Source organism: Phoca vitulina, unplaced genomic scaffold (genome assembly GCF_004348235.1).
Source record: "Phoca vitulina isolate PV1807 unplaced genomic scaffold, GSC_HSeal_1.0 scaffold69, whole genome shotgun sequence".
Taxonomy (NCBI): Eukaryota; Metazoa; Chordata; class Mammalia; order Carnivora; family Phocidae; genus Phoca; species Phoca vitulina.
In genome coordinates, this window is record NW_022589772.1 from 4,496,974 (window position 1) to 4,568,640 (window position 71,667).

General features: G+C 48.0%; 1 protein-coding gene and 1 long non-coding RNA gene across 2 annotated transcripts; one reads left to right on the plus strand and one right to left on the minus strand.

Annotated features, from left to right (window-relative positions):
* Positions 1-18,846: 18,846 nt before the first annotated feature.
* Positions 18,847-23,483, minus strand: RTL9 (retrotransposon Gag like 9). The gene is made up of 2 exons (XM_032392740.1): positions 19,488-23,483; positions 18,847-18,963 (listed from the first exon to the last, which is right to left on the minus strand). Exons 1-2 carry the CDS (start codon positions 23,481-23,483, stop codon positions 18,847-18,849), a joined length of 4,113 nt encoding a protein of 1,370 aa, XP_032248631.1.
* A 9,794-nt stretch (positions 23,484-33,277) lies between these two features.
* On the plus strand, positions 33,278-50,857 carry LOC116624689. The gene is made up of 3 exons (XR_004297934.1): positions 33,278-33,378; positions 33,761-34,018; positions 46,386-50,857. It is a non-coding gene; the product is annotated as an uncharacterized LOC116624689 (long non-coding RNA).
* Positions 50,858-71,667: the final 20,810 nt, after the last annotated feature.

Sequence of the window (71,667 nt, forward strand, 5' to 3'; positions counted from 1 at the left end):
AGTGAAAAGAAGGGGCACCTGTACCCCAATGTTCATAGCAGCAATGTCCACAATAGCCAAACTGTGGAAAGAGCCGAGATGCCCCTCAACAGATGAATGGATAAAGAAGATGTGGTACATATATACAATGGAATATTACTCAGCTATCAGAAAGGATGAATTCCCACCATTTGCATCAACATGGATGGAACTGGAGATTATGCTAAGTGAAATAAGTCAAGCAAAGAAAGATAGTTATCATATGATTTCACTCATATGTGGAACATAAGGAATAGCGTGGACCATAGGGGAAGGGAGGGAAATCTGAAGGGGGAGAAGTCAGAAAGGGAGACAAACCATGAGAGACTCTGGACTCCGGGAACCAAACTGAGGGCTACAGAAGAGAAGGGGGTGGGGGTATGGGGTAGCTGGGTGATGGGTATTAAGGAGGGCACATGTGGTGATGAGCACTGGGTGTTATATTCAACTAATGAATCGTTGAACACTACATCAAAAACTATTGATGTACTATATGCTAGCTAATTGAACATAATAAATAAAATAAAAAAATAAAATAAAATAAATTCCTATAACTTGAGGGTGTTATATGTAAAATCCCTGTGGTAACCACAAAGAATATATCTACAGCATATAAACCAAAGAAAATGAGAAGGGAATCAAAATGTGCCATTACAAACAGACCCAACCAAATACAAAAGCGGACAGTCATGAAAGGAATGAGGAACGAAAAAAGATATAAGACCTATAGAAAACAAGTAACGGGCACCTGGGTGGCTCAGTCGGTGAAGCGTCTGCCTTCAGCTCAGGTCATGATCTCAGGGTCCTGGGATCGAGCCCCGGTCGGGCTCCCTGCTCAGCAGGGAGTCTGCTTCTGCCTCTGCCCTTCCCCTCCGCTCATGCTCTGTCTCTCTATCTCTCTCAAATAAATAAATAAAATCTTTAAAAGAAAAATAACAAAATGGCAAAAGTAAGTTTCATTATCAGTAATTACTTCAAACAGTTAGAATGGTAAAATTTATGCTATGTATATTCTGCCACAAGGAAAAAAAATTACATCCAGGTGAGGAGGACTAGCTGAGCTGAAGTGGTCAGGACAGGAATTAATAGGAATCAAAGTTTATAAAATAGCACAAGTGATAAATGGAACACAAGATCACATTGGTGCAGGTCTTCCGAGAATTGGGGAGGAATCTGGATTTTTTATTGTAGGCAAATAGGAATCACCTAGACATTCTTAAGCAGGGGAATACCTTGACAGAATCAGTGTTTCATGAAAACTTCTCTGAATGAGTTCTGAATATGGAGATAGTGTAGCAGAGGCCTCATGAGGAGTGCTATAGTGATGGTCGTTGAAGTCATGAAAGCCAATGAATCCCCGAGTCAGTAAAGACAGAGGAAGAAAGATTAGAATCAAGTTATCTTCTGCTTCTGAAAGAAACCAAGCATGCTCCCACTTCAGGGCCTTTATACTTGCTGTTATTTCAGTCTAAAATTGCCTTCTTCTGCCCCCAAATAGCTACGTGGTTCACTCCACCATTTTAGCTTGGGTGTCTGAACAAACATCACCCTATAAATGAAGACCTCCCTGAGCACCCCACCTAACATATCATTTATCTTGCCTCCATAATTTTCTAGCACCATTATTTTTGTTTAAATGGCCCAGGGAACAGACTGTTCCCAGTGAGTAAGCTCTGAGTCAGGTCAAATAAAAACAAGCCTAGCAAGTGGAGATTTCCAGGAAGTTGTTAGGGAAGCCAAGTAATGATATTTGCAATTTTCTGAAACTAGGGCTTTATGACGGAGCTCAAAACCCACTTCACCTCCTCCAGTGGCTGCCAGGTTACTGGTTCTTAAAACTACCATAGCTGTGAAGCTGCTAGTTTGTAAGGCTCCCACTGAGCTGAGGAGAGGAATTGGGAACAGAGCAAGTTAAAATATCACGAAGCTCATTGTTCTTATTGAGATTTAGCCATTTTTCTTGAATAAATAGTTCTTGGGTAGTTGAATGACTTGGGTCAATTTTCAGAGTTCTGAAAAAGCTCATTTTGACAATGTTTCCTTGAGTTCTTGTTCATTTTATGGAGGAGCAGATTTTTTGAAGTCCTTAGTCTGACCATCCGGAAATACTTCCTTATAACTCTGTTATAATCCTAAACTGTTTGTTGTTCTAAACAAGGTCTAAGTACCACCAAGCCCAGGATACATATATACTACTCACAGCCACATTAAGAACTGTGTGTGTGCATGCCCGTGCGTGTGCGTGTGTGCACACACACACCCATAGAATTTTCACTGCATTCTATCAACAGCGAAGTAGATTGTGCTAAAAGATGGAGATACTTGAAAATTCAGCTGCCTTTCTCCCCGTGAATACCTCGAGCATCCCATGCAGGTGGATAGCTACCCAAACCATGGAAACCAGTCCTTGTTAATGCGCCTCGGGGCTTCAAGAAATCATGATTGGTTTAATGAAAACAGACAGTGGACGAAAGAGAACCACGAGCTGATGCTAGGAAAAGACGTTTAATCTAATAAAATTCCTCTGTTTCTATTTATGTTTATTTTTCATAGCTGCTATGTTTGACATGACTCTGTAGAACATGGTTGCAAGCAATGTAAACATGTAACTACTCTTCCCACTGTAGTATAATTGTGTCCAATGCCTGCTTAATTTAATGCGATTTTTTTTTTTTTTTGCTCCTGGCTTGAGTAGAATGCTTATTTTAATTCACTTTGGGAAACCCTTTTGGATAGCATTGTGCCTTCAGAGATACTTGGCAAGTAAAAATAAAAATAAAAAAATTACTATAACTATAACTATAACTATAACTATATATATATATATATATATATATATATATATATATATATATCTTTCTTCTAAGATACATAGAGGTAGCTGGTCAGAGGAAAGACCTTCTTTACCAATGTCAATCTAGAGAAAGGAAGATTGGGATGTGAAGACCCTCATGCTCTTCCTGTGTTCCCATAAGCTCCTACCTTGAGGAAGAAAGAAGCCAGCCAGTTAGGAGGGAAATGATATAAATGGGGTGAGAAGCATTCTTTGAGCTCTTATGAAATATTTCCCCTCCTACTGGTTTTGAACTCTTAGCCTCCTGGGTTTTAAGCCTCTATTTGCTCACTTCCAGTGCTGTGGAATGTCACTATCTCCCGAGATAAAATTGTCTCCTTTTGAATGATACTGAACATTAATAAATTCTTGGTTTTTATATTGAGTTGAATCCAGTTTCCATTTAATCCTCCGCCACATACACATACACATGGGCACTTATGCACAGTAGCTCTGATTTACCCTTTAGAGAAATAAAGAATGTATCTGAGCCTTCTTCCCCTAGCAACAGTTAGGTTCACTCAGATCTTTCTTCTCCAAACAAAACATTCCTCGTCCTCTCACCATACCTTTTAGATCCAGTTTTACTGTATTGCAAGTTCCAGTGTGTTGATGAATATTGAACAGCCAGCTCTTTGGAGGAGACAGGATTGGGGAGACTGACTTGTAGCATTTGCCAAGCTCTGTGGCGTAAATACACCCATCATAGTCAATTTTAAGCTACCATTATGTTGGTCTTAAATGCAGGGATGCATATAATCACTGCTAATGAACTGGTGCAAGTCACAGCCTGCAGACCCCTAGTCTTGGCGCTTTGTCCCTGCTCAGGTTTTTGGAGTCAATTCTACAGAAAGCATTTGATCTGCCTTGGACCAAACCCTAACCCAGGGAATAGTGGATCATGGCAGCCTTATATACACGTCCTACCTTTATGGACTAAAGCAGGCTTTCTGTATTCTCCATGCTCTCCATGAATGTATAGAAATCTATCAGCCCCCTTGCCAGATCAGAAAATAGTCCATTGGAAAGCTTTGTTGTTAGACCGGCAATGAAATGGCATGTTCTTTCGTAGCCAGAGAGATTTAATATGACTGTCTGGGCTCACATTACCTATATGTCATAGCCAAACTGCCACAGTAAATTCTGGTTGAATCTATAACAGGAATCAGGTTCAGGGTATATATAATTCATTTTTGCTAAAGACATAGTTAATTTCATATACACCCTATTCCTTAGTCCCCATTCTTTAGAAAACAACTCTCAGTTTTACATTACCTAGGCCAAGAACTCCAAGCTCCAGCTTGCTGATGCCAGTAACACAGACATGGGTCACACTTGTCTCTGGTAACTGACAGGTCTATTTGGTCAGGCATGCAATTGACTTGGCTCTCTTCCATGGAAGTCTGGAGAGGTCACCCTTGAAGATGCACTTGGCAGCTTGTGTTCATCTTCCAATGACTTTTAGGTGCCTTACTGAAAATAAAACAAATGGCATTTTACAATTAGATACACATCCAAGCACTCAGAAAAGAATGGATCTACCAAAACAGAGGCTAGGTAAGAACATCTGCCCCTGCTTTACCTTCCATTTCAGCTCCTTGAGAGGATGTGTTAAGCTCTTCTCATCTGGCCTCAGGTCCCAGGGATTCTGGGCATTGATTCTCTTTTGACTTTTTCTTGTCCTGCTGAAAGACAAACTGGTAGAAAGAGGTAAGAAGAGACTGTGCTCAGCCAAGCAAGATTTTCACCGTTAGAATATAGTGATACCAAAAAAATCATTTCGTTGAGCCAGTGGTTCTTAATCTTGTTATACATTGGAATTATCTGGAAAGCTTAAAAAAATGATGCCTAAATATCATTTCCCAAGTTTCTGGTTGGTCTGAAGTGTGACCCGAACATTAGGATCCTAAAAGATCTACAGGTGAATGTATTATGCAATCAAGGTTGAGAATTACTAATTTAGACAATTTCTTATTGTATGTGTTTTCCTGTTGCTGCTGTAACAAATTACCACCAACTTAGTGATTTAAAATAACACAAATCTATGATCTTACAGTTTTGGAAGTCAGAAGTCCAAATTGGTCTCACTGGGCTAAAATCAAGAGATAGGCAGGACTACATTCCTTCTGGGAGCTCCACAGGTAACCTACTTCCTTGCCTTTTCCAGCTTCTAGAGGTTTCCTGTGTTTCTCAATTTTTGGCTCCCCTCTTCCGTCTTTCAAAGCCAGCAACATAGGGCCAAGTCCTTTTCATGCTGCATTACTCGGGTTCTCTCTCCTGCCTCCCTCGTCCTCTTACAAATACTCTTGTGACTATATTGGCACACCTGGATAATCCATAATAATCTCCTCATCTCAAGGTCAGCTAATTAACGACCTTAATTCCATCTGCAAAATTTAATTCTCCTTTGCCATATAACCTAACATATTTACAGTTTCCAGTGTGTAGAATGCAGACATCTTTGGGGAGCCATTTATGTGCCTACCAGAATTGGGTCTCTCCTGGATCACCTACAATTCTGCATGGAAGGGGGGAGTGGTTAGACGAAGGAAAAGGAATACATACCAAAAGAAAAAGGCCCATATCAGTTTTGTTCATCTTTAGAGCATTTGAATAGACTCATAGTCACACATCCATGTATAGGTGTTCATTTAAATCTATATGTAGTCAATAAACACTTCAGACAGAGCCTAATATAACTTAGTCACTCAATAAATGTTCAATGAATGAATGAGCAAATAATGTTTCCAAATGTACATTCTCCTCAAGTTTTTCACACTTCCCTGTCCTGAATTATCTGTGCCCCAGTAAGAAAGATCACTACTGCCCTATCAAGCTCAAATCTTCTCTGTGACACAGTTTGAGTAAAGAGAGAAATTTAGAGGATAAAGTGTCCAGAATAGGGGTAGAATCTTCAGTAGCAAGGCCAAGTAAAGGCAACAGATACAGCAAGAATAGTGGCTAATGCCTTTTGGGCCTCATCAGAGGAAACTGCATTCAGGGATATATGATCTCCTCCTGATGTCAGAAGTGAAGATAGTACTGGATGTTCTGTGCTGTCTTGAAAGTGTAATAGATCAATAAGCCAAATTCTATACAACAAAATTTCTGAAAATCAGTAACATGAAGCAATTATTTCTGTGGATTAAGCCATCCCCATTTGGCTCTACTCAAGAGCTGCAGCTCTAAGCCCTTGCAATTCCATTTTTACCTGGGTCGGTTTTCATCTCACATCGATCTTTCTAGCACAAAGAATTGGACTTCCCCACATGGTTCGTATGGTCATGCTCTTTGGATCATGAGAATGTGGCCACTTTGTTTGGGGTCTACAGACCCTGATACCAATTCAAATGCCAAGGAATGACCTTTGCCCCTGTCAGGGTTCCTAATTATGTGCTCATTTCAGGAGTTGGGGTTGAAGCAATGTCTTCAAAAGCCTACTACAGTGCTAAGGGGGAAAATGGCAGACACCACATGCTTTTTTTGACTGTATTTCTTTGTGCCTACCTGAGAGACAACATCCAGAACTCTCAGAGAAAACTTTGCAGGGATTAGGCACCAAAGTCAGCAAAAACATGGGTTATTCCTTTGTGACAATGATGACTCACTTTGCCATTCTGAGATTCGACTCTATGGCCTCCATAACAGGCTTTTGCTGGGTACCACAGTATCTGCTGGTTGCTGTCACTTCTTCCAGACACAGCTCCTGCTTCTACTGGGACTGACACTTGGAGTCCTCAAGGCACCAAAGCTGCATGGAGTTCTATGGCGAAGTAGAAGAAAGGATTCTTCCATTTTATTCACACTTAATAAAGGGATGTTGAATTAGCGACACAACCAAATGACAGATATCACAGTGTTCCTCCAAGTCAGTCGTCCTTTCCCATACTAGGGCTCTGTAATTGGACCAAGACTGTAGGCCTAGCTCCCTCTCCAGTAGGGATGAATTCTCTCCTAGGAAATTTCTAAGTCCCTCATGCAAGTAGACTTACATGCAAGGATACATCTGAATTCTAGTCATGGGCATAGTTTATACTCAGAATGGGACCTCTTGGTGTAGAAGGTTGGTCTTTGGGCCCCTCCCAAGTATTATATTAGCTAAGAGGTGAACAGTCTTCTCTCCAGATGGAAAATAAAAGCTTGAGTCAAGGCCACAGTGGGAGTTGATATCTTGACCTTGGTGACACTCGGGTCCCCACCTAGTAAAGCTTACACCTTTGTCTTCAGCCATCGCCAGGAGTTTCTCACAAATTCAAGCATTCTTAGCAAAGATCATGTATTTCAATTATTTCAAGGCAGCCAGGACATTTCCTAATCAGGGATTCTGGAAAGAAGTACTTGAATTGGGGTGAGTAAAATAAAGGAAGGAGATTTACAGCTGACACTTGAACAAGACAGAGTTTGAACTGCGTGGGTCCACTTACATGCTGATTTTTTCCATAAATACAGTACTGTAAATGTGTTTTCTCTTCTTTATGATTTTCTTAATAATATTTTCTTTTCTGTAGCTTACTTTATTGTGAGAATATGGTATATGAATCATATAACATACAAAATACTTGTTAATCAACTGTCTATGTTATTGGTAAGACTTCTGACCAACAATAAGTGATTAGTAGTTAAGTTTTTGAGGAGTCAGAAGTTATATGCAGATTTTTGACTGTTAGGGGTCAACTTGACAGTTGCTCAAGGGTCAACCGTATATCAGAGAACATGGATACACAGAAATGTAAATATTTCTTTTGGCTCCATCCACAGTTGGATTCAGAGTCTCAAAGCACTTCTGAAGAGAGAAGGAATTGGTGGCAGGTCAAAGAACTGGTTTTAGAGTTTCGAACAGCCAATTAATAATTTTTCAATTAACCAGTTATTTGCATTGAGTTATTTGCTTTTAAAATACTTGAATAAATGAAACTACCATTTGTGCCTCCCCACCCGCAACCTGTTCGAGTGTATGTGAAAATGAAAGGCAAATTAATTTCCTACTAGGTAGGACAAATTAGTGGATTCAGAGTGGTAGACTCTAACATGGAAATACCAGGAAAGGATCAGCTGGAAGGCGAGGATGTGAATCAAAAGTGCAAAAGTAAACTGTGAACATCATTATCATCATTTCAGAATTCCTGAGTACTTCTACCTTGCAATGTGTGATTAGAGGTCATGAGATAGATCAGCTGAGTTCTTTTTTTAAGAACATAATTTTCTCATCAAAAGAAGGCATGATAATTTAGAGGACAAATTGTAGATTTAGACAGACTTGGCTTCAAATCCCCTTTCCTACCACTTAATAGCTGTGTGACCTTGCAGCATTTCTGAGCTTGTGTGATAGAAAAGAATAGTGGTCCACTAATACTTGCATTCTCTCTTTCTGAGAGTACCACTGTTACAGGGAAGGGGCAGCCCAGTCAGGGACTATGGTTTCCTGTCCCCCTTGCATCTAGATGAGGCCGTGTGACTAGTGTTCACCAATGGATTGGAATCTCAGGCTGTGGAGTATAGCCAAGGCACAATATGGAAGGACTCAGGGTTCCCGAAACACCGCGTGGCTGAAAGCTAGCCACTAAGAGCACCCACACTGGTCTATTACATGAGTGAGAAATAAACTTCTATTGCGTTAAGCCTCTGACATTTTCTGGTTCATTTGCTGCTGTGGTTATAGTCTCCTTATACAGATTCGGACCCCCCCACTTCTAAAATGATACTACCTGTGTGTGCCTGCCACCGGATTTATTATCTAAGAGGTCATCAGAGAAAGCTATGCCAGAAGAATGGTGGCAGCAGGAGGATATAGAGGACTTTGGTATGATGTTGAGGGTGAGTAGACAGGCAGGTGTTAGTAGATAGGCAGGGCCAGTAGACAGGCGGGTGTTGACGGTAAAAAATAAATGGGTGAGCTGCTTAGGGGAAAGAGCAGATCAGCAAGCAGACTAACAGGGTGATTTCTGCATCCAAACCTAAGCTCTAACTGTGTCCTTGGACAAATCCTTTCACCTCTCTGCACTTCCATTTTATCATTGTAATTATTATCATTGTTATGAATTTACGTGAAAAAGAAAATGGAGATGCCAAGAAGACAGCATATTCAACAGAAAGAAGACAAGGCTCAGAGCCAAATGGTCCAATCACATCCAGACTCTGTCTCTGGGCAGTTTTTTCATCAAAAGTGGATCATTTAGCAACTCTGTGTCTCAGTTTCCACGTCTCTAAATTGGGAATGGGACCTACCCCACTGCTATAGGGTTGTTAGCAATATTTGAGAGAAACAATTTTGTAAGAAAGAGTTCTTTAAAGCACAGTTATTTTCAAGGTTGAGCCAGCCAGTAGTCAGACTGTTTTTAATGTACGTATAAAAGCAACACTGGAGTTCTTCCACATGCAAGTGAGCATGGTACATCAGAACCATCAGTGCTGAAGACTACCCGCTTAGCCCAGCAATGTTTGCTACTGCAATAAACACTTTCAGAACCTCTCTTGGAAGGATAATAAAGATAGTATCATTGCTTTCTATTTCTCTCTCTCTCTCTCTCTCTCTTTTGCCAGACTTGGTATTACCCAGTTTGAGCACACATCTCATTAGACGTGACCTTCAGTGATTTCTGACCATTTGCAAAATCAAATCTACTTTCAAAGAAAGAAGAGTTGCTGCTGCTGAAAATATTTATATCCCTGCAGCTATGGCAGTTCTATAGGAGATGTCCATATGAAAGGACTCTCACAATGGTTTTTCCCTGAGTAATACCAATCACCCTGGTAAGTAGGGTTCATACTAGTCCCAATTTAGAGATGTGCACACTGAGTCCCAGAGAAGCTAAGTGACAAGGCCTGTTCACATGTATGATAAGTGGCGGAAACTGGACACAACTGAAACCATCTTGTTTGGAAATAAGTGTGTGTCTTCCCAAATGCCTGGCTTGAGAGAAGAGACAGTCTCTTGGTTGTACATTACACTTGTTTAGAAGTCATTTGCCAGTGACTGCATAGCCCCAGTTGAGGAGACAGTGAGTGAACTAAGAGAATGATACATTGAGGATGGCGAAAAGTAGATGGAGATAGAATCAATAAAACTTGCTACATAATTGGTTATTGGAGCTTGAGGATAAAAAAAAAAGAGAAGGCGTTTAGGATGATCCCAGATTAGAGAATATCTTCTGCTTTATCGATCTAGTAGCCCCCTCCATGCTTCTGGGAATTGTCTCTCTGGCTAACCCAACTTTATGTCCCAGGTGGAGCTGCTGTGCCTTCACGTGATCCACCCCCTTGCGCCACATAAGAATGCCTCTGGTGGACGTTTGGTCCAACTTCATCAACAAGGCCTCTTTCTCTCATTTTTTTGTGCTTTGCTCCAAGAGAACTCAATCACTTCCCGAGTAGCCGTAAGTTGCAATGTGGTAGAGCAGTGCTGTCCAATAGAAATATAATGTGAGCCAAGTATCTAATTTTAAGTGTTCTAATTACCACATTAAGAAAGGAAATGGGTGGAATTAATTTTAATGTGTTTTATTTCACACAATACATGTACTATGTTATCATTTCCACATGCAATTTTTTATAATTAATGAGATACTTCGATTCTTTCTTTTCTCATACTCAGTCTTCAAAATCTAGTGTGTGTTTTATACTTAACAGCCATCGCATCTCAATTCGGACTAGCCACATTTCAAGTGCTCAGTAGCCACATGTGATGGGTGGCTGCCATATTGGACAGAGTCGCTCTAGAGGTTCCAATCACCCACCATGTGGAGAAAGCCAGCCTATAGAGAGAAAAGAAGTAAGTCAGTGTGCAGAGAGATGCAGAGCTAAGAATCAGAGAGAAAAACCAAGAACACTGGTGGCATTCAAGTCCCTGATTCTAGAAGTTCTTGAGGATTAGCTGTACCCTCCCACCCAGGACCAGTCGTAGTCTGGAGGTGTTTTGAGATACCCCAGTTCCCTTTCACTAATATCCTACTTTGCTATTAGAAATACTCTTTTCTTTTTTTTTTTTTTTAAGATTGTATTTATTTATTTGACAGAGAGACAGCGAGAGAGGGAACACAAACAGGGGGAGTGGGAGAGGGGAAAGCAGGCTTCCCACCGAGCAGGGAGCTCAATGCGGGCCTCGATCCCAGGACTCTGGGATCATGACCCGAGCTGAAGGCAGACGCTTAATGACTGAGCCACCCAGATGCCCCTAAAAATACTATTTTCTTTATTGTCGTCATGATTAATAATAAATCAAATCCATTTGCATGACTTTACCTTAAGGATGGCAATTTTCTCAACTTGTACACCCAGATCCCTGTTCTTAGCAGACATTACTAATTAATTGCTCATTTGCCCTGCAATAGCTGAAGGGGACACAGCCAGAAATACATGGTTTGACCAGTTATTGCAGCCACATATATTTTTTGCCTAGATGAGTGACTTGGGCTGCCACCTTGACATGCAGAATCTTAGCCACGGTGAAATGTGGCAAGTAATCAAAAGATTTAATGGGGAATTTCTGGGTGATTCTTTTTTAAAAAACGTTTATTTATTTATTTTAAAGAGGGGGGGCAGAGAGGCAGAAGGAGAGGGAGAAAGAGATTCCCAAGCAGACTCCACTGAGTGCAGAGACCGATGCAGGGCTCGATCTCATGACACTGAGATCATGACCAAAGCTGAAATCAAGAGGCAGATGCTTAACTGACTGAGCCACCCAGGTGCCCCTGGATGATTCTTTATAACAGATCCATTGCTTAAGTATTCTATTTTTTTGGTTGTAATAAATACAAGCCAAGGAAGGAGGAAACTGAAAATAATAAGTGTTCTAATAAGAAATTCTGTCACTGAATCTGTAAATCAAATCTTTAGGAGAGGTTGCAAATGAATTTGAACATTTCCAACATGGTGCTGGTGGGGTCTTCAAGGAGGAAAAGATATTTGTGCAACTGTATCCAACTGGGACCAAAAGCAAACAGGTTTAATTAGAAATTATAATACACTAGCTCTCTTTTGCAATCTGAAATTTGTTAATGGACAATGAAACGTGAAGGGGGCCAGATGCACTCTTCTCTCTGGTTTCTCTACAGATTTTCAGAAATTACCTTCCTTTTGTGAAAAGGCTATTTATGGGTGAGGAAAAGACTACATTTTTGAATTAAAGAATTCCGAGGCGACCACACCTCAGCCAGTGTCATTAGAATAATTATTGATACAATGCTGCCCTCTAGCAATGGCTCACACTGGGCTTCCACCCAGCAGTCCTCTCCCCAGGCTGCTTAGACACCGTCCTACACCCAGAGCCTGTCCAAACAAAAAAGGAATTATCACCTCTAATAAGAATCAAACAATGATAAAGATGAGGCTACTGAGGCCCAGAATGGTTAAATGATTTGCCTAAGATCCTAAGATCACACATGCCACTGGCACAGCTGGAATTGGGATGGAGATTTTCATCTTGTTTCATCCCCTCTCTCTCTCTCTCTCTCTCTCTCTCTCTCTCTCTGGGTGATTGGGTTATGGAGAAACTCTGAGTGGTGTCTTAGCCCAATAGAAGACCACAGCAATGAATGATTTGTCTAGGCTATTTTTGGTTTTGGTCCAAGGAGGAAGAATCCACAGGAAAGAGGCCACATGCCTCTGCAAATTTTCTTTTGAGCTAGGGTTTCTGGGCCTCCAGAAAAACCTGAAATATAAGCCCACACTCACCTTTCTTCTGAGGCAATCTCTGTGGCAGAAAGCAGCAATAGAAAGAAAGCTGTTATGGGTCTGGGTGGCGCCATGAGACTTTGCCCTTCTAAACCCTTCCCGTCTAATTCTGAGAAGGTTTGGGGCAAGAGCATAGTTGGAGGTGGGCTGGACAGCAAAGGAGCTGTAGCTTCTTGCAGAATACTCTCCGAAAGTGAAGCTTTCAACAATAATCATGGTAATATGTTGCAAGATTGTTGAGTTTGTATCAAAAAGATATTAGAGGGAAACTCAACATCATTAGCCATCAGGGAAATGCAATTCAAAACCACAATGGGATACTCACTAGGATGGCTATAATCCAAAAGAGATAGTAACAAGTGTTGGCGAGGACGTGGAGAACTTGCATCCTTCATGTACCACTGATGGGGATACAAAATGGTGCAATCACTTCAAAAAAACAGTTTGGCAGTTTCTCAAATGGTTAAACATAGAATTATCATATGCTCCAGCAATTTCACTCCGTTACGTTTGCATGAGAAATGTTTACACAAAAACTTGTAGAAGAATGTTCATAGCAACAGTATCCATAATAGCCAAAAAGTGGAAACAACCAAAATCTCCACCAAATGATGAAGGGATAAATAAAACATAGTATATACGTACAATGGAATATTATTCAACTGGAAAAAGGAATGAACTACTGTTACATGCTATGACATGATTGAACCTTGAAAACATTATATTAAGCAAAAGAAGCCAGCCACAGAAGGCCACATGTAATATGATTCCATTTATCTGAGATGTCCAGAAGAGGTAAATCTTTAGAGACAGAAAGTAGGTTAGTGGTTTCCAGGTGCTGGGGGAAGAGGGCCCCGGGAGTGAATGTGTAATTGGTACAGAGTTTCTTTTTGGGGTTATGCGAATGTTCTAAAATTAGATTGTAGTGATGGTTACACAACTATGTGAATATGCTAAAAACAAAAAAACAAACAAAAAAACCCACCTTGCATTATACACTTTAAATGGGTGAAGTATGGGTGCCTGAGTCTCGGTTGGGCAACCGACTCTTGATTTCGGCTCAGGTCATGATCTCAGGGTTGTGAGATAGAGCCCCACGTCGGGCTCTGTGCTGCGCATGGAGCCTGCTTAGGATTCTCTCTCTCCCTCTACCTCTGCCCCTCTCCACCCCCACCCCCTGCTCACACTCTTTCTTTCTCTCTCAAAAATTAAAATTAAAATTAAAAATACATGGGTGAAGTATATGGTATATCTCAGTAAATGTCTGACCAAAAAATTGTCAATTTTTTTAAAAAGATATTAGAGGGTATCGTGGGAAACTCACAGCCAGATTGTTCAATACCCGATTATACACCAGTGCTTAGACCAGTGAAATTTTCAGCAAAGGTTGTCAAGGGACGGGAGCTTTTTTCTTTTTTAAATCTTGCCAGCTTCCCCAAGCCTAGCCTGGCTCTAAGAGCAGCACCTTTTGTGGGAATGGTGAATTGACTCAGTCTTTGTTGGAAAATGTCTACATTTCATACTGACTCTTGAGTTGTAGGTGAGCAGTGTTGGAGGATCAGACGTTCCCGGTTTTGCTCCTGAAGGACTGCGTGAGCTTTCCATTGTCAGGTAGGTTGTATCTCTTCCTACTCTATCACTTCTGCCCTGGAGGGCTCAAGAGTTTATTGGTCTGCCATTAAAATCCCTCTTTGGTTTTTTGCCCATGGGGATTTCCCTTTCTTTTTTTGAGGCTCAGCTGTGAGTTCCCCCCCCCCCCCCCCCCCCCCCCCCCAGATTTTAACCGGCATGTCTTTGCATTGGTAATGGGAGAAGCTACTCCAGATTATCTCTATCAAGTTGTTTAAACTGGAAGTGCCTGGTGCCTTTTTAATGTGAGCATTCACCCCAGTGTTGGAACTAGAATAACCTTCCAAGGGGAGGGTGGTGTTGGAAGGCAGGGGCCTGGAGTATCCAAATGATTGATCATCTCTTTCTTCCTTACCCCTCCCCTGTTTCCTGAAAAAGAGGGGAAAAGAGCTGTTAAGAAAGAGGAGCCAGCTCTTGGTGCAGCCTCAAAAATCCCTTCCACTTTTGGAGTCCTATACCCTTCTACAGATGCCCGGGCCCAGGATGAATTTTTTTTTCTCAATGGGAAGATGCCCAGGGGAGAATCATAGCTTCCTTCCCAGCCCAGAGCTCAGAACAGAGGCTGCTCCACCCTGAGGCTGCAGCTAGCCCCTGGGCAGAATCTCCTGAGCCCTGGGGAACCACACAATTCCTCCTTTTTCCTTGAATATTGAAGACTTTCCCCAGATACCCCGAGGAGGATTCACATCTGGACCTAAGTGAAAAGGGAAAGCAGGGCCATTTTTGTTCAGGCCTCAGACTTTATGAGCTTCGAATGTTGGCTGCTGTTGGGTGGCAGATTTGTTCTGGGGCACAGGGTAAATCTTCCCAGTGGCCATCTGGCTCGGAATAACAAAGCCATGTATATACATAGTGGATTAGGGGTTCTGGAGCCTGACCGCACATGTTCAAATCCCATCTCTGCTACTTTTTCGCTCTGGAGCCTTGGGCCAGTTACTTAACCTCTCTGTGCCAGAGATTCTCAGTCTGTAAAATAGGGTTAATGAGAGCACCCACATCTCACAGTTGTTTTGAAGAGGACATGGGACAATGCAGGTAAAGAAGTTAGTCCAGAGCTTGGGCCCCTGGTCAATACTCAACAGATACTCATATTAAAAGGTGGCTTTTGCCAGTCTTCAGTCAAGAATTTTCTTTTAGATCTTCCTCCACAGTTTAAATAGAACCCCTGAAGAGATCGGATGCTGAAGATGTCCCAACCAGCCCTACCCTCCACTTCCCAACCTCCTCAGGGCCGAGCTTTAGCTTTACAGGTAACGAGATCTTACATTTGTATGTCCTGCATTTGATTTTTACAAACCCCTTCCGGGCTTTTATTCCATGATGCTGTGAGGTTAGTGGGATGGTGATGATTATTCCCATTTGAGAAACCAAGGTCCTGAGAGGTAGAGTGGCCCGCAGTACCTATTGTCCTATAAAGCCTCCATTAGATCACAAGGGGATCAAGCCGCCTGCCTCCCCCGCCCTGCATGTGTTCAAGATGCACAGAGCTTTTGGACGAGGTGAGAAGGAAGGAAGCACGTGACCCATAAGGGGAACAACAACAACAAAAATCCCTCTATAGCTTGGAGAGCTGGGGCAAGGGGAGAGGTGGTGTGTGGCCGGGGAGAGGTTGTCACAGGAAGCAGCTGAAGCCACCCTTCTCCCATGCGCCTCACTGGGATACAGGGTAAAAGCAATGCTTCGGTGTCCAGGTGACAAAGGGGCAGAGCGTGGCACAGAAGGGGGAGGAGAATTACCACCACCACCTCCCATGGCCCATCCCCCACCCCTGTGACCCATCAGTGACTTCGGCCAAAGCTGCCTGAAGGGAGGGCAGCCCCATTCCATGCCCCACCCCAGCAGGGGCCTCTGGGTTCCCACAGCCAGAGGCACCCACCAGCAGCTGGGGCGGAGAGGCCATCCTCATGTGGCAACGTGGGCAGCTGAATGCCATGAGGCAGGGTGGGAACCGGAGAGCTCAGAACACGAGAACCCGCCAGGGTCTTCCACAGATCCCTGGAGGAAACCTTCAAGGGCTTGAAGTCGTGTAACACACAAGTGGGGAGAGGGGCCAGTGCCATCTGAGTTTTTACTGCTTATGGGACCTTATTTTTACCCACAGGCCAGCGAGGCCCGGGGAAACTTGAACACTATTTTACAGCAGACAAAACTGTCTCAAGTACTTGGGCATATGATAGCCCAGCTCTATGTAGAGGCTGAGTGGCTCTTGAAACATTTCTAAATATAACCTTTGGGGTGGGTAGAGGAGCAAGCAGGCATTGAGCTCCGGCAGGATCTGATTGGGCTTCTTTTGTTCCATTTACCTTTAGTGACATTTGCTTAAAGAAGAGCAGAGGCAAAAGCAAAGGGAAGAAACATGGGGAAGAAAATAAAGAAAAGAATCAGGGGATTAATAGGTACAAACTTCCAGTTAGAAAATAAACAAGTCACAGGGATGCAAAGTACGGCCTAGGGACTATAGTCAGTAATATCATAATAATGTCGTATGGTGAGTCCACTCACAGTGATGAGCTCTGAGTAATGTACAGAATTGTTGAATCATCATGTCGTATACCTAAAACTAATCGAACGCTGAACGTCAACTCTACTTCAATGATAACATGTTCTTTAAAAAAGAATTGCTATTGTTCTCCATGCTCATGGCTATAAGAAAATCAGTTTGGGGTCGCCTAGGTGGCTCAGTCGGTTCAGCGGATGTTTTTTGATTTCAGCTCAGGTCATGATCCTCAGGGTCGTGAGATCGAGCCGTGCATCGGGCTCCACACTGGGAGTGGAGCCTGCTTGAGATTCTCTCTCTCCTTCTCCCTCTGCCCCTCTGCTCCTTATCTCTCTGTCTCTTAAAAAAAAAAAAGTTTCAATTTTAAGACATTTTCTTTCCCATAGACATTTTCCAGACACCAGTTGTGATTCCGTACATCCATTTCTGTTTCAGTCGAGAGTGAGCTTGACCGTGCTTTGCTGAGCTAAGAGCTGTGAGCCTCTCCCCCGCCTTGAATTTGGGTTTCCCAACTTCTTGTCCCTTTTCCCCCCCGGAGGCAACAGCACTGGTGATTGATACATCTACAGGCAGCTTGCAGAGCCAGATGCTTATGTATATTACCATGGGGCCGCTAATTTGTCTGCCAATCTTTGTTTTTTCTGAGAATCATTTTCCTCTTCCTAGAAGCAGACCCAGTGTTTAGGGTAATGGAATAGCAGATGTGAGTCCTCAGAGAGCGTTTGGTGCCTGTCCTCTCTTTCCATCCCCACTGCGCCAGCCCTCGACTGAGTCGCTGGCAAGTCGGTCACCTGTACAATTACAACAGGGGGCTCAGAACTGCTCTCTGACACCTGCCCCTCTCCTGCCTCCAAACTGTTGCCAAGTTAACTTTCTACAATATGTTTCTCACCATGCCGCTCCTACTGTTTGTAAAAGATCTTTGAGTAACCCAATTATGTGGACTATTATTAAATAAATAAATTGGCCCTGTGAGTATCAGATGCCCCATTATCCCAATTTCTTGTCTTCATAGCCTTTACCAAGATTTCAGTCTATCTTACTTATGTCTTTTCTTGCTCATTGCCCTTTCCACTGGAATGGAGTTTTCATTCTGTTGGGGTTTTTAATCTGTCAGTCCCTAAAACAGTGGCTGACACATGTTAGATAATCAATATTGATTGAATGAAGGACTCCGTAAATCAAATTCTGTCAGCCACGGTTTATTCTTTTTTTTTCCACAAATGAACTTTATTGACTTTTATGATTACAAATGTAATACATGCTTACCGCAGAGAATCTGGAAAGTACAGAGAAGTAGAAAGAGGAAAATAAGAACACCCACAATCCCACCACCTGAAGGCAAACACTGCTCATAGAATGTTCTAACTATCTATGCCTGTTTAAAGACCAAGACCTTTATCAAGAGTGCCAGTCATGAAGCACAATAGCCAAGGGGAGCGGGGGCACTTAATTACTCAGGGAGCCACCAAGAGATCAGAACTAGCAATTTGACACCAAAGAACAAAACAAGGGCCATAGACAAAAGATCAAGAAGTCAGAAGTTGACAACACAAGAACAAGTTGGGTTATGATGAGAGTGTAGTGAGATGGTGCTTGTCAGCCCAGTACCGGTCACGTAATACGTAATCAATAAATGTTACCACTACTATAATTACTATTGTGGGTCAAAACGAATGGTTCAGGTTGGAGACTATAAACAGGGCAAGGGCCCTGGAGACCCATTTTAGGTACTATGAGTTGGGGCATATGAAAAGGGTGGTTTTGGAGTGGGCATCACTCTCCTTATAGGATCCCCTGCTGGGTGAAATGGGACCAGGGCTTCCTCACATTTGCCTGATGACATGTGGCAAGACACTCTAAGGTGTTTTTGAGGTAGGACATGGTTTCTCCTGCTTAGACTTTTCCCTGGACCAGGAAATAGGACTGGTCTCGACGGCAATAGGAGTTCAGAACCTCATACACCAAACACTCTTGAAGTCCACACTTCTGATTGTCAGGGCCGGTCATAGGCATGTGGGGTAAAAAAGAAGGTCAAGTCAGCCAACTGGGAGTTACGAGGGGGTGGGGGAATTGTGCCTGGGGAGGCTGAAGGGGGAAGGCCACAAGGTTTATGATGTAATTGAATGGAATGGGTCCAGGAACCAGTCCTCAAGTTAGCAGCGGAGTCAGACACCACAGGAGAAGATTCCAGAAAGCATTACTTGTTGGTGGGGGCCTTGTGATGGCCTGTGCTCTGGCGAAGGTGGTCATGCAGACCCTCTTGAGGGTCTCCATGCTCTTTCAGGTAGTAACAGCGTTTGGGAACATGCTGGTGCTGGGAGTGAGAAAAACAAACAAACAAAAAAAACCAGCAGAGGTAAGAGCCACACTTACTATGATAAGGGGGTTCTGCCTGGATGACGTCAGTAACTTAGCAGTTTGAGAAACTTGGCTAATGTACCGCATGTGCATAATGTGTGACCGACGACTAGGCTGGCCAAATTCCCTAGTGACCTGGGTCCACAACAGAGGTGCCTGTAGGTAGGACTCGGCCCCCCAAAGATGACATCTCCCCTAGGATAATTGGAGAGTTGGGCCCCAGCTGGTTCCCTCATAATCGGAAGACTTAGACCTTTAGCCATCTCAGACCGCCCCTCCGCCCCAGGAACTTGGGCCGGGGCATTGCTTCAAAGTGGTTAATATGCCCCCAATAACTGCACAGCCAGGCCACTGATGAAACTCCAGGTTGGGGGTTAGGGGCTAGAAGCTCAATGCCTCCCTCTCGCTTCTTCCTTAGAAGCAGGGTGCATTCCCCATCACTGCCCACCACTCCCCTTGAGTGTATTTCCCCATCATTACCTCCTCGGTCTGCTGATAAGAGTTCAGTTCATTCTCCATGGCCTCCTCATTATTCCGCTTACAGGCTGACAGCAGAACCTGGCCGGAGCTGCCCGGGGAATCCTTTTCTTCAGCCAGCTGGCACTCAGTGTAGAGAGACCTGTCTATCAGCTCCTTTAGGCTGCCGGCCACCTTCAGGAAGATCCGGCCCATTTTGGTGGTAACAGCTTCCGAGAGTCCTTCCAGAAACCTGGTCCGAAGAATGGCATCGGACCAAGACAAATGTCGGGCCAGCAGCAGGAAGTCAGTGGCGTACTGCCTGACTGACTTCTGGCCCTGCTTGGGATGGCAAAGAACAGCACTGAGGATGTCTATCTCGGACAGGGAGTCATATAAGCCCTGTGATCTGCTCAGGAAAGATTTGTTTTCATCTGAGAGGGGGTTGCCTACCTCCATCTGCAAGATGGACCACCTCTCTGCTGCCCCCAGATGAAGGGACACCAGAAACGCCATTTTCTCTGAGTCGTTCAAAAAGACCTTCATTTGCTTCTCTTCATCGACCTCCATCTCCTCCTCCACAGAGCATGCACCCCGGGCTGCTTCCTGCTCTTCTAAGAGGTAACAGAGTGCTGGGGTCAGCATGCCAAAGGATGGGACTTCCTGGGGTGGTGGTGGCTTCATTGTGTCAGTGGTTGTGGCAGTCATGCGCGGTGTGGACTTTGATCCAGATGCTGTGACATTGATGTGAGAGGCAGATGTTTCTCCAGAGTCTGTGGCTTTGATTTCCAGAGTGGACATCATTCCGGAGGCTGTGGCTGCCATCTGTGGGGTGGACATGGCTCCCGGAAATGGGCCCCTCACTGGTGGCATGGACATTCCTCCAGGGGCTGTGGCTCTCAGAAGGGGCATGGACATCATTCCAGAAGCTGAGGCTCTCATTGGCGGCACAGACATCCCTCCGGAAGTTGCGTATGTTGTTTGTGGCAAGGACATAGATCCAGAACTTGTGACTCTTGTTTGCAGTGTGAACACTGTCCCAGAGGCCGTGCTTTTCATTAGCGGCACAGACATGTCTCCAGAAGCCATGGCTGACATCAATGGCATGGGCATTGTTCCAGGGGCTGTGGCTCTCGTTAATGGCTTGGATATCCCTCCAGAGGCCGTGGCTGCCATTTGTGCAGGGGACATCTTTCCAGAGGCTAGACCTCTCGATATCTCTGCGGATACAGCTTCAGAGGCCAAAGGTCTCCTTAGTGGTGTGGACATGATTCCAGAGACTGGGGCTCTTACTAGTGGTGGGGACATTACTCCAGAGGCTGGAGCTCGCATCGATAATGTGCACATCTCTCCGGAAGCTGCGGGCATCATTTGTGGTGCGGATGTCACTCCAGAGGCTGGGGTTCTCATCAGGGGCAGGGACACCCCTCCAGAGGCCATGGCTGTCATTTGAGGCATGGGCATCCCTTCAGAGGCTGTGGATCTCATTAGTGGTGTGGACATGGCTCCAGGGACTGGAGCCCTCATTTGTGCCATAGGCATCATTCCAGGGGCTGGAGCTGTCATTTGTGGACTAGACATGGCCCCATAAGCTGGGACTCTCAGAGATGTGGCGATCTCTCCAGAAACCGGGGGTCTCATTAGTGATGGGGACATCTCTGCAGAGGATGAAGCTCTGGTGAGCAGTGCAGACATCTTTCCAGAGTCTGGGGCTCTCATTAGTGGTGTGGACAGCACCCCAGGGGCTGGGGCTCTCATTTTTGGTGTGGGCATCATTTCAGAGGCTGGGGTTTGCATCTGCCGTGGGGACAACCCTCCAGAGGTCATGGATCTCATGAACGACATGGACATCCCTCCAGAGTCTTGGGTGCTCATTGGCTGACTGGGCATCTTTCCAGAGGCTGTGGCTCTCATTAACGCTGTGGGCATTGCTCCAGGGCCTGGGGCTCCCATTAGAGGCATGGACATAGTTCCAGAAGCTGCAGCTGTCATTTGTGGTGTGGCCATGTCTCCAGAGGCCGGGGCTCTCATTAGTGGTATGGACATCCCCGCAGAGGCGGTGTCTGTCATCTGCCGCATGGACATAGCTCCAGAAGCTGTGTCTCTCATTAGCATCGTGGAGATGTCTCCAGAAGCTGTGGTTGCCATTTGCTGCATGAACATTGCTTCTGAGGCTTTGGATGTCGTTAGTGGCTTGGACACTGTTCCCGAGGCCATAGCTCTCATTTGTGGCAAGGACATCACTCCTGAGGCTGTGTCTCTCATTAACAGTGGAGACATGGCTCCAGAGGCTTTGGCTGTCATCAGCGGGGTGGACATTGCTCCGGAGGCTGAGGCCCTCATTTGCGGCACAGCTGCCACTCCTGAGGCTGTGGCTCTTCTCTGTGGCACAGACATCGCTCCAGAGACAGGGGCTCTCATCTGCAGTGTGGACACGGGCCCAGAGGCTGGGGCTGACGGTGGTAGCATGGACACTGTTTCAGAGGCTGGGGCTCTCCTTAGCGACGCGGACATCATCACAGAGGCTGGCGGTCTCATTCGTGATGTGGACATTGCCCCGCTGGGTGTGGCTTTCATGAAGCCTGTAGACACCGCTCCAGAAGTTCTGGCCATGGTTAACTGCGTGGACATCACCCTAGAGGCCACAGTTGACATTTGCTCAGTGGACATGGCTCCGGAGGTTGTGGCCGTCATCAGTGGGGTGGACATCGCTGCGGAGTCTGGGACTGTCTTTAGCAGTGTTGGCATATTGCCAGAGGCTAGAGCTCTCATTCGTGGTGTGGACATCACTCCGGGGTCTGAGGCTCTCGCCGGCCCTGCGGACATCCCCCCAGCAGCTGCTGCTCTCATTGGTGGAGTAGACATGATTTGAGGGTCTAGATTTTGTGTTAACTGCGGGGGCATCCCTCCAGAGTCCTGGGCTGACATCAGCTGGGTGGGCATCACTCCAGAAGTTAGGGCCGTCATTAGCAGTGGGGACACGGCTTCAGGGTCTGGAGCTGCCTTGGGCAATGTGGACACATCCCCAGCATCTGGGACCGCCAGGAGTGGTGCGGACACTGCTCCGGAACCTGGCGCTGACATGAGCCGTGAAGGCACTACTCCAGGATCCGGGCCGGACATTAGCTGGGTGGAGATTTCGCCAGAGTCTTGGGTGCTCGTTGGCTGGGTTGACGTTGTTTCTGAAGTGAGGGCTGACATTATCAGTGAGGATATGGCTTCGGAGTCTGTGCCTGACATCAGCAGCGAAGATATCTCTCCAGAGGCCAGAGCGGTCATTAGGACTTTGGACATTGCTTCGGTGTCTTCGTCGGTAATTTGCAATGGTGACATTGCTTCAGAGCCTGGAGCTGGCATTGGCTGCTGCGTGGACATCACTCCAGGGTTTATATCTGGCATCAGGAGTGGAGATATCTCTCCAGGATCTGAGGCCAGCATCAGTGGTGTGGACATCACTCCAGACGCTGGAGTGCTCATTATAGGTGCGGACATCGCTCCAGAGGATGAGGCTGGCATTGCCAAGGGCGATATCTCTGCGGAATGTGGGGTGGCCATTAGTGCTGTGGACATTGTTCCAAAGTCGGGAATTGTCATCAGTCCCGGGGACATTAATCCATAGTCTGAAGTGGACAGCAACGGGGACAATGTTCCAGAATCTGAGGCTGGCATGAGCAAGGGGGACAGCGCTTCCGCATCTGAAGCTGGCATGAGCAATGGGGACAGGGCCCCAGATTCCGAGGCTGGCATCAGCGGTGGGGACAGTGCTCCAGTGTTTGGTGCTCCCATTAGAGGTGCAGAAGACATGGTGTCAAAGGCTGTGGATGTCATCAACTGTGCAGACATCCCTCCAGGGTCTGATGCTGACGTCGAGACTGTAGGCTGTACGTGGGACTGTAAGATTTGGACATCTGCTCTGGTCTCTATTATTGGTGCAGAGAAGGTCGACCCCCTGTTTTGGGGGTCGACATTTTCCTCCCTCAGCATACTATTGAATCGGAGTGAGTGTAAAGGTATCGACATATCGGCCATGGCCACAGATAGTGCGGAGAGAGTCCCTAACGTGATGAGATCAAGGTGTCGTGCTGAAGCCCAAACGGCAAGAAAATCTGTAAACAGGAAACAAGTTTAGTAGTCAAAAGTCAGTATCAAAAAGATTGGGAAAGAGACCAATGATTCGCGATGGAGACCTTTTCCACGCGTTGCCAGCTACGTGGCACCAGAGATGGGCCTATCAGGTTAAAGGAGCTGTGCGACAACGAAGGAACTGAAAGCTAGAGCAAAGATCCCTTGCAGCCCTATTCTCTTCAAACCAGCCCGCTCAGTCCCACAGCACAGCACCACCTCTCCATTGCTAAAAGCTCTAAATGCCGGCGAGCTCAGCAGCCGGGAGCCTCGGCCGTCCCCGAGCAAATGAAGCGGCAGCGCCACCTTGTGGCAAACTGTGAGAGGTGCAGGCTCCCTCTCCCACCAGAGCGCTCACAAGGCAGCCAAGGCGCTGGCGGACCTGCAGGAGAAAGCCCTTTGCCCCGGGCTGATCATTAGTTCCCAGGGCTCATTGAGTCCTGCCCAGGGGTTTAGTCCCCATTTTGCTACTCCGATGGCCCTGAAGGTCTCTTCCAGGAAAAGCAAGGCATTTATCTGATCCGTGGACTGAAAATCCTGTTTATTATCACAGCATTCCGTGAACCGAAAATCCTGTATATCATCATTTTTATTACTGACAAACACAGCAACCACTACTACTACCATGCGCTGCTCACTTAGTGTGTTCCGGGCACTATACTTAGGCAACTGCACACAACTCCAAACTGTCTATTACAAGGTACGGGGATTTGCAAGCATTATCCCATTTGAATGTTATACCCTGTGTGATAACATTATTATTCCCATTCTGCCAGTTTTCTCAGAGTAGCCAGGGCTGGGGCTAAATAGGGTCACCGCGATGGTAAGAACTGTTTGTTCTTTACTATCACCCCCTCCTCGGTGTTGCCTAGCCTTTGGCATCCCTAACGCTGCATTAAGTTACTGTTCCAACATCACTTGAATACCTATAGGCGTACAGATTTCACGTACAAATTTCCAGTTTCTCCGATGACATGTGGGTGGGCAATCCCAGAGCTTCACCTCCTGGCCCACCCCCATAAGCAGCCCCAGAAGGGGCTTCTTGGCACATAGCTTGGAAACCAAGACGCACATTACACAATGTTGACGCACCGCCGCAGCCTGCCCATGCCAAAAACGGAACACTTGCTCATTTGGGACAATGTCACAAAAGTCATCAATCTCGTGGCATCGTGCCTCCATAATAATAACGACAATACTAGCAACAGAAATGCCAACAGTGAACATTTCCTGAGCATGCGCTGACCAGCAAGCACCCCACTAGGCACTTTACATGCATCATCTCCTTTGGTCCCCACAACAACGCTAAGAGATTTCGGCACTCCATCTTCATCTTACAAACGAGGTAACTAAGGCCCAGGGAAGCTTAATAACTTGCCTGCAGTCACACAGAGCCCCCTACTATGCCATAATGTCCTATCTCACGGTGCTATAATGATCTGCCTTGTCTGCCTTTTCTCCCTCTTAGTCACATCACCAACACCTCCCCACACCCTGCCAATCTCCAGCCTGGACAGCCCCGGAAAGGGGTGTAGGAAAAGAAATACTAGCCTCCTGCTGGCACCTTGGTTACCCTAATAATTGGTGCAGTGGGAAAGATGAGTCGAAAGAGCATTCATAGATGTCCACTTCCCATCTTCAGAAAAATCCCTGAACACGCCCCAGTTCCCCACCAGGCAAAACCCGGAAAGATCTTACCTTGCCAGTTAGGGAGAAGAGAGTTATGTCCTCTGCGCCCCTGGCTCTTTTAGTCTGGCCAATTTACTTATGCCCCATGCCCAGCCAGTTCATTAAAGTAAGACCCAGTACCAGCAGCTGTTCTCTGCAATCTCCCTTAGCTATCCCCTGCCACGCCCCCCTCCTGCCCGCCAGCCAGCCAGCCTGCCTGCCCGCCCACCCGCCCCACTGCTCCTGACTTGCTAGTGCTTGCTCCGTCTCTCTGGTCCCAGATTCCTGCCTCTATATAGGCTCTGACATTTGCCTCTGGCCGCCTTTCATTTGACAGCCCTCCAGAAGCTCCGCTTTAGCACTTGGCCTATGCAACTCCACCCCTCTTCCCCCTCACCCCCAATAGTTGCACCAGCCCCCTCTGCCCGCCTCTGGCCGTCCCAGAGAAAAGAGGAGATTCACGCAATTCCAGAGATGAGACAGAACTGAGACATACCCTCTGCGGCTGAGCAGACCCAGGATTCCGGGGGGCCAGGCTGTGATGTGGAAGTGCGGGCAGGGGGTAGCGGTAAGGGGAACCGGGGCCGGAGGCTGAGTGCAACGATCAGGAGAGTTCCAAGGGTTTCAGGTGCTGGGAAACCAGGGTTTGAGACGATGGACCGTGGGTGCTATTAATAGAGGCCTGCCATGGTAATAATAAAAAGCCAATTTGCCCCCGTGTCAGATACACGGAGGGAAATCTGGCAACCCGTGTCCCCGCCACGGGGCTAGAATTTGCCAGCGAGGCTCTAGGGTGTGCCGGCAGCCAGCATGAAAAGCACGCCAGTCCCGAGCCTACCAGGTGAGGGTTTGCTCACAGAAGCAGGGCTCCAGCTTGCTTTCCACACCTGGGGCACAAGGTCAGAGTCGAACTAGCAGAAAGGTTTACCAGAGCCCTCGAACTTTCCGAATCACGATCCTTTTAACCACCAGACTCAGGGCAGAATTGGTCCCTGAGCCCCGGGGAAGGCAAAGCCTTCAGGTGAAGTTCAAGTAGCCCAGGTAGATTAGGGACACAGAATCTGAGGGTTGCGGGGGAGGCATGCAGATCATCTGTAAATCTTCCCATGCTCGCAATCAGCCACGAACACTACCTGGACCCTCGGGCTGAGCACACCTATGAAGTAGGCACTGATACTTAGAGAAGTTGCGACCGAGTCGCAGAGCTAGTCAACGTCAAAGCTCAGATTGCGGCCCGGGTCAATGTGGATCCCCGAATCATTTCCTCTCTTTGGAATCAGACGAGTGGCTGGAAACGCTCCAAGCGCTCAACTCACTGACACTTTCCTCCTCCCACCCTCACCAGTGGCTGACTCACGGTGATAATAATCATAATAGTAATAGTAATAATAATACCACCAACTGACTTTGAGCTCTTCCCACATGCCAAGAACTGCGCTGAGGGCTTTACAAACATTCTCTCATTTGACCCCGTGAGCTCGGTCCTATTAATCCCCACTTTACGAATAAGAAAACTGAGCCCCGGTGAGGTGAACTGCCATGACCACAAGCACACAGATCCGTTGGACCCCAGAGCTCCCCCCTCCCCCCTAAATCAAAAGAGACTCACAGGAAAGCCAACAACAACAGCAACAACTGTGATTTCTATTATACCTAATCAGGGAAGCTGGCGTTTACCGTGCTGACACTGTGCAAGCACTTTATGTACGTGATCTCGTGTGTTACAACTCTACGAGGTAGGTATGATTATCACCTTCATTTCCAGATGAGGACCCAGAGGCACAGAGAGGTCAACTAGCCTTCCCAGGTTCACACAGCTAGAAAGCATGGTTGTTTAGGATCATAAAAATTTGGCAATGACCTCAAATGCCGGTGTTAGAACACAATTCATTGGATGGTTAAACAAATCATGGTGGATCTGTAGCAGCCGTTGAAACTGATGAGCTGATTTTTATAAAATAACTACCTATATTTTTGCATCGAAAAAATACACTCTGGAAGGACACAGAGCAAAATGTTAGCAGTGACCATACCTGAGTAGTGGAATTAAAGGGGATTTTGACTTGTCTTTTTCTTACCTGTATTTTCTCGTTTGTCTCTAATGGACCCATATTACTGGTATTCGAGGGGGAAAAAAGCGATTTTTCTTTTGCAAAAAGGTGTGCTCCCCTGGGGTTCTATGTCTAGCCCTCTCTCCTGCTCTCCCTGCAAGCTCTCTCCAGGGATCCCCAATGTCTCCCCGACCCAAGCAACCTTTCTCTCCCCACACACTTAAGGCTTGCACTACTTGGCTCCTCGGTCAGTAGTGACCTCTGAAAAATATCCCCAATGGCTTGCGTTTATTTTGTATTTTGTTCTGCTCTGTTTTGTTTTGAAAAGCAATTTCTCATTTTTCTAACTTTTATTTATGCCTGATAATTACATAAATAATCTAGGAATAAAAATGTGAAATCCTACATGCAGATAAAGCGAGTCCCGAGCCTACCCCGCCCCCCATCCCCTCAAGTCCCATTCCTCTGTCTGTTCACAGTTGGGTGTGTCTCCTCCCAAACTTTTTCTAGCTGCAATGGCATTCAGAGTTCATATCATGCAATTGCTTGCAAAACCCAGTGTGTGCAAAGAGCTACAGTTGGAAAACCATTCTGGCACTGGTCACTCCAGGATTCCAAGTTCTGGTCGATGGTGACCATTCGTCATCAGCCTCCTTCGAAGGAGGCTAGTGAGAGAGACACGGTTCTCGCTGCACGCTTGGTCCATTTGGGGCACGGACTTGTATTTTATTAATGCCGGTGTCTCTACAAACACAGAGAGGGGAGGCCTTCTAAGGCAGGAAAAGCCCAGAAATTGCTGCTTAGCATCTCTGAGGTCCCTCACGTTCTGCCCAGTCTGCACTGATCAATACGGCTAGGAGGTGTCATGCTCCCGCCGCCTCACAAAACGTAATTGAGTTTGGGGGATTGCATGGCTAGCTGCTCGGGGAAATAAGAATAAACAAGAGATGGTTCAATATGTCAACAAACAGCTCTCCAGCTCTTGAAAATAAACCTTTCCCTAGATTCTCGACAATATGCTCTCCCCCAGCCCCAGCAAATAGGCGCCCAGATAACTGAAAATAGACCACCTCCGGATTAAGAAATACCTGGTCTACTTCAGGGTCCTCTGACTTCCCTGGTCAATTAGGGAGGGAGAAACCCTCCTCGCCCCCCTTGCTCCCCAAAAGCCCTGACACTTAAAATGCCCACCCGGCTCTTTATAAATAGAGGAGTGGCTGGGGGGGGGGGGCGGTTGGAAATAGCCAGCATTTACTGAATGCTCACCCTGCCAGCCAGCATGTTAAGCTCTTTGCATACATTACGTTATTTATTGCCCAATAAACCAATGAAGTGGGGTTTTTACCCCCCTTTTATAAATCAGCTAAAGAACTGAAGTAGAGAGAAAATAAAATCAAGTAACTTACTTTGGCTCTCACAGCTGAGAGAGTGAAGCTGTGCTTGTCACTCGGGTCTGTCTGACTCAGCTGGTGCTCTTAACTCACGGGAGAGTCACAACACTGTCTTCAAGTCTGTGAAGGGCTGTCATATGGAAGAGAGGGTAGGTGTGTTCTGGGTAGCTCCAAAGAGAAGGATTTGACTGTTAGTTGGGAATTACACTTTCATTGGATGTGTGGCAAATTCCCCAAACAACACGTATATGCATGTCCAACTCTATAGGGAAAAGAACATTATAAGAAGAGCAAACGGAACTGCCTCACGTTAGGTGCCGTCCTGAAGGATCTGTGGAATCGGAGAGAACAGGAGGGATACCGGAGGACTGCATATGGGCAGAGTCCCAATTTTCTTAAATAAGGAAACTACAGCCCGGTATACTGTAAACTCCAGAGCTGTAAGCTTGATGTCAATCCTCGGAGAGATTCTGCTGCAGATTATGAAGCAGGTAATTTATAAGCACTGAGGACATAAGTGGCCATAGGAGGTACCTAGAACAGCTTTCCTGACTCGCAGCTCTTGCAAAGCAAAAAACTGGGGGACTGACTGTGGGCTGCCAGATTTTTATTTTTTCCAAGGAAAGGCATTAAGAAACAAAACCAAACAACCCCAAGTTATCATTCCATTAAAAAAAACTAATAATAACAAGGGTTTTCTTTAAACATCAAAAGAGCAGGCAATGCTCTCAGAATAAAGGACAGTCGTTGCAATAAAATAGATTTCACTTTACAAAACGCGGACTACATAGTCCTCGGGCTTTCTCATTGCACGGAGGGCTGCTGCAATTTTCCTGGAAGGTGGGCACTTGTCCAAGGACCTGCTTTAGGGAATCACTGAAAGCTAAAATATCAACACACGTAAGATCAGATACCTCTACGACAGGAAGTCTCTCTGGCCAGAAGAGGGAAGAGCAGAGTTTGACCTTAGCCTAAGCGAGGACACTAAGTTTAGATAAAGAAAGCAGCCGCAGGAACGAACGTGAGAGAAATAAAAGTTGCCAAGCGCAGATTCGAGCCCTGCTGAGGCGGGACTTAGCCAACACATCTGACCTATGCCACCCCTTGGACGACGCAGCCCTCATGTCTGATACGTGCCTGATGCCATTAAGCCTTTGGACCACAAACCAGTTTCCGACTGAAGGCTCTCCAAGCAACTTTCAGACTGGAACTTGGCTTCCCGAGGCAGAGTTCCTAAGGGCGGATCGATTCAAAACTGGCTCGATACCACTGCCAGAGTGGGGTTCTTTGCACAGCGACCTAGAAAGAGGCTGCTAGCCTCCATCCTGTCCCGGTCAGCATTTTTATCAATGGCGTCAATAAGGGCGCGGATGGAATTCTTACACAATTATCGTAGGGCTGAGAAGACCCGCCACGAGCAGCCTGAGAATGCCGTGGTTTGCAACCCATCTCTCCATATTTGGTCATTTTCTCTCCTGTTCTTTGTTGCCCGTGCACTAAGTTCCTGCAATTTGCACTCCTCGTGGAAAATGCTTAGTGAACACATGTTAGCTGGGAGCTCTGTACCCTGCAGAGCAGATAGGGTCCTCTGGACAGACTGCTGAGCATTCATCTCAGTCCTGTCACTTTCCCTGAGATAACCACTGTCAGTGTACACTTCCTGGATCAGGAAAGAGGACAAACTGATGTCCTCTTACGCGCAGAAACGGCCCCAAGTCTAAGGAGTTTAAATTGGAGTCCGACCCCATCTGTTGACATTGACCTTGTTCCTGAAGGTGAGGGCACTGCAGTATACAGTACCTCGCCTACTCTCCCAAACTGCATCTCTCTGAGAGGTCGGGGAGCCTCTGTGTCAGCTGCCCCTTCAGAGGACTGTTACAGTGCAGATGCAGACTTGGGGGGGGGGAGGTGAAGGGACGGGGCGGGGGAAGGCGCGCTCCACTTTCCCAGAGTCAGACTTGGTAGGTCTGGGGTGAAGCCAAGGAATCCGCATTTTGACCCAAGCGATTCTGCCCGGCGCACCCTAGAGTTTAAGAACCATCGGCTTAGAGGCGTCGTGCAGCCTGATTTTTCCATCCGACAAGCCTGGGCTTCGACCCCAGCACTTAATGACTCCGCCTCAGTTTCCTTGTCTGTAAAGCAGGGAGAGTAACAGCACCTACCTCACAGGCTCTTGGAATGATTTAAACAACAAAACATGTGTCAAGTGTCTGGCACCTAGGTGAGGCTCAGTAATCTCTCCTGGTCCTGCTTATTCGTGGGCCCTGCGTCTCTGTGTTCAGCTTCTGCTCCAGGTGCCGACTGTTCTCTCTTTCTAGGGCTCGTATTCAAACTCCCCAAGCGCGAGACTCTCATTGGCCCAAACTTCGTCACCACCACTGTGCTTGTTGGGCAAAGTTCTCATCCTGGGGTCTCTCATAGGCTGCTTGCCAGCCTATCGAGTGACTGCTCTTGGATCAGATGCCCTCTTCTGGCTCAATCAGCTATTGCCAGGGGGAAGCCGGGTCACGTGGTACCAAACATAACCACCTATTCATAAGAAACTGCTACTTCCCCCAGCTAGGGTCTGTGGATGGAAACTCCTTAGAAGGGGCCCGTGGGTGTGGCAGGAATTCTGAGGCTTAGCCCATCCAGTACACCTAGGCTTCTCATTTATCCAGCCTGCCAAAGGAATGAAGCGTTCAAGTTCACTGAAGTCTCTCTTGAATTCCGACTTTTCATCTCCATCAGGCCAGGAACGCCAGTCTTCAAAAAACAACGGGACCACAGGCAAGGGGGGAAACAACCACCACCACCACCACCACAACAACCTTAACCTTAAAATGAGACCGTCTGTTTGTAGAAGACGTCTTTCAGTTTTCAAAGCACTTTCCTGTCTCTTTCCACGTTGCAGAGCTTGCAAACTTGCCGTCCCAGACGGCAGGCGGATTTCATTTGACCCATACAATGTTTCTGAACATTGTGTAATTAGTTGCCAACATTGAAAAGTCAGGAGGCTTCCTGTAAAGAGAGGAATTTCTGGCATCTCTGGGAAAAACAGGGAGACTCGGCTCCTCGTTCTGACAGGGCAACAGTCAGCAGGAGCTAAATTGGCTCCTCCTTGTACGTGAGGCATTGGCTCACCAGTCTGCTCGGTACCCACCCACCCATCTCTACTCTTCCACAGTGACTTGCCTGGCCCCTATAGGCATGCGAAGGCTCACTTGAACCCCCACGGACTAGGTAGAGAAGGCGGTTAAGAGCACAGATTCTGAAGCTGAACTGTCTGGGTTAGAATCCCAGCTCTGCCTCGTACTGGCTTTGGGACCCTGGGCGAGTGATTTGAGCTCTCTGAGCCTGGGATGATGACAATAAATGCCCGTGTCACAGGGTTATGGGTCTAACTAAACTACTTAGAACAATACCTGGTGCGTGGCAAGCAGTAAACATTTGTTTCTTTTTGAAAAAGATTTTATTTATTTATTTGAGAGAGAGCACACGAGCAGGAGGGGAGAGGGGCAGAGGAAGAGGGAGAAGCAGACTCCTCGCCAAGCAGGGAGCCTGACACGGGGCTCGACCCCAGGAACCTGAGATCATGACCTGAGCCAAAGGCAGACGCTTCACCGACTGAGCCACCCAGGCGCCCGTATTTGTTTCTTTCATTCATCCACAGTTCCTTGCCCGCCTTTCTAACAACTAAAAGATTCTGAAAATTGAAATTTTATGGCAAGTTTATTTGGTGGCAAAATGGGGCCCGAATCGACAGGCTATTCACTTATCCCAGTTATAAATATTAATGTATTCGGGCACGAGACTGCCCCAGATCCCACTAGGGGTGTTACATAATAGATATGTACCATAGTGCTTTTCTTAATCCAAAACTCCTGAACTTTACGAGACACCTAGCTGCAAGGGTTTCAGACAAGGTGTTGTGCACCTATGTCATTATTAGTTCGTATACCCACTTGACAGATGGGAAAATGGAGCTACTAAGCATTAAGTAACTGGCCAAAAGGCCCACAGCTTGGAGGCAGAAATGATGCCGACCCTTAGGCATGAAGCCCACGGTGCCTAGTACTGTGTGTGCAGCGGGCTCACCATACGCACGTTGATGCCAGGATGCTAGTGGCTACGAGGAGGTCCCCCGAAGAACCAAAGAATGCCACCATTTACCAAGAGTGGCAAGCCCGTCCCATAGTGGCATTTTTCTGACTCTTCGCATTAATCTTTACTATACACTGTTGCGTTAGGGTTAGGATGGGGATTGTCATTATTTGCATTTTACAGAAGTGGGAGCTGGGGTCCAGAGAAGAGAAGTGACTTGCCCAAAGTCACACAGCAAAAGTCAGGCTGAGCCGGTACTAAAGACGAACTTCTGTGCTTTATCTTTTTCAACCCGAGGCGGGTCCAAGAAAGACAGATGCTGAACTTTCTACATACCCCACTCTCTGCAGATCATCCTAAAATTCTCAACATGATGAAAGGAGAGCATCCCGAGATCTCAGCAAATACTAAAATAAGACAGTATGTCTGGGTGGGGATCTCATCCTTCCCAGTGCCATTGGCAACAACGTATAGACGCCATCCGCTCAGAAGCCAGAGACGGGAGATTTCCCAGATCCCAAGAAAGTCGCAGAGCCCCTACTATTTGCTCTTCTCTGTTGATTTTTAAGAAGCCGACATTGACTTATGCCAAAGGCCGAGGTAATGAAAAAAAATCTACTGGAAAGGGAATTCCACCAGTTATGAAGCATTACCTTAAAGAGACCTTTGCCCACTTATCAGTTCCCTCGTTTGAAATGCAGAAAATAGAGCGCTGCTATTTTATATTGTTGGCACATCAGAGATCTGGGAATGAAAGCAGCATCCCCGGGACCTCTTGCCAGCCCCCTGCCTCGGCACGGGCAAGCCTTCTGACATGGCCACCAACTCAAGCAAGTTGGAAAGGAGAAGGCAGGCCGTGCCCCAGGTGACCTTGTGCCTCCCTGAAGCTCATGGCTGGAGTCCCTCCTCCCCCCAACAAATCCGCACTTTGATCACACACCCACAGCGACCCAGATCTTTGAATTCAGCAATTCTTTTTCAGGTTTCAGCGAGGCATTGGCAGCCTGAGCTATTTTGGGACACTTTCTCTGCTGTGGATGCCACTTTCGGAATACGCCAGGAACATGTTAAGGACCTGGAGCCCGCAGTCCTGGACCCATTTTCAGGCTCGCTCGCGCTCTCTTTCTCTCTGGGCTGATCGTTTGGAGGACAGACGCTCTTGCCAACCTAATCCCGGGAGCCTGACTACCTGGCCCGGCCACAGGCTCCAAGAGGCAGTGTGGCTGCCAGCACCCTCACGGTAAGGGGACGCGGAGGCACCAGGCAGCCTGGAGAGACAGATGTCCTAGGGGGTGGTCTGAGTGTGCGTGTGGACTGAAAAGACAAGGGCTGGAGGGGGCGGGGGGGGGGGGGAGAACGACAAGATTTTCCAAACATCTTATTCTTCCAAACATCACTTCCTAATCTGATGCAAGTGACTCGACAGGCATTCAGGAGCCTGTGGTCTCCATTTTCCTGCCCTAAAATCCTCTGCACCTGTAAGTACCGGGGCTCACTGCCACTCACGCTGGCTTTGGGGGAGGGGGGAAGGTGGGGCAGGGTCTGGGGAAGGTCATCAAAATCTGATTCAGGTGTGGACAGGCCCATGGCGTTGGAAGAATTCCTGACAATCCCCCCACCCCCCTTCCGAACTGCTTCTTTAGTTGGGAGAATGAAAATGCCTCTTTGTTCTTTCCCAAGCCCCCGGCATACCAGAAACTTCACCTGTCCTTCAGGGTCTCCTGTTCGTCAGTGCTGTGCACACCTAATTTCTCATGTTGGCCTTAACGGGAGAAGCACACCCCTGGCATTTGAATATCTTAAATCCCACCACAGCTACTATTGTGGGCACAGCCCCTGCTGGCTTCTCCATCTTGTATGCAGCAATTTGCTGAAATAGTGAAAGATGTGGTAAGCGGCAGGGGGTGGGGGGGCACATGAGAATTTAGAAACTCTTCCATGGTAAAAAGGAGGAGCAGTGTGGTTCAGCGCAGTTAGAAAGGCTGCCACAATGGGGAGGCTTCATCTGCGGTGAAATGGTCCCTTTCGCTGCCTTCCTATTTTAATGGAAAGAGGACAAAATAGCCTACCGGCTCCCCAAGAAAGGAGCATTTCTAATGCTTTTATTTACCACTTTCCTGAGAGGCTGGACTGCCTCTGGCCAGCCAGTCAGTCCTCAAGCAGCTCCGAAGGGGGGACATTCAGCCCTTATTTTGGGGACCACTGAAGTTCCCTCAAAATGGCCTAGGATAACAGAGCCAGGCCCTGTTACCTACTCCCACCCCCACTCCCTCGACACCAAAACCGCATCATCAGATTCGGGTACAGAATTCGTTTGGAGGCGAGGGTGAGGAGTGTCTTTGATAGGAAGTCATTTGCAAAATGGGCCATGAGCCATCCTATGCACAGTGTCCTTCCAGGCTTTTGTAATGACTTCCTCAGCCATGAAGAAGGACAGGACACGGCCAGGGGGTCTTGCCTTGTTATTTCCACACGGCACTGTCGAAGGAACACTGTCTTTAGCATAAGATGCCGAAAAGCGTAAGATGTTCATTAGACCAAGGCTGGTCATCTTCAATTTCTCAGACCGTTAATTTCGGCTCTGGAGGAATTAAAACAGAAAATTCACCTTGTGTCTGCTGGAGACCGAATGAGTTCTCAGGTTCTACAAGGAAACTGGCCTCAGGAGGAATTTGATTTTGCTTTGACTGCTGCCTGTTCGTGTGGTCTTTGGTAACTCAGGGAGTTTCTCAGCCCTCCTCCTTCCAAAGAGCTCTGAGAAAAAGATGCTTGGATCCTGGAAGGTAATGGTCTGGAAGACTTTTTCGTCAAAGTCTTGAGTGCTGTGGGGGGGGGGGGGGGAGGGAGTTCGCGCTATGTGATGGATTCTGATTATAACCAAAATAATCCAGGTTCTGGCTTGGCAGTAGTTGGAATTTTATGTCTGCCTTATGGCATTCCAGGAGCATTAAGAACATTCCCTTGCCCTTCCAAATCTCTCCCTATCCACTCCCAAGGGCTTGAAAATTCTTAAGTACATAATTCCTTTGACTCGGGGCTTTGGCATCAGTTAAAATGCCAACCTCTGGGGAGGGTCAACCTGTTAAGCTTCACCTGGATGCATCCCATCCTGACAGCAGCTTATGATAGAAAGAAGAAGAGAGACGAGGAACATGAGATCACTTTAGGTACAAAGATGAGTCCCGGCACAGGGGTCTAAAAACAGGACCCTGGCCAAGGCCAAAAGTACCAAGAAGCTCAGCTGGCAAAAGAAAGGAAGGTTCTATTCTCACTACAGTGGGGTACAAGGCAACTTACTGAGGCAGAGACTCAGGACTTAGGTAATAAGACAAAGACCCACTTCATGATACTGGGGTACAGGGAGGAGGAAGAATCCCACATACTAGAACGAGACAGGAGGTAGGAGAGTTCCCTGCTGGGGCACCCTCAGTTACCCCAGTTACCTGAGCCACTGAACTAGGGCTCTCAAAATGGTTAAAAGACCTCAGCGCAAAGAATCAAACAGATTTCGTACCCATCCAGATGGCTACCCCTCAACCCTGGCACTTCTCCAGCCCAGGAGGGTGGGTCTAAGGAGGGGCGCACACAGGGACTTAGACTTTGAGACTCTGTTCCCACCCTTTCCTTCCTCCGGGACCAGCCCTGAACTCATACCTCCGGGGATTCACGATCAATAACAGTGACTCACCTCGTTCACCAAAAGCTCTAAGGCAGCCCCCATTCCCACATCCTTCCTAGGGCCTAGCGGACAGGGTTTTGGAGTAAGACTAACTGTTCTTTTTTTTTTTTTTAAGATTTTATTTATTTATTTGACAGAGAGAGAGACACAGCGAGAGAGGGAACACAAGCAGGGGGAGAGGGAGAGGGAGAAGCAGGCTTCCCATGGAGCAGGGAGCCCGATGCGGGGCTCGATCCCAGGACCCCGAGACCATGACCTGAGCCGAAGGCAGATGCTTAACGACTGAGCCACCCTGGCTCCCCAAGACTAACTGGTTTTAAATCCTGGCTCTGCCACTCGCTAGCTGTGTGGCCTGGGGCAAGTCATGTAACCTATCCGAGCGTCGTCTATAAAATGGGCACAATAATAGTAGGATCTAGCAGATAGTGTTCAAATGAGCCGATGCCCGTAGAGCGCAGCACAGTGCCTGGTACAGAGCAAGCGCTTAACAAAAACCAACAGAGGCTAAGATCCCCAGCTCTCTGCTGTATGCATCATCATCCGAGAATGGGTTAGAACAGCAGATGGTCCTGCACAGTGCAGATCTAACACGGCTAGCTTTTCAGGGGGCTCACCGTTTCCTTAAAGTAGCCTTCTGCTCCTTTTCCTCCGAATCCCACGAGGTACAAGTGTCCCCAAGCCTTTCCTCCCACCAGTTCGGCCTCCACTCCATTGCCCAGCTAACTAAATAGATGGCATCTCTGCTAAGGATTCATGGAATCCTTCCCTGGGCTTCCCCTAACCACACCGTCTTGAGCTTCGCTGCCCGCTACCTAGCGGTGAAAGGGACTCATCTCTGGGAGGGTGGGGTCCAGAAGGGTGCAGGTCCCAAAGCACTAACAAAAAGGAAAAGAGTCCCACCTAAAACTTTGTCTCCCTCCCTCCCTCGGGACACTCCCTTGTCTGGGCTCCAGGGTGCTGCAGCTTCAAGAGGCTTTCCTCCACTTCCTCTCCCGTCTCCCTCCCCACCCTCTCCTGAGGATACAGAATCCGCTCTCTCGCAAGGGGTGTGGTGGCAGAAAGAGCGTTGCTTTCTGCGCAGGCATGCCCTCAGCGTGCTCTCTGCATTCTAGTCCTCCTCACTTCTCCGCTTGGATGGGGGGTGGGGGGAGGACGGACCCCGAGGCATGCCTGGGGCACCTCTAGAATCAGAAGGCAGGCCTCCATCCTCTCGAAGGTGAAGCTACGATCTCCATAGAGATACAGAGTCTCTGGGTTTGGGGCTCATCTCTGAAACTGACACATTTAAAAAGCTCTCCGTGGACCACACCTGAAGAAGGAGCATGCTCCCTCTTGTGCAAGGGGGCGGGAGGCCGGGAGGACAAAGTCACAGGACTCAGATTCCTAGAACTAGCCCCAGCCTACAGGACTCTCTCCGGGAGGACGCGTAACTGCCTTCTGAGTCCTGGACCTTCTCGGGCTCAGGCAGCAGCTTCTAGGCTGCTTCACAAAGACCCTGAGCAGGGGTCTGCAGACCTAAATCAGCCCGAGGTGCCAAATGGACAGAGAGCCTTTATCTTGAGGCATTTGGAGCTGGTTGGGGCTAGAGATAGTAATAACACCTACCTCGTGGTGGTGTTCGTGTGGAATTAGGAGTTATCTCATACAACATGTTTCGAACCATGCAAACATCCACTATTATTGTTACTATAAATATTATATATATGCATAAACAGGGTCTATAATACTCATGAAGAATAAATGAGTTCATGCGTGTAAAGTGTTTAGAACCATTATTAATGTGGTCCCGGAGATTTAATAGAGAAATCCAAAGATGTCTTCAGGGTTTCAGGGGAGACCAAAGCCATTCTGGAGACATCGTTCTGGGGAAAGAGTTGGGTAGGGGGTCATGCAGAGGCTCAGAAAGGAGATGGCAGTTTGGGGTCTCTTACAAATTCAGAGTGTGACTAAAACCCTCATGCCTAACTTGTTGTTATAGATTTATGGGATTATGGGATTTGGTTATGGGGCCTGCCTGGTCTACTTAAAGTGTTAGGACTCCTAGGAGACCGGCTGTGGTTCGCGCAGCCTGGATCTTTAAAAATGCCTCGTGAATATACTGCTGGCTCCTTGGCATGAAGACTCCGTTGTTCGCACTGAATGCTCCAGAGGTCACTGTATAGCTGTGGAATTTGTCTCTTCTGTCCCTAATGCCCAGTTGTCCCAAATGCCCCCCACCCCCATCAAGAATTCAAAAGCTGAAATGACTGTCCTTTCCTTGTCTCGTGGCCCCTGTGTGGACATGAGTTGTGCACACGGAGCACCTCCCTTTGCCCTGGAAAGTGGCCGCTGCTGCTGAGGGAATGGGAGGAGGTTTCTGGAAGGAGCTGGAAAGAAAAGCATCTTCTCACCCTGGGCTGGTGGCCCCCACCAAACGTTCACCTTTCACCTGGCTCTGTCCCCAGCCCTTGCCCTGGAGGAGTAAATGGGAAAGGAGACACTCCATCTGGTCCCATGGCATCAATCAATAATGCCACTGGGACCCTGGTGGCGTCTCTGCCTCCATCTCCCACCCCGCTTCCTGCTGGACCTGTCCACGTGCAAGCCCCACTGGCATCCGTGTCCCAGCTGAACTCGTCACCTGTCTCCACTCGTCATTCTGCCAACTAATAGTCTGTGTTCCCCGTCTTGCTTTAACAACATCACCACGGACCCAAGCCGCCACCTCAGGGTCGTTGTCACCTTCTCTGTCTCCTTGGCCTTCCATGACACCCAGCCCTGTGGTTTCTCCGTGTGGACACGTCCCCGGAATGGCCCCTCTTCTCTGCTCTCACTGCCGCAGTCCTGGTCCAGAGCACTTGGCACCTTTTGCCGGGACCCTTGGGATGGCCTCCCAATGGGTCTACCTGATTTTGGCTTCTCTCCCTTCCAGTCCTTCCACACTCTGGTGCCCAGAAAGGGTTGTCTTCCTGGGCTGTCATTCATCTGCCTTCATAAAAACCTCTGATGGCTCCCTATTGCTCACAGAACAAAGTGCAAAACTTTCAGCTTGGCCAACAAAGCCCTGGATAAGCTGATCCCAGCCACCTTTCCCACTCCCCTGTCATTGTTGCCAGCTGCTCACCCCACACCAGTTGCCCCACCCTCTGGACCATGAACTTCCGCACAGATACTGTTCCCTCTGCCTGGAATGCTTTTCCCTACCCTCCACCGCTCCTCCTGGAAAAACCCTCCCATCCCTCTGGCTCCAGCTCCAACATCCTTCACCTGTGATGCCTCCCTCACTTTCCCAGATGCCAGGTCATAGTGCCCCCATGCTACGTTTCTCAACGATAGCACCCATTGGACTATGAGTACTGTGTGTATCGGTCTCTCCTACTATATGGAAAGATCCCCAAAGGATGCCTGGGACCATATTGGGTTCCCTTTTGGATTCTCAGTATTCCCCCAGGCTTGGATACGATAAGCTGTTGGTTTCCTCATGTGTAAGTGGCAGCTGAAAATAATAGTTGCTACTTCCCAGAGCTGGAAGGATTAAATGAGATAATGTATTTAATACTTGTGCAGATAACGATAATGAAGATGTTGATGATAAGAAGGAAGACTAGTTTGCATCCATTCAGCGATCCCTAGGGGCTAGACACCGCCGTAAACTCTTTGCATGGATGAGTCAGCTAAACAGATGAGTTAATCCATGGAAACTGATGGATTGATTGTGTGTATGTGTGTGTATCCATAGTTATTACACACATCATACAGATGACATATATCATAACCCATGTACTCCACACTGTGCCCGACACTTAGCGGGGACTCTGGTTTTTCCTTTCTTTCCCCATCTTTCTCCATCCTTCCTCAATAGCCCTCGCTACCCATCACCCTCCCCCAGGGCTGGGGTAGGAGAGAGGTGAATCCAGAAGTTGTCATTCCCTTTGAGGACAGGGGCATGCTGTACCCTGTCTGAGGCCCCCATCAGCGCTGGCATGGTCGTGGACACACGTGGCAGGCTCTAAAGTAGCTCTTAGGCTGGGCTCGGCTGAGGAGGTCCCAGTTTTCAGTCATTGCTGAAGCAGGTGTTGGAGCCGCGGCTGGGAGGTTCTCAGGAGCCCGGAGAGAACAGCAGCTACAGCCAAGGGATACCAGGGAAGCGGATGGGGTCAGATGCGGCTCTGCCGCCAACCAGCCCGATGACCCGGGGCAAGTCGCTCTGCTTGCCTGTGCCCCGGGGTCCTCACCTGTAACACGCTGCCCCTCGGAGCTGTCTGAGGGTGCACAGCGTGCCAGCTGTGAAAGCTCTCGGCCAGAAGGCTGTGCAGAAGTGCGGTGTTGCTAACTTCAAGAGCTGGGGCTTCACTCAGCAGGAAACATTCAGGAAGTGGGGGTGGAGGGAGAGAGCGGGGGCTTGCGTATCCAGGACATATGGGGGCCTATATCTGTTGTCCTCCTGCTTAGCAGCATTAGTGATTCAAGCTGGTGCTGCCTGCAGAACACTCTGTCCTTCGGGATCCTCAGGGACAGCAGAGATTGCAGAGCTGGGAGGCTGAAGCCAGCGCACAATACTTTGAAAAATAGAGTGATAGGGATGAGGCGCCACGCACACAGGTTCATACGCGTGCGTTCACACCCCTGAAGGCCCCCAACGCTGCCGTGAGACAGCAGCTGGAGCTAATTACAGACAGACAGACAGACAGCTCCTTCTCCAGCTCTTTTCTCGAAACTCTCAACCAACCCCCCACCCCCAGCGCCGCCCGACCCTGGGGATTGCCTGAGCTCTAAGAAGGGGTGTCGCCGGCGCTACCCGTTAACTGCTTAGAAAGAACATGGGGGGTAAAGGGGTGTAGGAAGCCACTATGTGGCTCCCCGTCTTGTGGGGGTGGGTGGGAAGGTGGTGATGAAGTGGGGGGGGGGAGCTGGCTGGGGTACAGATGCAGCTTTGTGTTAACAGATGTGCTGTCCCGGCAAGAGAGAGCCCAGGCACTCAGCTCCTCCTTTCTCCTTCAGCTGAATCCACCCAGGGATCCCCTCTTAACCCTTCTCCCTCTTAAATCCTCAACTTCCTCTTCAAACTCTGTATCTGGCAGAAACCTCAATAAATGTTGACTGGATGGATGGATGAATACATGAAGCCTCTGCAAACCCATACTCCTCCCGAGCCCTGTTCCTACCTTACAGACCATAATAACCCTGTAAGCCCTTTCCTCTGCTTTTATTTCCATATACTCCCCTTGGACAGTTTCAACTCTCCCCTATATGCTCCTGATCTTCATATCTCTCTTTCCAGCCCAGACCTCACCAGCTGCCTGAATGTCCCTCAAACTCCTCAAACCCAACGTGACCCACATTACATTCATCAGCAATGACATCCCAGGGGAGGTTTCTGGTCTGCTGAGGGGGCCGGGGGGCAAAGGGGGGGAGGGAAGGACTTGCTGTATGCCCCCTAGCAGGCTAGGGACAATGAGCATGTTAGCACAGTCATGGAGCAGACTCCCGATTCCAGGGCCTGTCTTCATGCCAGGGGACCAAAGTCCTTCCCTTCACCCTTATAATAGTCACCTCCCACCCATAGGGAAAGCGAAATTGGGAACTCGGGTGGCTAACTGCCCAATCTGGGCTTCTAAGATCTTGGTTACCACTCCTCTTCATTCTGGAACCCTGTCCCAAGGCTCACCATAACCCTGCCACCCCACCCCAACCCCCCTCCCCTGTCCCCCCGCCAGGTAAATATTGAACCAAGATTGCTGGAAACTGGGGAGTTCATTCCCTCAGAGCAGCGCAGCAGGGAAGACCTAGAATGTTTACCGAGAGTCCACACTAGAATTCTTTCCTCGCCTTGGCAAGGATAAGAGCAAATAAAGCCCCCCCCCTTTCCTTCAGGCCCTCCTGCATTTGGACAGGAGCCAAGGGAATGGGTTACAAACACAGTGGCCTTTGGTTCCTAACAGCCTCGGGGCCTGTGAAGGCAGGATCCAAATGTCTTCCTTCATTCCCAGGGGGTCCCGAGTACCATATCCGAGGATAAATGCAAGGTGTCATTGTACCACTGTGTTATGGCCACATCTAGGCATTTTCAAGTTTTTAAAACAAAGTGAAAGCTTTATCACCAATTTCAGTCTGACACACAAGATGTGAAGTAATTTATTTAAAGCACTCATGTATAATTTCAAAACATTCATTTGTTGGGTCAGCACATATATATTAAGCATCTCAAAGAGCCATCCATGGTTTCTGCCTTCAGACACAGCCCCTGTTCTAGTTGGGGGGGAGAAACGCTACAGGCAAGGGTTAACTGACAATCCAAGACCATGCCAAGTCCCAAGCACACATGGCTCTTGCAGTCCCTTTGGCAGTACTTAAATTTTCTGCCCTACTGCTACTGTCACTGCTGTTGATCTCTTCTCCAATATAGGATGGTGGTGGCTACGTCTCTAGGGTGCCTGGGTTCGTATCTGAGTTCTACCATTCCCTAGCTACGTGACCTTGGCTAAGTTACTCAGCCCCTCTGAGCCCGGTTCCTCCTCTGTAGAGTGAGGACAATAATAGCACCTCTCTACAGAGTTGTAGAGAGAATTAAATGAGTTAATACACATGGCACTCTTAGACCAATACCTGGCACATTATAAGAACTCAATAAATGGGGCCCCTGGGCGGCTCAGTCAGCTAAGAGTCTACCTTCAGCTCAGGTCATGATCCCAGGATCCTGGGATTGAGCCCTGAGTTGGGTTCAGTGCTCAATGGGGAGTCTGCTTCTCCCTCTCTCTCTGCCCCTCCCCCCACTCATGCTCTCTCTCTCTCCCTCTCAAATACATAAATAAAATCTTTTTAAAAAAGAACTCAATAAATGTTAGCAGTTATGATATACCTACCGTTCTTTGTTACCACCAGAGGTCACAATTCTTATTGGGCTTCCAAAGGAAGCTTGTCAATGTCTTATTCATTCATCCATTTAATCAACAAATACATGTTGAGCATATACAAGACCCTGAGCTGAGCCCAGTTCGTATAGACAAACAACACATGGCTCCTGCCTTTGGGACTAAATAGTGCCCTGCAGCACCTGGAAGAAGCAAACACAAATCCTCCCTAAAGGAAAACACCCTCCATCAGTTTTCATCGGATTACCATGGATAAAGTGTGGCCGAATATAAACTCATAATCCAAAATCACAAAGCACCCGATGAAGCCAGAAACAACAAAAACCGGTGTTAGATCCTCACAGATTCAGATATTACAATTTTATGGTAGAACTTTTTTTAAGTTTTAGATGTATTTTTTTAAAAGATTTTATTTATTTATTTAACAGAGACACAGTGAGAGAGGGAACACAAGCAGGGGGAGTGGGAGAGGGAGAAGCAGGTTTCCCGCAGAGCAGGGAGCCCGATGCGGGGCTCGATCCCAGGACCCTGAGATCATGACCTAAGCCGAAGGCAGATGCTTAACAACGGAGCCACCCAAGCGCCCCAAGTTTTAGATGTATTAAAAAAAAAAAAAGCAAAAGATTTTGAAAACATTAACAAAGAACAAGATACTGGCAGAAAATAATCAGAAAAAGTATCATCTTTTTACAGACGGCAAGGCTGGGGCTCAGAGAACAAAGTGACTCTTTCAATGCTATACAGCTAATAACGAGGGATTCAAGTCAGGTTCTTGGTGTCTAGTATCCTTTTGGCAGACTCCGTTACCGGGACTGAGGCCTTTTTCCCTCCCTAAGTCAGTCAAAGAGTGAGATGAGTACAAAGGGCTGCACTAGGTCTGTAACAAAGTACAAAGAGGAACAGGAGAGAGTCCCTGCCCTCAAGTAGATTAAGATCCAGTAGAGAGACACGGCTATGCACATATAAAAATAACCACGGAGATCGGTCTGTGTGGTAGAAAGTGCTGTGGTCTGGAAGGATAGGAGGTGAAACTGGGACAGATCCTTGAAGGGCAGACAGGTGGCTCTGTGGGTTTGGCGAGAGGAGTAGAGGAGACTGGGCACAGCCTGGCTAACATCACGGAGCAAACGATCCTGAAGAGCGGTTCAGGGACCAGTGAGTTCATTTGGCTAGCACTCTGGATACATGCGGGGACAGGCCTGTGCCACCACACAGGACCTGGCACTCGTAAGGGCCCCATGCTTGGTTTAATGTGCTGCTGTCACTGTTTCTGAAAGTCTTAATAACTTTTGAACACAGGGCTCCACATTCCCACTTTGCACCAGGGCCCACAAATGCTGTGGCCAGTCCTATATAGGGGAGCGGGGGGCAGGGGGGGTGGTGTATAGCTGGGAAAGCAGGGCGCCCTTGGGAAGGACCTTGAACGTGACTTTGATATTGGCTCTGCAGACAGGGAGGAATCACTGAACGTGTTTGAGTACGGGAGGGATATAGTGAGTGTGGTTTTTGGAAACCACATGTTGGATGCCGTACAGGGGAATCGGAGAAAGGAGAGGTGGGGCTTAATCAGGAGACTATTGCAATAAAGTGATGGGGGGGGGGGGCCTGGACAGGAATAGTAGCGGGAGACACGGAGAAGAAAAGAGGCTTCACGTTATTTAGTTGTCCATTCTATAGGTGTTTACTGAGCACCAGACAAGTGCTGGGCATTGTGCTAGGGGCTGAGATGCAGGAATGCCCAAGACTTCCACCCCTGGCCTCAAGCTGCCTGCAGTGATGGAGGCAGTTAAGTAAACAGACCAGGACAGCCCCACGTGCTGAGGGCTAGGATCAGATTAAGTTACGGGTGCAGGGGCAGACAACAAACCCGAGAATAACAGGATGATGGGGCAGGTGCCATGCTATCGACGTTGTGGGAGTACGGAGAAGAGTCATCTAACCCCGATTGGAAGGGTCAGGGAAGTCTCTTTCCCAGAGGTGTCTTCTGAGCTACGTGTGGTCGATGAGAAGACAGCAGCTAGGTGAGGAGAGGGAGGGAGGGGAGGACCAGCTACTGGAAGAGTGGTGCAAATGCACAGGGGTAAGAGACTGTCTCTGGTCTCAGAGAGCTGTAAATGATGCCCTCTGATTCAATCGCAGCATGAGCTCCTTCTGTGGGAGCATGGGAAGATGCGACCAAAGAGGTCGGAAATGGCAAACTAAGGAATCAGGTCTTCATCCTATAGAGCAGTAGTTCTCAGCCTTGACTGCACGTTGGAATCACCTGGGGGAGCTTTAATCACCGATGACTAGATCCCACCCCCAGGGACTCAGATTTAATAAGTCTGTGGGGGAGGCATTGCAATTTTTAAAAGCTCCTCCAGTTTATTCTAAACCATGACTTTAGGGTGGGAGTTCTCACATTTGAGCGCTATCAGAATCACCTGGAAGCCTTGTTAAACACAAACTGGGGGGGGGGAGCGCCCCCCAGAGTTTCTGACTCGGTAGGTCTCTAATAAGTACCTGCTCTAACGAGTTCTCAGAGATGCTGTAGCCGCCGGCCCCAGGACCACACTTTGAGAGCCTCTGGTCTCCACTGTGAAGCTGTTAAGTGTGTGTGTGTGTGTGTGTGTGTGTGTGAAATGATCTGATTTGCATCTTAGAAAGATCACTCAGGCCACTTTGGGGAGAATGGCCACAGAAGAGGGTATGAGAGGTAAAAAAGCAGGAAGCTATCAAAGGAATCAAGGCAAGAGAAAACAGTAAGGAGTCCTGAACCAAAGCAGTGGCAGGAGGACTGGAGAAAAGGGCTCAAATTGGAGGACTGCTTAGGAAGTAAACTTAGCAGGGCTTAGCGACTGGCTGAATGTAAGGGTGAGAAATAAGGATGTGGGAACGACAGCTCTTGGGTTTTCACCCCGGGCAACGGGTGACTCCCAATTGTGCCGGCCATGCTGGTTACCATAATCAAAAGTTAAATGTGTTCCCAGATTTGGGGTGGGGGTGGGGGAGGGGGGCATTCCTGTCCTCAAATCTATAGCTGTCGCCTCGGGGAGTCCAACAGGGCTCTCATTATCCACTCAACCCCTTACTTTCAGCACCATGAGTCCTCACCTCGACCCTAATCAACTTGGGATTCTCTTCAAAATACCCGGAAAGGAAAAGGCAGATGGGGATCGCCCTGACGTGATGACCAGCCACCTGAGCCCCAGGTCCAGGGCCTGCGCTCCTGCTCCAACCCCAGGTGGGTTTATTTCATTCATTTGTCGTTGTAACATTTGTGGGCCTGCTGCCCGGAGGGCTTATGAAATATTCGGAGACCACGTTTCAGGTGCAGGTGAAGAATGTATAACCCGCTCTTAATATAACCAGGAAAACAAATGCAGCTAAAAAGGGAACCTGCAAAGACATTCATTCTGCATGGATTTAAAATGTGTAAAGACGAGCGATTTCCCCGTGCATCATCAGTCGTGACTACTTGTAAGTCTCCTCCGTGGGCAAGTAGACTGCCAGCAATCAGCAGGACAGGCAGGATGATAGATGGCATAATTGTCCATTAGAGTACAGATAACTTTTGTGCCGTGGGAGAGTTCGACAGGAGATAGACGTGATAGATGGAAAAACAGTTATCTAGAGTGATAGGAGTTGCAGCTCCATTTCTGGGAGTAACCATTCCCTGGCCGAATCAGTGATTAATCAAAGGCACATTCTCATTTGAAACGCTTGGCTCACTGGTGCCCAACCCCCAACGTGGGGTTAAATTTAATAGCGTCATTAAAAACCGCTGTTCAAAAAACTCAAATCACTTTTCCCCAGAAGAAATCATGCCACATTAGAGAGTGCTTTTGTGAGCTCATGGGCAGCAACCACGTAGGGGGCGTGCCTGTGTTTAAATGTTTAACATTTGAATCCTCAATGCCTAGCACAGGGGCTGATACATAAGGAGCACTCAATAAATGTTTGTTAAAGTAAAGTGAAATGAATTAATACATTTGTCCATTCATTCATCTGTTTATTCCTTCAACAGACATTCATTAAATACAGGAATTAAGAGCTCTGGTCTGGGAACCAGATGCTTCAGGCTTCAAATTCCAGTTCCAACCAGCTGTATGAACTTGGGCACGTTACTTAGCCTCTTTGAGCCTGATGGCGTCCAGTGCAAAAATGGGGGGAAACAATAGCTGTCGCTCTCAGACAGCTGTGCGAGGGGGCAATTGAGTAAATGGATGTAGGTGTTCAGCGCAGGGCCTGGCCCCTAGGAAGTGCTCACTAAAGGGCAACTATAATTACCGTAATTATCGCGTTGGAGGCACGAGGCTAGGCCTTTTTGTCGTGTAACTAGGTCCATAGAAGAGGCGCAGAATCTCTCAAGAAATGGCAAGGCTGCTGGCCAAAGCTGCTTTTCATTAACGTGGTTATTTATGGTTCCCAGCCCACAGCCCTGCTGCCCGAGGCCTGCCGTTCCTGGCCTGGTGCCCTCCCGTGGCAGCCCCGGCTGTCTCTAGGTGGGCTGTGCTCTAGTTGCGGGACGGGAAGGTGCAGGAGGAAGGTGAGGGCAGGCAGGGAGCCAACGAACCATCAACAGGCAACCGCTTCCCGCACCGCGTCATTGTTAACTTCCTTGGATGTCTTTCTGTGCTTTTGTATAGCTCTTGCTGGCAACGTTTCTACCTACTAATTGCTATTTCTAATGTTTATCCTCTTGGCTCAGTTGAACAAGATTGTCCTTGATTTTTAATTTTAATTTTCAGGCAAACACAGTAGAGAACACTTGACTTGGGAGTTCAGTCAGAAGGTAAGGGAGGCCGTACAGCTTAGTGGCTATGAGAAGGCGCTGGGCTTAGAAAACAACTGGCCGCCCAAGAGCTGTGTGACCCAGGGCATGCTACCTAACGTCTCTGAGCCTCAGCTGTCAGAAAGGAAAAGTGACAATGATGGTTGCCCCCTTTCCCGCTCTGGGCTTCTGTTTCTACCTCAGGACCCCAAAATAGGAGTCGTGGCCCCCATTTATTGAGCACTTTACTGTCACCAGCTAGTGGCAAGCCTTTGTGCACCTGATCCTCACTACTGAACAAGGCCTGCCTCTTTCCACCCCTTCGCAGAGCCCTGTTTAGACGAAGTCTGATAGATTCATTACAGGTCATGCTTGGTTTTTACAGCAGGCAAATGTTAAGACCTTGAAAGGTACGCTGTTCATATCTGTCCACCTGGAAAGTCTGATGAGCAACTCCGGGGCTGGAGCTACGGACTGTTCATCTAATATGTGCTCAATAAACACTAAGTGAATGTTGGGAGCTGGGCCACAGTCAATAACGTACCTGAATGGTGCATTCCTTACACCTCCCGCGTTGCACTGCACGCCATACAGAAAAGCGGAACGAGAGCACCAGACTCCTCCAGGCCTAGGTTCGAACCCTACAGTTGGTGGCTGGGTATAAAGCACCTACCAGTGCTGGGGGGAGAATGCGGGGCTAGATACATGGCGACAGTATTCCTAAGAATCCTAGCAGCATCAGTAACCGTACTAATAAACAGCCGTCATAATAATAACTATTAGCAAAAGGTAAAGTAGGAAAACTTCTCTAAGGATTCCCTTTGGCCCAAAATATGCTACATGGGGAAGTACAGTGCAGTTGACTTAGGTCAGCCTGGGTGTGAATCCCAGCCACCCACCCATCCATTGGGCGATCGTGCATTACGCACCCCGAGTCCCAGTCTCCTCGGCAGTAAAATTAAGGTAATGACGGTACCTGCCTCGCAGCCTTGCGGCGAGAACGAAGGGAGATATAGTATGTAAGACATACCTCACAGGTCTGGAAAAGGAAGCCCTAACTCCTAACGAGAGCTGGCTAAACGCTCAACCCCCTATCTCTGACCCTGTCATACCCGAGGTCGGAAACACTGGGAAAAGGAACACTATCAGAACAAAGCATTCCCCATGGATGCAGAGAAAGAAGCGGCTCTTTTGCAGCAGACCCACCCAGTAGCTGGAGCTCAGGGAGCCCTTCAGGATGGGACTAAGGGTTGAAAAGGACGACTCCAACACATACAGTATAGTTGATCATGTCACCTCCTCCCAAATGGGTCAGAACAGCTGCGCCAATAACTAAGGAAGCCCAAACAGAAAACCCAAGTCAAAGCAGTTGCGAACTGATCATGGGCTGACCCTTCACTCTCGGCCCTGGTGTGGCCTGCCACACTGGAGAAACTCTCAAGGGGAGCAGGTGACCCTAGCAGAGAAGTCAGGTGTGGCGATGTCATTTGTCCTCTCTCCTCTTTATGAGTAGAGGGGAGACCTGACATGATGGAGTAGGATCGGCTCTCTGCCTAGGATGCAAAAGTGGCCTTCCCCCCACCTTCCTGGTGCCCCCTGCCCCCACCATCCCCATTCTTGTTTAGACACGCACCAAGAATAGCATTCAGGATTCCTGCATTCTCTGACTTTTTTTTTTAAACTGTTTGGATTGGCTGTTCGCCAAGGCAACTGAAGAGCATTTTCAAAGAGCAGGTGAGTTTGGGGAAGATCTCTTATCTTCTCCAATATTTTACCTCCCTGTAAATTAAAGCAAGCAGAGATCCCCTTGGAAAGAGCATAGAAGTGCTCCCGGGGCTTCCGAATTAAAGTCCCTACGGGACACCCAACAAAGTGGTCATTTTCAAGGGACAAGTCCTGAGGTATGGTAGCCGCTTTTCTGAAATTGGAGACGTGATATGCTGGTTACATTTCTGAGGTGGAAACCACTCTGGATTCCTTGTAAGCAGCCGTGTGATGTATGGCATTCACAGCCATGGGTGTGAAACATCTGGTTCTAACCAGAACGTGGGTGATTTGCTCACAATTGGAGAGGGCAGGTAAATATGGCTTTGCCTCTTCTCGGTCTTGTGTCTGGCCCAGACATGCAAATTCCTGTCTGCAAACCTATCCTTCCCTGCCAGAATTCAATCGGTTAATGTCAGCAACCAGCAGAGGTTCGCCCGTGGTTATAGTGAGTGCCACATGGCAACAGGTAATGACAACAGAAGGCGGCCAGAGAAGGGAGTCAAGCTCAGCGGAGGGGCAGGTGACCTGGCTTGCCAGTCAGAGGAGGGAACGGGTCCTGGTCCAGGGCCATTGTTGGATGTGCAGAGAGCAGAAGCGGGAGAAAGTTGGACAGGGAAATGAAGAGGACAACCAGCATTTCTTGAGCACATACTGTCTGCAAGGCACCATGCCAGGTCAGGGTATGGTGTCCCATTTGGTCCCAGCAAGAGCCCCATTTAACAGAAAGGGAAATTGCACCCCTAAGGATAACACAGATCAAGAGCAGGAACCGGGCAGAGCATAAATACCAAAGCATCCAGAAGGCAAGGGACTTGGAATCCATTGCCAAGGAACATTGAGGAAACCGAGTTCTTTGTAGTCATGGTGGTGGGGATTGGGAGATTTGCATCTAAGCCACTCCATCTCTTCGGCTGACTCCCTTTTCGGGTTGGCTCTGCCTGTCACACCTCGATGTGGCTGGTAAGGGCTGGTTTGGTAGGGACTGGGACCAGAAGAGGGATAGACAGGGGGCGCCTGGCTGGCTTAGTCGATAGAATGTGCGACTCTTGATCTCAGGGTTGTGAGTTCGAGCCCCACACTGGGTGTAGAGATTACTTAAAAAAATTTTTTTAAAAAGAGGGATGGGGCACCTGGGTGGCTCAGTCAGTTGAGCATCCGACTCTTGATTTTGGCTCAGGTCACGGTCTCAGGGTCATGGGATCGAGCCCCGCTCTGGGCTCTGCTTGGGATTCTCTCTCTCCCCCCGCCTCAGCCCCTCCCCCTACTCTCTCTCAAAATAAATAAATACAATCTCTAAAAGAGAGAGAGAGAGCGCTAGACAGGTGTCTGCAGTAGATTCCTTTAAAGAATATATCAATGGCCACATGCCATCAAACTCCAGCTAGCATACCGGTAGGAGAAGAGGATCGGTGAGTTGCAAGAGAAAAATTGGCCCATGAACTTGAGCTCTGTTTATACGTCTATAATCAATGCCAATCCTGTCTGTGTTTGGAAGTAAGATGTTCTGCCATCATTAATACCTGTTGATAAATGCAAACATGCTTGAATTTCATTAGCAGAGACCCAAGCTTAGGCACACGTCCTACAGAAACTACCACCCAATAGAAGTAGCAACAGAACTCTGATTCATAAATTGTCTAAATAGTCTTCCCCCACCGACAACATTAGCCCGTGTTTGTTCTTGAGCCAAAACTGTCCTTGGCTCGGATGAGCAGTGAGCGAACAAGTGCCCCTGTATTACAGCATCCTACCACTAGGGTGTACAACTCCCACACGCATGAAAAGCTAGCATCTCTCACCTTCAGACCACTGTGCCTACAAGCAACACAGTCCCCGTGCATGAAAAGAGCTAGGTCCTGCCTGGTCCTTTGAAGGGCCCGAAAACCGTTTAAATGTGGCATACATCAAGAGCGATCCATTTACACTGATTGGGCTGCAAAATGAAGTCAGAAGGCTCGGCTAAGAGCCTCAAACAATAACACAGTTGCATTCCCAGCTGTGTGAAATGACCAGCATATCATGATTGCCTTTTCACGCAAATGTCAATGACATAATCCTAACAGGCTTGCAGCTCTCTCAGTGGTTTAATAAAACAATGACCCAATTATTTTGGAGGGCCGAAGCGGCAGGTGTGACGACTGGGTATGTTGTGCAGGGTGCTGTGTGTGTGATAGACGGGGCACAGTAGGGCAGCAAAAACTGTGTGCCGAGGATTTGAAACCTGCCTCCCGGGCCAAAACTCCTGCCAGTCATCTGGTCGGGGGGGGGGGGAGAAAATAAAGCCATTCAGTATGAAAGTTCCCACTTGTTCTCATGACGGGGGCCAGTTGGGAAAATGTGGCACAGTGCTGATTGAAGCAAATTCTGTTTAAAAAACCAGCCGGTTTGTGGGTATTTGTTTATTTATAACTCTCCCCCCCTCCGCCTCCCCCACACCCTGCCTCCTTCTGCAAAGGATTTGAGATGGGATTTGAACACTGCAAGTTTAAGTCCTAAACAGGTCCAGCTACTTTTTTTTACACTGACGACAAAAATGAAACCCTCCGAATCGAGCACCTCGCTCTGTAGACACTGCCCCGGTTTTCCCAGAGCCGGTCCTCCTTGTAGCCCGTGGTGAGAGGGACCCCTTGCTCCAGAATACCTTGGTCTCCGCTGCTACGTTTTAATGTAAACCAGGGAAATAAACATGAGCCCAGAAGCCTGAAGCCTGACATAATAAAGGAATACTGATTCCCTCCCTCCCTCCCTCGTTCCTTCATTCACCCAACAAATACCGACTGGTACATAATTCTGGAACGAGCTCTATGCCAGGCACAGGGGAAGCAAAAGTGAAGAAGAGCCAGTCCTTGCATTTGAGAAGCTCCCAGTCTAGTGAGAAGGACAAATAAACAAGCCCCTGCCCTGCAGTGTGATTAGTGCTTGGGGAGAAGTATGCTCAGGGACCGCAGGGTATCGTGGGTGCCCCCCGGGGCCACAGGTGACTTGGTGCATGGACTCAGGCTCAGGCTGCCTTGGGGTCAACTTTTGGCTCTGCCTCTCACTCACTGTGTGCCCTTGGGCGCTTTACTTAATATCTCAGAGCCTCGATTCCCTCATCTGTAAAATGGGGCTAATAATAGAATTGACGTCACTGGGTTATTACGAGAATTAAATGAGATAAACTGTGTAGAACACTTAGAACAGTCCCTGGCACATAGTAAGCACCCAGTGAAAAGCTTTTCATGCTTTCTGTTCCTTTTGTTTGATTTTCGTAAGACTCTGTGTTTGGTGATGGGACTCTAAGGACTGGTTTCTAAAACAGAACTGCTCTCAACAAACTCCTCCCTTTAGCCTGATTTTTTTTTTTTTTCATTTGGAATGACACAGTTCTGTCATGATTTTTCCCTCAGCAACCATATGTCTGGCAAGAACCTCAGGGAGAAAATATTTCCCAGATGGTTTTGTTTATGTCAGCCTACTATGTGCCAAGCAGCCCTCCTCCAGGTGAAAGGGACACATTGCCGAGCGATAAAGACAAGGTCCCTGTCCTCTTGGAGTTTACATTCCAGTAGGAAAGACGGACTATACACAGACAAATATAAACAGACATAATCACCCAGAGAGGCAAGTGTGATTAAGGAAGGATTGCCAGTAAAAGGAACATCAGGGACGGTCAGAAGGGAACTGAGGTGGTCAGAGAAGGCTTATCTCAGGAGGTAACATTTAAGCTGAGACTGAAAGGTCCAGAAGCCTCCCACGTCGAAAGCAAGAGCAAAGGTAGTCCAGGCAGCAGGAACAGCATGTGCAAAGGCCCCGGGGCAGGAAAAGACTTTGCGAATGCTCCGGAAGTCAAAAGGACAGCTTGGCTGGGACATACAGCCCCGGCAGGGAGGAAAAGCAAGGAGGATGATTATGTGCATTTTGAAGATGAGGAACAGAAAGCCCAGGGAGGTTAATGGACTTACCCACAATGCCTTGCACATAGTAGGCGCTCCATATGTTGCAGAATTCCCAGGCAGTAGGGCGGGGCTGAGGCCATTTGCCTTCCAATTCGGACTGAGATTTCCCACCACAACTAGGGATCAGCTACCCAGGAAGACTGAAACATACAGTCTTTTTCATTGGTGAGTCATAGGCAACGCACATTAGAGTGTGGGGTCGAGTGGCCCCAGCTGCCGCCTGAGTGTAAGGGGCGGGGGTGGGCTCAGGCCACGGCTGAAGCTTTTTAGCATGTTTATGATGAGCTGAAAGCACTCACTGCTTAATTTAAAATACCGCTCACACATACACATACAATTCAGCAGCCAGGGGGAGCTGCCAGGAATTGAGGCTAAGTGTAGAAAATTGGAGGATCAGGAATATCGGGTACCCAGCCTCACTTCCCAGCACCCACAGGCTGCTTCTGACCCCATATAGTCCCATCTTCCCTGGTAAACTCCCAGAGGTCAAGACGGATGGGGGCAGCAGAGGTTCGGGTGGGAAGGGAAGCCTGCCTCTGCAGAGCCCGTGGTGCTGGCCACACTGGGAGCTCTACCTGATCTTCAGTTTGCCTGCCCTCCTCTTCATCCAAGCCTATTAAAATAGCCCTCTAAGCCCAAACCCACTCTCCTGGTGAAGCATCCCCCAGCAGTGCCTCCCCACAACTCACCCCCTCCACTCCACCCCATCTTCACGTTCCTGGAAATCTGACCGTTGGGGAAAACTCATTTGGCCCTGATCGCAAACTGCCTGTGTGTATCTCATCTCCCCAACCACACGGGGGCCCTGAGCACACATCCGAGGAACTGCCGCGCTTGCTTTTGTATCCCCCACAGCTCTGGGCACTGTAGCATGCACTCAGTGAGAGCCCCCAAGGGCTCTTCCTCGGGGGCTGCGCCAGAGTAGCATTTGAAATGCCTCTTGGGTCAAGTACCTGCTCTTCACTGGAAAACCAGAACCTGAACTTGATGAAACTGCGAACACCCTCAGCAGTATCCGGTTTCCTTGCTATTGCTCCCCTACACCCCTGGGGTGGGGGGGGTGGGGGGGTTACCTGCCCACAGACTGGATGGACCTGCAGGCTTCTCCATCAAAATGCCCCACAATGCAACGCGGCTCTTTGCTCATAATATCTCTTCCGACGGGCAGGTCCTCCCTCCCAGTTCTGCCTATCAACACCCCACTCACCCTTCACGGTCAAATCCGAATGCCGTCTCTACCACGGCCCTGTGCCATCATCCCCGACCCCTCACGGCACCCTGCATCTGCCCCTTTCAGGCTACAGGCCGGTGGGCTGGTATAACCTAGGTTCAGATTCCAACTCCATTAGTTCTCTCGGCAAGCTCAGTTTTCTCTTCTGGAAAAGGGGGTAACAACCTGCCTCAATGGGATCTGGGAGGTTGCCAATAACATAACGCTATCCGCCACCCACTCAGCACAAGACTTAGCCTGTGGAGCTCGGTAAGTGCTAGTCATCATCATCCTCTTCATCTCTAGGAAGCTGGGTGAAGTAAATGGCTAAGAATGTGGGCTTGGGACCCAGACACATCTAGGTTCTGGGCGTGGTTCGGTCACTTCCTAATGGCGGCGTGCCCTTGGGCCAGTCACTTCCTCCGGGAGGCCCAGTTTGCTCGCGTGTGAGATGAAGTAATTAGAGCTTCCCCACCCCCACCACAGAACACTTGGGAGGGTCTGAAGACGTCAAGTAGGCAAGGTAAACCACTCAGCCCAGGGCTCGCTGCATCAGAATTGCTCATTCGCGTCCCCATAGCTCTACAACCTCTAAAGCTCCTTTCGGGGCCCGGACGATATTTTATCTGTGCATCTCTCCCTGCCTAGCTTAGCCCAGAACCTCTGCATCTGGCAGGACCACAATAAATCATTGTTGAACTGAACTGAAAACCCAAACCAGATGTGCCTCCTCCCCTGTCAAACGAAGCTTTCAGGCACTGCTGCCCCTTGGACTCCCCCTCCCTTGGAGCTCAGCGGCCACCTCTGTCTCAGTGGCTCTGGGGAATGAGGCAGGGTGCTGAGGAGTGATAGCAAGAGGTGGGGAGGGGGGAGGCGGGCCAAGCTGGGAGGGGAAGGTGGGGAGACAGGCTCCTGGCCACTTCCGAGCACACTGCCCTGGGACGGCGTTATCCTGAAGTCTGTGTTGAATGCAAAGAGGTGGGTTTGATTCCAAAAGCCCTTCACCCAGCCAGGGCCTAGCTGTCGAGGAAACCCACCTCTCCCCGAAACACCCAGAACGGGCAGTAGTAAGTGAAGGTGTCAGGAGAGAGCTCCCTTCTCCTTTGGCAGAGGTGCTAAAGGTACAAGTTGGTTTTAGGACCTATAAAACGAGGCCCTTGTCTTCAGCGTGTCTGAGCCAGGGCTGCGCAGACGGGGCGGCAGGAGTACTACGCTGTCCGGCACAGGGTCAAGGCTAAGAGCCACACGGCAGAACACAGCTGGCTGGACTGGGACTCTGGCTCTGTCACGTACTGACCTGCCTGACTCCGAGCAAGCGACCTAACCTCCCCATGCCTCTGTGTGTTCTCCTCTGACACAAAGTGCCAAATAACAGTCCCAATGAGAACTGAATGAGCTAGTGTTTGTAAAGCACATACTGTGTGCCTGTTGGTTAAATAAAAATAAATTCTACCTCTGGCCCCCTGTCGGCAACACCGACCTGGCGGCAGGGTAGCCAAATGGTTAGAGCTTGCCGGTGGAGCTGGCTGAGCTCTGCTTCCCACCCCGGTCACGGGACTTCAGAGCCGAGTCTCTCTGAACCTCAGTCTTACCATCTCTCATGTGGGGACAGCACCAGTCCTCCCTCCGAAGCCCGTGGCAAGTTTTAAATGAGATAGCTCCCAGGTCGTGAACATAGCACCTGACGCTGCCGAGGGAGTTAGCACCCACTAAAGGCAAGAGGACTCATCCTCTGAATCTTGGAGAGTGCTGCTTGCCATTTTTTGCCTCTTCTGGGTTAACACACGACATGTAGTTTTGGAAATCCTACCGCAGTAAAGGAACAATTTCATCGTTTTGCCAATGAAATTCCTAAACATTGTATCTGAGAGCCAGAAAAAGGGAAACATTTTTGGTCATTTCTAAACCACACAAGCATGGGCAATCAGTTTCCCCAGTCAGCAGTTCAGAACCTCCCTCCCCAAAGCTGCAGAAGGCACTTTGCAGGACAAAATCGAAGGAATGAGTATTTTCCTTGCAAACAAAAGCCATCTTTGTTTGCTGCCCAGCTTTGGGAGAAAAAGTACCTCAACCCAGGAGCTTGGAAAATTCTTGAAAGTTCTCATTTTATTCCAGCAAATCCAACCGAATTGGCAAGACTCCTGGCCATGTGAACCTGAGTCAGAATGAGTCGCCTCTACCCACCCCCCCCCCCCCACAGCACCCAGAACCCAGCAGGGTACACTGGGCATCAATACACATTGGTTGTCGAGTCCTCCATGGGAGCCCCGGATTTTATTTCTGCAATGTCTGCTACATTGCCAAAGCACTCAGAAAGCAGCACCAAAGAACCTTTTGGAAAACAGGAAAAAAAAAAGCATCCATCAACTCACCACTCTAACACAACTCTTAATTTTGTGTGGAAAGTTCTCTTCCAGTCTTTATCCACGTGCAGACATATTTTTACAGCACTGTAGTCATAGGGAAAAACTGTAGCAGCTTCAGCCAAGAACCAGATACCATACAGCTCATGTCACTAAACTTTCCAAGTGAGGGCTTTTTCCTCCCTCATTCACTCCATTCATTCAGTCAGTCAGTCATTCAACAAACATGGATTTAACCGGGCTCTGGTGCGACGCCCTGGGGGGCACGGAGATGGGGATGACTGTCCCCGCCCTCAAGCAGCTCCCAGTTTAGTGGGGGGAAACAGACAAGTCAGCAGGAAATTCCAGCATACTAGGAAAAATGCATAAATGCAACAGAGAGCACAGAAGGGAAAGGACCATTACAGGTGGGCAGGAAAGGGGTGTGGGGGGAGCCCGGGGGGGCGAGACCAGGCAGAACATACACAAAGGCATGAAGTTAGAGGAAAACGAGGTATCATTGGGTAGCCACAAATCGTTCAGAATGGCTGGCTCATAGGCAGATGGCAGTGGACCCGTCAAGAAGGCGGGGGTGGGGGGGTGGGAGGGAGTAAATCATCGAGACGAAAGGTTTCGGTTTCATTCTGAAGGCTGTGGGGGAACTTCGGGAAGATTGTAAGCAGGGCAGTAGCACAGTCAGATGCACATTTTAGGAAGATTGCTCCGGCTACAGAATGGAGGGTAGATGGGGAGGACGTGAGCTAGGTCACAGGGGGACCTGCGGCCCGTCACGGCAAATCGCTCCAGACGAAGGAGGGTCTAAGTGAATGAGATGGCTTCTCCACCGACCCTCTCTGTGTCACCTTAGTATGCGACTTAACCTCTCTGTGTCTTCGTCTCCTCTCCTCCGAGAGGCAAGAATAACCAGAGCATCTCCCTGGTGGAGGATTAGATGAGATACTGCATGCAAAGCACCTGGCATAGCGCACATGTTAACTGTCCCTCCCCCCCCCCACCCCGTTCCTTTCTCTTCCACCTCACCCCTCCTTAAAGGCACGCACGGTATGGAGCATGGAAGTGGCCGAGGCAGGATTCTAACCCGGACAGTCTGACTCCAGAGGGCAGTGGAGAAAGTTCGAAAGTGCCGTTGTTCAGGACAGTTACTTAGAAGGACTGTTCAGCTGAGTCGAGGGCCCAGCTGAGGTTGGAAACTATGACTTTCGAGTGGGACTAATCAACAAAGTGATGGGATTTTCTCCAGCAGTGTTCCTCCATCTGGGTGCAAGCACAGAGGAGGAGGCTGTCAGTTAAATTTATCCGGGCTGGGGTTTTTGCCTGGTGGATGTGTCAGAAGGACACGGGGCAAAGGGAGTTTAGGATATAGGCAGGATCCCGAGGTCTACATTCCAGGAGCCAGGCAAACAGACTTGGCTTCCAGTCTCCTCTCTGTCCAGTACTAGCTGTGGGACTATCGGGTAAGTCACTCAACCTCTCTGAGCCCCAGTCAACTCAGTAAAACAATTAAAAAAAAAAAAAGACAACAGTACCTGTCTCATAAAGTTACTATGAGAATTACACAAGATTATTGAAATGATGGTGTAAGGTATGCCTGGCACATATATATTCATTATTATTTTATCATCATCATCATCATCATCATCATCATCAGTTTCAAGGATGAATAGGGAAGGGAGGAAGGTGGGAGGGGCTGACTGGGTGGGAGAATGAAGAGGTCTTAAGAGCCCGGAGATCTTCCTGGGCTTTAAAAAAAAAAAAAAAAAAAAGGATGAGCTTTGGGGGTCAGTGAATGGGATGTGGATGGCAGGGGGTGCTGAGATGGAGCGGGTCTGACTGGTGATGGAGTATGATATGGCTAGAACAGGGATGTGTCCTGCACATGGATCATGGATGTTGAACTCACCCAGAATGATGCCAGGACTTGGGGTAGAGAAGACAGTGAGCCAGATGTCGAACTCTTCGTTGAGTGGATGAGTGGGGGTGGTTTGGCCAGGAGGGGGGTGGTTAAAAAGAAGGGTCGATGAGGAGAGAAGAGAAGAGGGTGCTGTAGCCAGATGACATGAGAAGGAGGATTTCTTGGCCGAAGGCGGAGGAGTAACGTCTGGAAGCAAGCAGGAGAAGCTGGAGCACAGACCCCACCTCCTAGCCCTAGGGTGCCTGTGGTGTGAGCAGCGTCCACTAGAGGGCGCAGCAGGCAAAGCCGTGAGCCCGTCCGTGGAGACAGGTTTCAGCACTCGCAGGCGCCAAGGTGGAGAACCGTGTTCTGGGGATTGTTTCCCCCGCGAGGCGGGGGCGGGGGAAGGGGGGGAGGGGGGATTCCAGCCGGTGCAAGGAAGAATAGGAGAGGGCAGTAGGAGGGAGACAGATGAGTCAGGGGTAGTGGGGAATGTAAGCAAAGAGCAGGATGGGGATGGTCTGGGAGAGGACAGATGACAGGCAGGGAGACTCACGTTTGGGTTGTAGCCAATGACTGGGGGATGTGAGGCTTGGTGGGATTAACTGTCCTCAGACTTCCAAATGGAGCTTTTTTCCCTTTACGTCTTTTGTTTATTATAAAAGTAACACATGCTTGTTTCAAACAATTCTAATCATTACTGAAGTGAAAATCCGCCTCCCCCATACCGTTCCCCAGAGGTAACCACTGTTGACAGTCTGTCTGTTCTTCCAGATTTTTTTCCTACGTATAACATATAATACCCTTAACAAAAATCAGATCCTACTCTACCAAGTCTTCTGCAGTTTGCTTTTGTCGCCATACTATATTGGAAAAATCGTTGCATATTAGCGTATAAAGAGCTTGCTTGTCCTAATCTGTGGCTCCGTCCCTATTGTCATCATTAGAGTACATAGTGAGGATAGTAATGGGTGGCACTTAGTGAATGCTCTGTGTCAGGTGCTAAGTATTTCATTTGGATTAGCTTCTGCCCTCCTCACAACGTCATGAAAAAGGTGTTAGTATTGTTCCCATTTTAAAGATGAGAGAATCGAGGCACACTGAGGTTTAGAAACTTGAGCGAGGTCCCACAGCCCACAAAGGCAAGAGGAAGAAGTCAAATCTAGCCAGTCTGAGCACAGAACCCACATTCTTAATCATGAGCGTTGTGAAACCTAGTATGCCATTATTTAGAGGCGCTATAACTTATTCCAACTTTTTGCTCTTTACAAAGGAACGTCCTCAGACGTTCTAAAGGAACGTCCTCAGACATAGACCATTTCCAAGGGATGAAACCCCTAAGAGAAGATGTTGCTGAGTCAGATGATTATTTCAAGTCACTCTCCGGAAGTTGTGCTCAGTTAGATGTGCTCCAAGAGCGAATGCGTGTACCTCTTTCACCATATCCTCACAAACACGGGGGTTTTAGCAACCTTTAAAATTTTGGCCACCCCGCAAGGTGAGACGTGACATTTCAATGATCTAAATGCTGTCTTGATTTGCATTATTATTACTCATTTATTACTGAGGTTGTGAACATTTTCATTCGGCAGAAGCCCTTTGTGTCTCCCCTGTGGACTGCCTATTTGTTAATCTTTGACCATTTTACTAGCGGACTGTTCATCATGTTCTCGCCGATCTCTAGAAGCTCATGCTTACTTACATTCCTTCAACAAGTATTTACTGAACACCTACTGTGTTCCCGACATTGTCCTAGCTCTAGGAGGACAGTGGCGAATGAGCAAAGCCTCAGCTCTCATGAAGCTGACATGGGAGTCGGGGAAACAGGTAATCAGCAAATAAATAAATAATGCAATCGCAGATCAGGGTGAGTGCTATAAGGAAAATAATGCACTTCCTATAATGGAGCTCTTAAAACGTTATGAATAATAACCTGCTGTCTGCCTTCTGTGTGTGACTTTATCCTGGTTTGTCCTTTGTCTTTCTGCTTTGCATGAGATCTCTTTTGCCGAGCTGAAGTTGTTCAATTTTTGCAGAGTCAAATCTGTCATTGTTTTTCTTTATAGCTCCTAGAGTTTCTTCTTGCCTTGCCAAGACTTCCTACCTTAGGAGTTAAAAAATATTCTCCTGTGCGTTCTTCCAATCTTTCCATGATCTCTCTGTTTAAAATCTAAACCTTGGATGAAGGTGGAATATATTTTGGAATAAGAAGTGAGAAAGAGAGAGAGAGATTCAGCTTTATTTTTTTTTTTTTCCTGATGGCAGGTCAGTTGTCACAATCAACGGCATCATGTATTAAGTGGTGTGTCTGTGTCCCCAGAGATGATGAAGCAAGGCCCACAGGAAGAGCCTTTCTCAGGGTCACGTAACAAATCAGTGGTGGCAGAGCTGGGCAGAAATGTAAGGTCCCAGGGGTGCTGACTTTCATGGGAATGATATGCATCCAAGCTTGCCCTGGGTCCATCCCTGGTGCTCTTGAATACCCCCCACACACACCATGCCAAGATTTACTGTCCGCACCACGGGCACCTCCCCTTTCCGATAAGCCCCTTGACCTCTTGCTCACGGTAGGAGTGGGGTGACCCGTTGCGGCTCTGCTACTTATAAATAGGCAAATACCTGCTGATCTCTGCTGAGATAACCTCACATTTGGGGCAGCTTTGGCTGCAGAGGGCTGGGGGCAGAGGGCAGACAGATTCACCATTTAGGAACCAAAACAGGAGGTGTCTTTTCTAAATAAAGGAATCTGGCATTGTTTTTCATTCGGTTGCTGATGGAGCAGCTGCTGTCCCGGGAACCTTCCAAGGGGGCTGCCTCAAATTATGCCAAAGGAATCTGATGTGTTCTGTGGCTCGGGCTAGAACAGACCTAGAATCCATAAGGTTATCTTGCAAGGACGAGTGTTTATACCACCTTCAGTGCAACTTGGCTTCAAATTTCATTTCATTTGGTGTTTCCTATCCAGGCTTGCTCTTGTCCCTCCACATTGCCTGGGGCTGTGGACATTTTTGCCCCCTCCCCCCAGGAGACGGGCAAGCAGGGGGGTGTCTCTAGGGGAAAAAAAAAAAAAGAAAAGGGAAGTGGGAGTCGACGTCATTCCGGCGACTTGAAGTGACATTTTTTTTAAAAGATGATATTTTCCCCAGTTGTGGGGAGATTTTCAGTCAAAGTGTTCGAACAAAATAGGTGGATAATTGCCTCCATTATTTCACTTGGCTTTCCATGGACACGCTCAGTCGAAGGTGTCGGCGAGTTCTTAGTCACCCTGCTACCTTTGGTGTGGTTTTTGTTGCTTCTCTCCTAAACCCCTGCCATAAATCTACCGCTGGGAATAGGGTGAAACAACTTTTTAGCATCTCCTCTGGCCCCTACCTACAGGCAGAGGGGGAAGTCAGTCTCTGCGGTGAGATTTGAGGTCTCTGCGGTGAGATTTAAGGTCTTTCTTTTCATGCCAAGGATCTCGCTAACCAGCCACAGTGTCGGATGTTCCCACAACCAACACAGTGGAAAGAAACCTGAGTTCCATCCAGCTCTGACTCTGCCTGGTGACTTGCTATGCGCCCTTGGGCAAGTCGCTGACCCTCTCTGGGACTCAGCTGGCTTCCAGTAAAAGGAGAAGGTCAGTCTGAGTGGATTCCCAAACCAGGCTCCTTGTCAAGATCTGGATGCAGATTCCAGGCCCCAAGTCAGACTCACTGAATCAGACTATCTGAGAGCTGGGAACCACCCTATCTGAATTTCAACCAAATGCCCCTATGATTCTACTGTTCCATGAACCAGGTGACCTCAGGGTCACTTCCGCCTCTGACATTAGGGAGCTCGATCCTCCCTGTCCATTTCTGTATTTTATCTCTAAGAGAAGTGCTTCCCTTCACCCACCCCTGCCCCCCCCAACACACACACACACACACACACACACACACACACACACACACAGACACACACACGAAAGGAGCCCATTATCTCATCAGGAGCCTTAAAAGCTTTAGCCGTTCATTTATCGGAGAGTGAGCAGTCACCTTTGAGGATAGGACCCAGAAAGTAGGGGTTTACACATCACTGATGGGGATGAGGGTCAGGAGAGTGAAACACAACGGCAGCAACAGCAGAAAAATGGGGAACTGGATCCGCCTAAGAGCCCACTGAGGATGTACAAGACATTGACATATCGTAGGGACTACACTCGAGGCTCATTTTCCCTGGGAACACCTCTGCCTCAGCCTGGGGAACACAATGCAGAGAGGCAGAGCCCTGCTGGGAAACAGACTTCCCTTTAGTTGGTGGGGTCTTAGGGCTCCTGGGGTTGATACCAGCAAGCGAGGATGTGAACACATCTCTCTCCGCCACTGGGACCCTCTGACCTCAGTCCTTGGGCTGAAGCATGACTTGAAACTAGAAGCCTGTGAGAAGCACGGGGCCCTCTTCTCATAACTGGGATCCTGCCCTCTTTTGGCAATCAAGAGTCCCCGTCTCCTGCCAGCTTCATCCCCCTACTCCGCTGACCCAGATCCCTGGTCTCTGGCTCTATGCTTCAGTCCACGTTCATTATTCATTCTTCACTCACCTGTAATTTACTAAGCACCTACTCTGACCTGGCACTGGGTTAATTAGGCCAAATGGAAGCAAAACAGACATGGTCCTAGCCCTTAGGAAGCCGGCAGGCTAGCACTATCATTTTCAACCTCATCAGAATCAACACCTCTTTCTTACAATACATCTTCTTTGTTGTACCCCTCTACTATCCTGAAATGAAATTCATAGATGCTGTAATCTGTCTACACACATGAATTCAAAAAGATCAATAAACGTTCTGCCACATCAAGAGGAAATGAAAGTAATCCATAATAAACTACGTGTATTTAAATACGTAAATATTTGCACTGAAAGACGAAGTGAAGGAGGCAAAGGCGTGTGCTTTCATCTAGAATCCCCATAAATGCAACAGCTACAAACCAATAAAGGACTATTGCATCGATGACTCTAATTCCAAAAGCAGCATCACAATTATCGACGCCATTTTCTGAAATGGATAACAAGTCTGGTTAAACGTCTGGGGGAAAAAAAAGCCGATTTTCCATCGCTTTACACAATAGTTCCATTGCAACTGTGGGGTGCTGGGAGGAACAAAACCCTTTGTGCCTATGTGTAAAAATATTTTTAGTATAACTCATGCAGGATGCTGGACTATTCTTCATTTTGCAAGACGGTCCGGGCATCGCAGGGCGTCTATAGCATCCCTGTGTCCAGGCCACTGAAAGACCTCACGAATTTTCCAAAAGTCCCCTAGGGGGCAGTATTGCCTCAGTTGCGAGCCACTGATCTAGTCTTTCAGATCCCATAGAATTGGGGCTTTGTCTCATTCTCCCTGGTCGCTCAATCCCCTTCACTCCTGCCCCCAAGGAATCAGAATCGAGTCCCATCCTTGCTACCACTGCCTTGCTGGGATTCATAAGCCCCACCTCTTCTTGATCAGCTCAGCTAGCTAGGCTGGGTAGGTAGGACTGCTGCTTCTACCAAAGCCAATTGTTTGTCTAGATTGTAACCTGTTGCTGCCACTCTCTTTGGGCGCCCCCCCCCCACACTGAGCTCAGCTCCTGCAGCTGAGTCTCCTACCCCAGCCCCAGCGTGCCACTACCCCAGGGTACAGATACCATGCCTTCCTCTCTGCACCCCAGCCCCCCAGCCCCCAGCCCATCCTCCATGCCAGCCCTGGACTGCCTAATAAACAGTAGAACAGGTCCCAATACAGCCAGGTTAGAACTTGAGTCTCACCAGATCCCCATGGCCTTTTGCCCGCAGCTAGATTCCCCATAGGTTATTGAAAAAGGCAAGAATTCTCTTCTGCAGATAGGAAGACAATGAGCGTCAGCCCCAAGGCTTTCTTCCCCCAGCCTTTAAACCACTTTCTTGGTCAGCATCACACAGATAGCCCCAAACCATTTGAGAAGCCAGCCCAGTACCGTGCAGAGCACTGTAGCCAAGAGTATGTGCTCTGGAATCAGACAGCCCTGGGTTTCAACCCAGGGTCTATACCTCATCCTACTGAGGGACTTAACGGAGTTTTCACTTCGACTCCCTGAGCTGCAGTTTGCTCACCTGGAAGATAGAATTAATGATAATAAAGGTACCTACCTACATTGCGTCCTTCTAAGGATGAAATGGACTGAATGCCAACAAGATGCTTAGCAGCGGACCTGGTACATGGTAATCCGCCAGGAAAGGATAGTTATTGTTGCTATTCTAGGAATCACGTGGTGTGCACCGAAAACTGGCTTCTGCGAACTTTACTGGTCCCATCCTGCATGTTTCCACTTTATCTTCTAGGACCAAATTAGAAGGTTTTGTGGGGCAGAATGTGTTTTTATTTTTCCTACCCTGTCTCATTCCACAGTAGAAATCCGAGATGCAGTCATGGAGCAGACAAGGACTGGGAAGCAGAATTAACTAGGAACTATATTTAAATATGGTGACCACTTCCTTAGAAAATTCAAGAATTGTCTGAAAAGATGTCCGGTGAAGTGGGCTGCATGTTTAATCACCTCAAGCAGTGTCAGAGCTTTTGGAGGAGAGGGGGAAAACACAATCAATCACCCAGGTGCCAAGGAGAGCACTCAGCTCCTGGGGCAGAGACAATATTAAAGTCATCTTAGTGCAAGCAGCTAGGTTAAGGTAACAGACATCTTGAATGTTCTCACCTGTTTGCTTCACATTAAGAAAGGGTCTTGAACAACGCAGGAATCATTGAGGGGGACCTCCAATCACTTATTAATCAGTCACTATTTACTGAGAACCTACTATGTGTGTGGCACTACCCAGGCAATAGAAAGCAGAGGAGTATAAGAATCGGTCTAGAACATTCCTTGGAAGAACTTGCTCTTCAGTTGGGGGGTGAGTGAAGGTGTGCCAGGGGAGGGGGTGGGGGGTAAGAAGAACAAATCCCTAGACAAAACAATAGAAAGCCCTTCAGCTAGAACTCTCAGAAGATGCCAACCTCCTTTCAGTTGCTGTAATTAAAGTCTACAAAATCAACCAGACCAGATATTCTGCTATTTGGTTAAAAAAAAGAAAAGTACAGTCAAGCTTCTCAGGGTGGCCGTTTGACTTTACAAGGGCTTACAGGGTGGTTCAGAACCAGGTTTTGGAGTCAGGCCGATCTGGGTTTAAGTTGTGGCTCTGCCATCTTATTAGCTGTGTGACCTTGCTCAGGTTGCCTAACCTCTCTGAGCCAGTTTCCCCTTGTGGAAATTGAAGGTAATAACTGCACCTTCTTTGAAGGATGGTTATGAGGATTAAAAAAGATATGGGATGTAAAGCACACAGCATAGAGCCTACCACAGGGCTCATGTTCCCTTAAAAAGGTGGCAAGGTAGCTTACTGTAATCTTTAAAAGAGAGAAAATGGGGGCGCCTGGGTGGCTCAGTCGTTAAGCGTCTGCCTTCGGCTCGGGTCGTGATCTCAGGGTCCTGGGATCGAGCCCCGCATCGGGCTCCCTGCTCAGCGGGAAGCCTGCTTCTCCCTCTCTCACTCCCCCTGCTTATGTTCCCTCTCTCGCTGTTTCTATCAAATAAATAAAATCTTAAAAAATAAAAAAAGAGAGAAAATGTTTTGACTGCTACAGCTTTGTAGTATATCTTGAAATCTGGACTTGTGATACCTCCAGCTTCGTTCTTCTTCCTCAAGACTGCTTTGGCTATTCAGGGTCTTTTGCGGCTCCATACACATTTTAGTATTATTTATTCTGGTTCTGTGAAAAATGCCATTGGTATTTTGATAGGGATTGCATTGAATCCGTAGCTTGCTTCGGGGAGTAGGGACATCCTCACAACATTAATTCTTCCAATCCATGAGCATGGGCTATCTTTCCATTTGTCTGGGTCGTCTGCAGTTTCTTTCATCAATGTTTTGTAGTTTTCAGAGTACAGGTCTTTCACTTCCTTGGTTAAGTTTATTTTATTCTTTTTGCTGCGGTAGTAAATGGAATTGTTTTCTTAATTTCTCTGTTACTTCGTTGTTAGGTATAGAAACGCTACCCATTTCTGGGTATTAGTTTTGTATCCTGCGACTTTACTGGATTCATTTATTACTTCTAGTAGTTTCTTGGTGGAGTCTTTAGGGTTTTCTATGTATAGTAGTATCATGTCATCTGCGAAGAGTGACAGTTTAACTCCTTCCTTATCGGTATAGATGTCTCATTTCTTTTTCTTGACTGCTGTGGCTAGGACTTCCAGTACTATGCTGAATAAAAGTGGCGGGAGTGACCATCGCTGTGTTGCTCCTGATCTTAGGGGAAAAGTTCTGTTTTTCACCATTGAGTATGATGTTAGCTGCGGGTTTTTCACATATGGCCTTTATCATGGAATGAATAAAAATCATGGGACTAAAAGGTACAGCATAGGGAATATAGTCAGTGATACTGTAATAGTGTCGTGTGGTGACAGATGGGACCAACACTTGTGGTGAGCACAGCATAACATAGAGAGATGTCGAACCACTATATTGTACACCCGAAACTAATGTAACGTTGTGTGTCCACCACACTTGGATTGAAAAAAAAAGATTTTTCGAAATAAAAGAGAGTCTAACCAGCATGAGGTTAGACTAAGGTTACTACCATTGGCCAAAGACATCTAGAAACTGACAGAAAATGCCAATCTCTTCCATAACGATGAGGGCAGGTTCTCGCTCACTTATTAGAGCACCAGCTTTCTTAAGGAGCCTGCCGGGCCTGGTAAGATGCTGAAGTAAAGAAAGTATTCATATGGGGCGCCTGGGTGGCTCAGTAGGTTAAGCATCTGCCTTCGGCTCAGGTCAAGATCCCAGAGTCCTGGGATCAAGCTCCACATCGGGCTCCTTGCTCAGCGGGGAGTCTGCTTCTCCCTCTCCCTCTGCCCCTCCCCCCACTCGTGCACGCTCGTGCGCACTCTCTCTCGCTCTCTTGCTCTCACTCTCAAATAAATAAATAAAATCTTAAAAAAAAAAAGAAAGTACTCATACAGTAACAACTTTTCCCCTCCAGGTTAATCTGGCTTTTTTGCTCCCACCTACTTGCCCAGAGGGGGTCCCTTCCGCCACTAAGACCCTTCCCTGGGAGCGGTTGGTCATCTGATTTCCATTTTCCTTTCCTTACAACCTGCCTTTGCAATTAGGCATCCTACATCTCTTTCCTTGAGGTATTTAACAACACAAGAAAGGATAGGAAAATTGTAATGTGACCTTTGAAAAAAGAATGACCAGCACTTTAAAAACCCAGCGGTGCCTCTCAGAAAATGCGCCTACATAAGACCCCACAGAAAGCTGATTCATGCTTAAGAGCAGCAATATACACACCTGAATAGATTTTTCTAATTTAATGGGCTAAAAGCTTCTCTCTGTATCTCCTTCGCAGTGTGAATAGTTTCCACCCCAAAAGGAAACACCATGGGTTATTATGAGAAATCATTACGGCAGTTCCAACAGAATGTGGATGACCGTATTTGCTTTGGAAAATGCTACCATGCGTATTTTGTTGTTTCCTGGTTATTCATACAATGAATTTTGCCTCTGAATCAAACGCTTTAATGTCTGCCCAGAAAAATCGTGAGTTACAGGAAGTCTAACAGGCTTAATTAGTGAGGGTTTTAACTTAATCCAGTGGTTTTGCAATAACCCAGACCAAGTCAGTCTCACGCCCCACATTTAATGGAAAGTAAGTGGTCAGAAATGGCCCTTAGCAATCTTGTTAGAGAAAGGGCACATGATGCACACAAAGAAGGCTGCTTCCCCTGAAGTAGAAATGACAGACTAAGGTCACCGTAATTATCAATAGTGCTTTTTGCATGGAGGTTCTTATTACATGTATTACCTGTTGCTTTCAACTTTCTGTAATTGCTGTTTTTTACAGTCAGATAGTGCTGTTTTCCCTTCCTTTTACCCACCAGCGGGCTCAGAGAAAGTCATCTGTGGCCCCTCCAGTTTGCCCGTATTTTAAAAGGCAAAGCCTCTTAACCCAGCCAAATGAAACTGATTGGAAAGTTCACCATAGAAACGGAAGGCCTATTATGTGTAATAGCCAAGCTCTTTGCAACCCCATCCTAAGTACTAGGCCACAATTTTGGAATGAAAGGACCTGTAAAGGCTTCAGAAGACAGCAATGCAGACAATTAAGGGATTGGAAAAGAGGATCTAGGGGAAAAGGTTAAAGGTATTAGGATTATAAGGATGATTTAGCCCCAAGAGGGAAAAAAAAAAAGGAAGGAAGCTGACCAGCTGTTCTTCCTCGCTATGGATGGCAGAGAATACACAAATGGCAGCATGAGGTTAGACTAAGAAAGAACTTCATGACCATGAGTCTCCTTAACTGCCAAAGTCCGTTTGTTCCTCATTCCTAAAACATCGGTAGAGCCCCAACCACACGCCAGACCGTATGCTGGGCACTGGAGGTCACAGGCCCGTGAGGGGGCTGTGCCGAACCCATCACCACGAGACAGTGAGATGTGTTTTAGAACAGAAGGAATTGGGAATGCTTTGGATTTTTTAAAAGGCGATAGGGTGCGTACAGCATGATACTCTATATCACCTCCGGAGCGGTCGAAGGGAGCACCCAGTAATCAACCACATGGATATTTCTGGAGCACAAACACATGAATATTCACACAGGGTGTGATAAAGAAAGACTGTAAATAGCCTCAGGCCGGTTCAAGTGTTGCTGCCAAATGAGTTAGCCGTACCCTTACAAAAGGCTCTCAGTTTTCCGAGCTTTGGGGGTTTAGGAATGAGACATATGGGACTGTGGATCTGTTTAAGGGGGCTCTGGTTCCACAGGAGGACTGTGGATGGAGCTTGTGTCATGTCTTGTCATCTTGTGTCTCTGACGTACCCCAACTCTGCTGCCTCGTTACCATGGGCACATTTTGAGGAAGAGAGCTGTGCGTGTGCATGCATGTGTGTGTGTGCGTGTGTGTGTGCATGTGTGTGTGTGTGTGAGGGGAAACCTCCTCAGTGCTCCTCATCTTAAGCCCACTTCCAAGACCTATATGTAAAGTGGGCCCTGGCAATGAATTAACTTGACCCCGTAGCTCCTCCGAACACGCCCACAGATTTTCAGAATAAGCATCCTCATGTGCGGTTTGCAGGGTGCCGTAGAATCACTGTGTGGGGGGTCATGTCGCTGCTCCCCCCCCCCCTTTAAGGTGTGTTCTGTGAAGAGCAGGGGCAGGGAAAGACCGGCCATCTTTTCTCTCTCACACCTATTCCAAGGGATGGCAGAGCTCGGCAAGGGATAAAGAAAGCTGAAAAGCCGACAGGAAGGGGCACCTGAGGGCCTGGTTATCTGGACTGAGGAACACCCAATTGTCCTCCACCGGCCAAGCAGCCTCACTTAGGGGCTAACCTCCCTCGAGGAGAAACACCCAGTGAACTCTGTCACACCCTCAGAAGTCGTTCGCTTCCTGAAGAAAAGGGGCCAGTCCTTGAGCTCATTCTCCTTCTGTTCCCAGTCCGAAAAAGGAGCTCCCCTTCGGGGGCCATTTTCGGCTACCACCTACCCACACCCACCACCTACACTTCAAGCTTAAAGAAATGAAGGCCCTCTTTCTGTCCTTAGACCCCCACAAAAGCGTGCCCTCCACCCTGGTCCTCTTCTCTGCCCTCTGGGAATCCCAACCCACATCATTTCAGGATGAGCTCAGCCTACAGCCACTCCCTCTGAGGCCTGGCTTCCCAACCTTGGTGATTCCAAACCACACAACTGTTGCAACACATGGGGCCCACCCTAGGCAGAACTGAGCCGGGGACACAGCCTTCAGTGGGCTGGTTTCCCACACCCCCACACCCCACCCCTGCTCGCCAGCCTTCGTCTTCCCTGGGGAGTCCGCTCCCTATAACCCTTCCCTCCCCTCTCCCTGACAGGAAAGGCTCTGATAAAGGAATTTGCACTCAGATATAAATAATAACCCTGCCTCACCCAGGCGCCCCCGCAACTGGACTCATCGGAATCATGCGCTCCGAGGCAAGAGGGAGAGATATGGCGGCTGGGGGACCAGCACCCATCAGATTCTGATGTGGGGCCACCAAGCCCTCCCCTTCCTTAATGAAGATGGATCTGTGCAACACTCCTCAGAGGAATGGGCCCTCTTTTCTGAATTCCAGTCAGGTCACGCAGTCAGACATCAGGAGCGACTATCTGGGATGGGGATTGCCCCGGGAAGTCTTGAGAGGGAGCTTTGCCAAAGGTTGAGGGTGCTGGAGGGAGAGGGTCAGGAGAGGAAGGGGAGATTTTGAAAAAAGACACGTGGGTAAAGAAGGGGGAAAAGAGAAGTGAGGGAATAAGCGGTACCTGTGTTGCCTCCTGTCATCCTCACAACAACCCTAGGAAGTGAGAACCATGGTTAGAGCCATTATACAGTAGAGGAAACAGAAGCTTAAAGAGCTTATGTGACTTACAGCAAGTCACACACTCA

What these genes read in the sequence shown, in the direction of transcription:
- RTL9 (XM_032392740.1), bottom strand. Translation starts at nt 23,483, where the DNA reads ATGTCGATACCTTTACACTCACTCCGATTCAATAGTATGCTGAGGGAG. An exon ending in CTTATCAGCAGACCGAGGAG is followed by an intron (nt 18,964 to 19,487) that starts GTAATGATGGGG and finishes TCTCACTCCCAG; the next exon opens with CACCAGCATGTTCCCAAACG.